The sequence below is a fragment of the Tiliqua scincoides genome, chromosome 4, assembly GCF_035046505.1.
Source record: "Tiliqua scincoides isolate rTilSci1 chromosome 4, rTilSci1.hap2, whole genome shotgun sequence".
Lineage (NCBI taxonomy): Eukaryota > Metazoa > Chordata > Lepidosauria > Squamata > Scincidae > Tiliqua > Tiliqua scincoides.
Window position 1 is genome coordinate 150,434,735 of NC_089824.1, and position 66,746 is coordinate 150,501,480.

General features: G+C 42.4%; 1 protein-coding gene across 4 annotated transcripts; it reads right to left on the bottom strand.

Annotated features, from left to right (window-relative positions):
* Positions 1–352: 352 nt before the first annotated feature.
* Positions 353–40,464, bottom strand: EFCAB7 (EF-hand calcium binding domain 7). 4 transcript variants are annotated; one of them, XM_066623436.1, is made up of 15 exons: positions 40,376–40,464; positions 34,048–34,113; positions 31,533–31,832; positions 27,833–28,044; positions 27,364–27,450; positions 25,095–25,290; positions 23,422–23,540; positions 17,246–17,387; positions 16,740–16,849; positions 15,383–15,540; positions 15,097–15,230; positions 10,102–10,250; positions 4,858–5,067; positions 2,312–2,419; positions 353–1,049 (listed from the first exon to the last, which is right to left on the bottom strand). In XM_066623436.1, the coding sequence occupies exons 3-15, from the start codon at positions 31,717–31,719 to the stop codon at positions 975–977; spliced, it is 1,887 nt and encodes a 628-aa protein (XP_066479533.1). In that variant the 5' UTR covers positions 31,720–31,832; positions 34,048–34,113; positions 40,376–40,464; the 3' UTR covers positions 353–974. The 4 variants fall into 4 exon arrangements, with proteins under 4 accessions (XP_066479533.1, XP_066479532.1, XP_066479534.1 ...); XM_066623435.1 differs by having other exon boundaries at positions 23,416–23,540; XM_066623437.1 differs by lacking the exon at positions 31,533–31,832 and having other exon boundaries at positions 23,416–23,540.
* Between the last annotated feature and the right edge of the window lie 26,282 nt (positions 40,465–66,746).

Consider the following 66,746-nt stretch of genomic DNA (forward strand, 5'->3'; position numbering starts at 1 on the left):
GAACTTGCCATGGTGATTGAGAGCCAGGGTGGTCTATTGGTTTGGGAGGTGGGCTTAGACTTGGAAGATTCAGGTTCAAATCCCCCCTTAGTCATGAAGCTTCCTGGGTGACTGTGGGCCCATCGCTTTCTCTCAGCCTCACCTACCTCACAGGGTTGTTGTGAAAAGGAGGGGAGCAACTGCGCACACCGCCCTGAGCTCTATGGAGGAAGGGTGGTATAAAACTGTGAAAAATAAAACAAATAAGTAATCACAGAGTGAACTGCAGTTTATGCAGAGTGAGCTGATAATGAAGAACTGTGATCCAAAGCCTCATTTTCATAGTCAACTTGCTGTTACCTATTATTATTATTATTAATTATTAACAGTATTTATATACCGCTTTTCAACTAAAAGTTCACAAAGCTGTTTACAGAGAAAATTAAATATTTAATGGCTCCCTGTCCCAAAAGGGCTCACAATGATGCAAAGGGCTCACAAAGGGCTCTAAAAAGATGCAAATGAATACCAGCAGACAGCCACCAGAACAGACAGTGCTGGGGTGAGGTGGGCCAGTTACTCTCCCTCTGCTAAAAAAAGGAGCACCCACCTATCATTCACAGGTTTGCCTAAGTACATAAGAACTGTCTTTTTCCATCACGCCAGTTCTTTAAACTCCCTTGGTTATGACAGCCAGGTATGTGAAATTGCCCAGGAAGGCAAAAACAAGCAAATAATTTGTGATAAAGGAGTTTGATAAAGTAACTGAAGCCACGAAAGGCAAATGCAGATCCAAAATAGACATTCTTCATTTTCAAAATGAAAAGATAAATCAAATCATCCACATAACAAAGACCAGTCCAACACTGGATCATTTCTTCAAAATCCAGGCAACAGCTATTTCCCAGGTATGAGAGTTTAAGTCATTTCTGCCCAATGTTGCATACATGCAACAGGGACCAAACGTGTACACCCGTGGGCTGGGCAAAAATGGGTTAAGGCAAGATAGAACACACACAGTTGTATATCCATTCTTCTTGATCATTCAGTGGCATCACATGCTGACAGACCTGCAAATATAAAAAGTAGGAAAACAAGTTTATTGATATCTTCCACAATTTTTGAAAAAATGTTTTAGTACTCAAATTTTTATCTTGCATATCTTGGTTAATATGGTTGTGACTTTTGGGGAGAGGTGCTAACAGCACACCTTCCATGATTTCACAACTGAAATCATGCATGTAATACCCCAATCCTCATACATACCAAAGTTCACTTGCCAAGCATACCCCCCTCTCCCTGCTATCATGCACTGCGGAAAGCTCTTCTCTGCCTAATGCACTGCATACTGTATTTGCTTACTCTGCCCGTCATCCACTGATTTAAAAGGCCAAGAAGATGTTTATTCATGTGGTTACAGATAAAAAACATAAATTGCTACAATATGTTATTCACAGTTCAACATTTACCCCAGCTGCACTGTGTGAAATTACAGGATGTGTGCTTTGCTTACATGCTTGCATTAGTATGAATTTGCAATGGAGATAAATCCATTCTAAATTCGGAAATCTAGACACTTTGGGAAGGGAGCTAAACTCTGAAAAATGACAACTCTAGTAACATCAGCACTGCATGTCTGAAAGTCAAAAATAGCGAAACTGCTTCTCAGGGACATGGACTAGAAAACCAAGATGGGGTCAGATAAACTGGGATAGCTAGAACATAGGCAACAGGGAAACAAAAATTAGAGGCAGTTTCCTTATCATTTCCTCTTGTTCCAAACATTTAACATTTCTTTTTACACTTGGTACAGTAAGGGTTTACTCTGATAACTGCTCATTGGAAAAAACAACACTCAAAATAGCTACAATGAGATCAGTGTGTATGACTCTGGACTGCACTCTTCATGAAAATGACTGTTCGGTTGCACTTGAATAATTGTGTAAACTGTAGAACAGGAAAACATATCTGTTGATGGCTTGTGTTTATCTGTTCAATTATGCAAGGAAAGCATGTGTTCCAAGTGCAACCTGTAATTGTTGGCGATGCTCCATGAAATTGACCTTTTCCCTTTTTACATTATCCATACTGTAGAGATGAGGGAATTTTTTGCAAAAGCAGGACCCATGCTACACTTTGAACATTATTATTACTAACAGTATTTATATACTGCTTTTCAACAAAAAGGGTCAGAAAGCAGTTTACAGGAAGTCAAACTTTTGCTTAGAATGTGTATTTAACAAACAGCATTAGTTTTTTGCTATGAGGGTGAGAGACAAAGCACAAGAGGGAGGGCTGGGCCTAAATATTTTAATTCAATGAATAAACCTACCATCATAGAGTTGGGTGCCACTTCAATAGCAAAAGTCCTGAGTCCTCTACTATTCACACAGTTCTTACTTTGCTCACCATTCAGATGAATCATTGCTTTGCCTTCAGACTATAGGGGGAAGCAACAACAACATCACAACATTAGAGTGGGGATATATATGTAAAAAGCATTTATAGCAACACCACCACCATAAAGTATACTATTAAGATTTTTCTCAATTTCTTCCTTTCTCCTGAACAAGAAGTCTTTCCTCCGAAAGGCAGGCAGCCTTAGGATGGAACCCATTATTTGTAATTTATATAGCACTTTTCAGTGCTTAAAGTGTATGCTTTGAGCACAGGTATGCTTTGCTTAACAATGGAGGTACATTCCCTGAAGCCTGTCACTAACCAAAGGCGTTATTCAAACAAGTACTGTGCAGCTGAAGCAGCTTGGAATGCTGCCCAATGGGGGGGTGGGGTGGAAGAGGTCTCCCCCCCAGAGCCTCCTGAGAATGAGCATGGCCAAATAAGCCCGATGGCTTGTTGCTGGTACATCAGCTGGCTCCCTACAATACCTGCTGGGGTAATATCCAGCTGGCAGAGCAGCCAATACTTTCAGGCGCATGAGCAGCTGTGGTGAGGCAGCCAGCAAGCAGCACGGAATGGCCTTTCAGGTTACAGAATGCTCACAGTGTGCTTATTTGGGAGCACTTGCTCTCTGGCAGATCGTGAGGGACAGTAGTATATGCAATCCATCCTATATGCAGTCCATTGCTGGTAAGATCATAACAAACCAGTGCATACCTGTACAATTCTTTATTTTAATGTATGATTAAAATTAGGGATCGTAAAACATTTCTACATCATACACAAGCTTCTTATTTTGTAAATAGCACTAAATAAATGTAAGTCTTAACTTTTCTCTCTTCCTGTGCCAATGTGATATTCATTAACTTGAATAAATACTTGAGAATAGTATACAATTGAGACTAGTTGGAATGAAATTTGTGGGCTATTAAATGTTGTAATAATATGTATAATGAAAATACATAAGAAACAAATATAGTTGATGCATGCCCAATGTAAATGCCAGACACATTTTAACAATTCTATAGCTTTACATATAGGAGTTAGGGAACATATACTGACAATTTTCAGTGGGCTGATCCATGTGATCCATTCTGGAGTCTGAATTCAAACAGTGTTAATTTCTTTTCTGTCAATGCAGTTTGAATTTGCATGTGAACTGTGTGAGTTCCCCATAAACTCAGATTATCAACATCTTCATACCAATCCCTGAGTGGAGAACTTTACCACAGGCTTGCAAGCAATCTGGGTTTATAGTGAACTTGAATTACTGTTTACTATGCACAAATGCAAACTGGGTTTGTGGGAAAAAGCTTCAGACTCAACCCAAAACCAAATACAAATTTGGTGAATCAGTTCTTGGCAGGATGCACAGAAGCTGTAGGTGAATAAATGGTAACTAAACTTGGAAATTCCAAAAATTCAACCATGCTCCGGCTTTTTGCCCTTTTTATGACACTGTTACTAGCAGTCTGGTGCATGATACAGTATATCCCAAAGAAATGAGTTACTATTAACCATTGTCTTCCTTTGGGCAAAAAGGTATCATGAGTATAATATTACCCCAGAAACCTTCTAGATTTGCTATTGAGGTTACTTTATATCCCAGTTAATTTTCATAGTTCAGCCCTGCTAAGTTTCATTTATCCACCCCAGTCACACTATTTGTTTATGATTGTACTCCAATAACTCTTCTTTCAAACACATGGCCCAAAGAGACGTACACAAAGAGGGGTAGCGGTTTTGGTTTTCAGATCTTATTTAATCCTATATGCCAGTGTTTCTCAAACTGTGGGTCAGGACCCACCAGATGGGTCGTGAGCCAATTTCAGATGGGTCCCCATTCATTTCAATATTTTATTTTTAATATATTAGACTTGATGCCACCATGGTTTGTGACTGCATTTGGGGAAATGTTACACATCTGTACTTTTAGACAGGCTACTCTGTATATGCTTTTAACAATGATAGTCAATGGGACTTACTCCTGGGTAAATGCGGATAGGATTGCAGCCTAGTATTGTTAAAAATTTTCCTGCTGGATGATGTCACTTCCAGTGGGTCCTGAGAGATTCTCATTCTAAAAAGTGGGTTCCAGTGCTAAATGTTTTGAGAACCATTGCTATGTGCACTTACCTGTGGCATCCCAGTGAACTCAATGGTATTTGAATTTGGTATTTGCATGGCTCACATTATACTGTAAATGTGCATATGAAATACAAACATAAACCACAAGATAACAATCACATGATGTGGTTCTGTGCATTTCTGTTTACAGGAAAGTAGTACTATACAGTATGTATTTTGAGACATACAATATAGGCAAATTCAACAAAATTTCCTTATGGTTTGTTTGCAAATCCATCTGGGACAGCCAAGTTAGCACTTGAAACAAAACATTTTTTCCCATTAACTAAGTAGGGGGGAAAAAATCTGTATTTATAAGAAAATGCTTTGCAAAAGTATATTATAACATACCTTGTTTTCAATTACAGAGGTGATCCGTGCATCATTTTTATGCACGTGAATAATTATATTTCCATTGCTATCTATTGGCTTTGCATCTCCTTTATTAATTACATTCGTACAAATGGCATTGTTAAGTTGCTCACCACCTGCTTCCAGACACACAGGATGAATTCTGGGATTGCACTTTTCTGCATAAATGTGAATGGAAAAGGGGCATGCCTATTGGGAGAGAAAAATGCATTATATACATTATTGAATCATTACTGACCAATTACCTTCTACATTGCAGTATTTTTGTTTACTATTCCAAAGATTAATTTCTAGATATTTCAAGAACAAACTACCCAACAAAGATTTGGAAAAATCAACTGAAATGACCTTTCATCCATTTTATTTGGTGAACCAAATACCAATCATGCCATAATAATACTTTAACCATTGTAAAACAACATTTATGTTTTGAACATAACCAATTTTTACTTAGATGCTGCAATTCCAAAATCGTAGGAGCCTAAGGTAAACAAATACACAACTTTTAAAAGCCCAGAATGCTCCTTCCCCTTCCTTTGGTTGTTTAGTGCAGTGTTATTAAATAGTGCATTAAACAGTGCACTGCCATGTTATGTCTGCATCAAAGAAGCCGTAGCATTAGTTAGCAGTAAGGTGATGCCCATGAAGATAAATTAAAACACCACAGTTAATGGCAACAGGGGTAAGAGGATGAAAGTTTGCTTGGCTTTCCCAATCACCTAACCATGGTTTGAGGATGGTACAGTCTTACAACTGAACTGAAGCTGTGTTTTATTTCATGCTACATTTGAGAACTGTTTAGTCCCATAAGGCTAAAGCAAAGCATCCACAGCTTCATTTTTCCCCCTGTTTGGCTCAGTTTTGTCAGGAAAAACTGCTGCAGCAAGAATAATCAGGGCTAATAATCAGGGCTTTTTTTGTAATGGAACGCACTGGAACGGCGTTCCGGCACCTTTTTTCCCCCCTCCTGTCTGCCCCCACCTTTTTCCCCCCCTGCCTGCACCACCCCACCCCCTTTTTTCCCTCCTCCTTGCCCCCACCTTTTTTCCCCTGCCTGCACCACCCCGCTCTGCACTGCTGGCTAGGGAGGGATTCGAACCTCCAACCTTGTGCTCCACAGCCCAGCACTCTCTCCATTAGGCTATAGGAAAGCCTGTTGTCAAAGTGTTCAGAACTAATATATAAGGTCTTCAGCCCAGCTGGTGGCTATCAGTGCCTCAAGTATTAGTTCCAAACACTTTGAGCCTAAGACCTCTGGTGGCTCAGTGGTTAAATTATAGGTCTGTGGAGCCAGAGGCTTGGGGTTCAAATCCCACTGAGGAATAATTTTTTTTTTTTTAAGGTGGGAAGGTGCTCCATGGCTGCAAAATATAAAGGTTGGTTGCTAGTTGCCAAAAAGGGGGGCCAGTTGAGGCTGCAAAACTCCTCAAAGTTCAGTCCCAGGCAGGCTCTTTTTTGACCTTTTTTTTTTTTTTTTTTTTTAAGTTCCAGTTAGGACTTAACCCACAGTTAAGCTCCTGGAGTGAGCCCCCTGCTGGAGGCTGTGGGTTAAGTCCTACCTGGGACTTAAAAAAAAAAATGTTAAAAAAAGAGCCTGCCTGGGACTGAACTTTGAGGAGTTTTGCAGCCTCAACTGGCCCCCCTTTTGGCAACTAGCAACCAACCTTTATATTTTGCAGCCATGGAGCACCTTCCCACCTTAAAAAAAAAAAAAATTATTCCTCAGTGGGATTTGAACCCCAGGCCTCCAGCTCCACAGATCTATAATTTAACCACTGAGCCACCAGACGTCTTAGGTTCAAAGTGTTTGGAACTAACACCTGAGGCACTGATGGCCACCAGCTGGGCTGAAGACCTTATATATTTGTTCTGAACACTTTAACTACCGTATAGGCTTTCCTATAGCCCAATGGAGAGAGTTTCCTATAGCCCAATGGAGCACCTCCCCACCTAAAAAAAAATGGGGTGATTCACTCCAGCTGTGGCAGGAGTGCTTTTGCTACCAGGGAGCTCACACGGGATGGACGTGTGTGTGTGCGTGCGCGCGCGCGCATGTATTAAAAATGGTTTAAAAATAAATAAATAAATAAAAAGTTGTGAGTTCCCGCACCTATTTTTTTTTTTTACAAAAAGCTAGTTGGCAACCTTCAGTCTCGAAAGACTATGGTATCGCGCTCTGAAAGGTGGTTCTGGAGCAGCGTCTAGTGTGGCTGAAAAGGCCGATTCGGGAGTGACAATCCCTTCCACACTGGGAGCAAGTGCAGTCTGTCCCTGGCCTGTCTCCCTGGCTATGGGCCTTCCTTCTTTGCCTCTTAGCCTCAGACTGTTGGCCAAGTGTCTCTTCAAACTGGGAAAGGCCATGCTGCACAGCCTGCCTCCAAGCAGGCCACTCAGAGGCCAGGGTTTCCCACTTGTTGAGGTCCACTCCTAAGGCCTTCAGATCCCTCTTGCAGATGTCCTTGTATTGCAGCTGTGGTCTACCTGTAGGGCGCTTTCCTTGCACAAGTTCTCCACAGAGGAGATCCTTTGGGATCCGGCCATCATCCATTCTCACAACATGACCGAGCCAACGCAGGCGTCTCTGTTTCAGTAGTGCATACATGCTAGGGATTCCAGCACGTTCCAGGACTGTGTTGTTTGAAACTTTGTCCTGCCAGGTGATGCCGAGAATACGTCGGAGGCAGCGCATGTGGAAAGCATTCAGTTTCCTCTCCTGTTGTGAGTGAAGAGTCCATGACTCGCTGCAGTACAGAAGTGTACTCAGGACGCAAGCTCTGTAGACCTGGTTCTTGGTATGTTCTGTCAGCTTCTTGTTGGACCAGACTCTCTTTGTGAGTCTGGAAAACGTGGTAGCTGCTTTACCGATGCGTTTGTTTAGCTCGGTATCGAGAGAAAGAGTGTCGGAGATCGTTGAGCCAAGGTACACAGTCATGGACAACCTCCAGTTCATGCGCAGAGATTGTAATGCAGGGAGGTAAGTCCACATCCTGAACCATGACCTGTGTTTTCTTCAGGCTGATTGTCAGTCCAAAATCTTGGCAGGCCTTGCTAAAACGATCCATGAGCTGCTGGAGATCTTTGGCAGAGTGGGTAGTGATAGCTGCATCGTCGGCAAAGAGGAAGTCACACAGACATTTCAGCTGGACTTTGGACTTTGCTCTCAGTCTGGAGAGGTTGAAGAGCTTTCCATCTGATCTGGTCCGGAGATAGATGCCTTCTGTTGTAGTTCCAAAGGCCTGCTTCAGCAGGACAGCGAAGAAGATCCCAAACAAGGTTGGTGCAAGAACACAGCCCTGCTTCACGCCGCTTCGGATGTCAAAGGGGTGTGATGTGGAGCCATCAAAGACAACAGTGCCCTTCATGTCCTTGTGGAAGGATCTGATGATGCTGAGGAGCCTGGGTGGACATCCAATCTTGGGGAGAATCTTGAAGAGGCCATCCCTGCTGACCAGGTCGAAAGCCTTCGTGAGATCTATGAAGGCTATAAAGAGCTGCTGTCGTTGTTCCCTGCATTTCTCCTGCAGTTGTCTAAGGGAGAATACCATATCAGTGGTGGACCTGTTGGCTCGGAATCCGCACTGTGATTCTGGATAAACGCTCTCTGCAAGTACCTGGAGCCTCTTTAGTGCAACTGGGGCAAACAACTTTCCTACAATGCTAAGGAGAGAGATGCCACGGTAGTTGTTGCAGTCACCCCTGTCGCCTTTGTTCTTGTACAGCGTGATGATGTTTGCATCCCTCATGTCTTGAGGTACTCCACCTTCTCTCCAGCAGAGACAAAGGATTTCATGCAGCTCAGTGATGTTGATCTCTTTGCAGCACTTTAGGACTTCAGCAGGAATGCTGTCTTTTCCAGGTGCCTTGCCAAAGGCAAGGGAGTCCAGGGCCACGTGAAGTTCTTCTAGGGTTGGTTCACTGTCAAGCTCCTCCAGCACAGGCAGGCACTCAATGTTGTTCAGCGCTTCTTTGGTGACTACATTTTCTCTGGAATATAGCTCAGAGTAGTGCTGCACCCAGCGTTCCATCTGCTGCGCCCGATCCTGGATGACCTCGCCTGTGGCAGACTTCAGAGGGGCAATTTTCTTCTGTGTTGGACCTAGGGCCTGCTTGATACCATCATACATCCCCCTGATGTTGCCCGTGTCAGCTGCTATCTGTATCTCGGAACAGAGCTGGAGCCAGTAGTCGTTAGCACATCTCCTGGCAGTCTGCTGGACTTTGCTGCAAGCACCTCGGAGGATCTGCAGGTTGCGCTCACTGGGACAGGCCTTGTATGCTGCTCGAGCTCTCCTCTTTTCCTCAATGACTGGTGTCAACTCCTCAGAGTGGGCTTCAAACCAGTCTGCTGTCTTGTTGGTCTTCTTGCCAAATATGGACAAGGCGGTGTTGTAAACGGCATTCTTGAAATGTTCCCATCTGTTGGATGCGTTTGCATCGACCGGGCCTGGAAGAGATTCCTCAAGCGCTCGTGCAAATTCCTCCACTTTTCTCTGATCCCGGGTCTTGCTCGTATCAATGCGAGGTCTTCCTTCCCTTTTCGTGTGATACAGTCGCTTTGTTTGCAGTTTCACTCTGCTGCACACCAGCGAGTGGTCGGTGTCACAGGCAGCACCCTGTGTGTCACAGGCAGCTGCGTGTGATCTTGATGCTGGGAAGGCTGGAGCGTCTGGTGAGAATCAGGTCGAGCTGGTGCCAGTGCTTTGATCTTGGGTGTCTCCAAGAGACTCTATGTTGGGGCTTTGTGTTGAAGAACGTGTTGCTGACACAGAGACCGTGATGACAGCAAAACTCTAGCAGGCGTTGGCCATTTTCGTTCATCTTCCCAGTGCCGAACTGACCTAAGCAAGTGGGCCACGAACTGTTATCAGCACCAACTCTAGCGTTGAAATCGCTACAAAAAAAGCACTGCTTTTACAAAAAAAGCACTGCTAATAATAATTGCTAACGTGTAATTCCTTCCAAAGAGAGTGTCACTCTATTTTTGGATTGCAGTCCATGTTGCTCATCTATTAATCTCTTTCTTTTGTTGGGCTGCAGAAAGTATTGATAACAGAGACAATGTTCTTCCTTTGACACTAGTATCTGAAATGACAGCAGTACTGTACAGTTGCACTCCAATTGCACAACTAGTTAACTGGACTAGTTAAAAAGTCTGCTTACACAATGCAGAAAGATTAAAATTAAACACTGTGGCTACTTATTTTTCTTGCCTTATTATCATACCTCAGTCAATTCCATTGCTCTGTTGTAGCCCATGGACAGCAAAGTCACCCAGAGATCACTAACATCCCCTCCTCGGTCACTGGCTTCCATAAGATTCAGATCCATAAATCCTTGCCTTGTAAGTTCATTGTTCCTCATATCAAAATTCTCTGTTTTATAAGAAGACAAGGTAGGTATTTTTACAAACTACTATAAAAATGATGCAGGTATACAGAAAACAAAAACACTGGATTCCATCACTTGACCCTTCTAATTCCTCTCTTTCTCTTGTTGATTTATCCCTTGCCATTCCCTCCTCCTCTGGTTGCCAAATTTTAGATTGTAGGCTCCTTGCAGCAGGGTCAAGTCTTTTTATGAAACTCTATAAAGCACCATATACACTGATGGCAGTACATAAACAACATTTTCTGTGAAGATGACAATGACAAGGTCTGATCTCTTCAGAAACAAACAAAATGCAAACATGTCAGTGGTGACCCCTTATTAAGCCGAAAGTGAATGATAAGGTATCATATCTTATACCAGGGCACTTCAAAATAAAGTTTATTTTTATGGCTGGTCAGAAGGAAAAGAGTTTATGTGCAGTAAGTTTCACTTTGAAAGGATTGCGTCCTGAAAATAGCAATGGAGAAAATGGGAAGAAACAGGCAGGCACAAGGTACTCACAAAACATGATCCTGCAGAAAGCCAATTTACCCACATTTATCAGAATACCAACAAGATGGGTAGTGCCAGAGAAAGGAACAACTCACTTTCATTCCTGAAAGGGGCTAGTCCCTTTCATGCATGAACTGCAAAGCTCAGTTCTAAAAATAGTTCAGCTTTGCTGGAACTACATTGTTTTTCCAGTCTTGATATCTCACTCTTGTCACAAAAGCAGTAAAGGGCTTTGGTATCAGCAAACCAAAGCAGAAAGGGCTTTGGTATCAGCAAACATTACAGTGAAATGCTCTTAAGGCACATAATTTTAAAAATGATTCTCTCATCTTCATAACAATGCTAAATCTTTACAAGGTATTATTAAAGAGAGATTATCAACTTAATTAATCTAAGGGATCAGATGATATTTAAAAAAAAACCTGCTTGAACCCTGCTGCCAAGATTTATGATGTTCATTTGAACCCTCCAACTGATTAATTGCCAGGTAACACAACCACTGCATTTTCTGTTGCTTCCTGTCAAATAACTTCAGAGTTGTTGCCAAGCTTGTGCCAGAGAACAAAACACAGAAGAAGGAAAACACAGTTTATTCTTTACTCTTTTTCCTTCTTGTCTGCTATTCCCAAACATATACAGAAAATAAACACAATTCAAAGGAACAGTTGAAAACAGCGGATCACTGGAAAGGTTTAAATATGTAGTTCCTTTAGATCAGGGGTGCCCAAACCCCAGCCCTGGGGCCACATACAGCCCTCAAGGCCTCTCAATGCGGCCCTCAGGGAGCCCCCAGTCTCCAATGAGCTGGCTCTCGGAGATTTGTTGGAGCCCACACTGGCCCGACACAACTGCTCTCAGCGTGAGGGCGACTGTTTGACCACTCGCGTGAGCTGTGGAATGAGGGCTCTCCTCTACTGCTTATTGTTTCACGTCTGTGATGCAGTAGCGGCAGCAAAGGAAAGGCCAACCTTGCTTTGTGCAAGGCCTTTTATAGGCCTTGAGCTATTGCAAGACCTTCATTCATTCATATAAGTTCATCTTTAATATATTCATTTATGTATACTTATGTAAATGTATTCAAATTTTAAGTGTAAATTAATTCTTTTTTTCCCTGGCCCCCCTGACACAGTGTCAGAGAGATGATGTGGCCCTCCTGCCAAAAACTGGACACCCCTGCTTTAGATGTACCTAAGAGAAGAAGAATTGTACCACATCCAGAAGAATTGAACAGTAGATCCCCATGCCATATCGCAGACCACATACTTCTGAAACTCCCTTCAATTCCAAAAGGATGTTCTCCATATGAAGTGGGAATTGCTGTGTGTGAAACACATCCAAAGCTCCACTGGGCACACAGAATTTGTCATATGCCTATTTGGAGCCAGACTTTTGTACTAAAGGGTGCCTACAACTTAAAAAAAGACAGGATGTTTCGAATACGTAACATTAATTCTCAAATATTTTGACCCAGTCAAAGCGCTGCAGCTTCAAGAGTTCACGCAAACTGTTGCAGGCCCACCAGTACTGCTCACTCATTCCAATTCTCTTTTGCAAGGTAGTAACTCACAACTTTTCACTATCATTAAAGTAATTACCTTCACGGCATCCATGTGCAACATTAATTTTAGGATACTTTTCCTAATTTGTGATACTAAAGGCAACACTGTGGATAATGACAAAAAGGTGATAAGGCAGTCATATCTGCAGATTCAGTATATGTATGTTTTTGAAGGAGTATGCCACTCAAAAAGTCTCCGAAGAAGGCATGCTTCTAGTTTTACAGAACAAAAGTCAATGGGGCTCTCAGGACATATAGAGCTCTCCACAAGCAAGGACCAACTCAGGGCCCAATCCTAAAGTCGGCCAGCATCAGTGCCAAGCCCTAGTGGTGGAGTTGGGTGCCGTAAAGCATGTTTACAACACCCACAGAGTAGGGAGTGCTGGCGCTGGGTCCGTGCAAGTGAGGTGCAGGCCCAGCACTGGTAGAAGGAAGGCGCGCCACCACTGGGGGTAAGTATGCCCACCAGGCAATGGTGCAGCCTCCGGAGGGGCGGGTGGAACAAGGGTGGGGTGGGGGAGAGGAACCGGGGGAGGAGGTGGGATTGGAGGAGTTCTGCTCTGCCATATCCTGAACTCTGTGTCAGGCCAGAAGGCCCAACACGGACTCTCTCAAGTCTGTCCCAGCAAAATAGCTGGTGTAGACTTTGGAAGTCCATTGCGAGGCTTGGGCCTTTCCCCAGGGGAAGGGGATGAAAGTCCCCTTTACCCAAGGAGACCTCTGGCTGCTTCCCAGTGCCCACTGGATACAATGGTAGCCACTTTGGCACTGCTGCTCCAGCAGGTGTTGGGAAGCTCAGGATTGGGATGCCCTTCTCTTACATATCAGGAAAGATATGAAAGAGAAGGGTGCCATGCACCCATGGCAATTTTCCTTACATTAGAGAGAATAAAGGTAGCATCAATTTATACACTGTTGCTGAATTGATATATAGTTTTAGATGTGATTACATGATATGAAGCTTCAGAAGTTACATTTGCAGTAAAATATAGGAACGTTTATGGAAATATTTACCAAGTCAGGTTTTTCCAAAGGAATAAACACATGAAAGAACCAAATTCTGTTCCACTTGATAGGACCTTTCCATGCAAAGAAAGTCCCTTTTGTTCTGAAAGTGCTAGAAGGAAGCAGCCTGTTCCTTTGCAAAAGGGGGGAGATAAGTATTTCTGTGCTAGAGATGGGGAATGAAAGATACAGGACAAAATTATTTTTTAAAAAGTGGGAGACTCTAAACCACAGAACATTATAGTAGAGAATGATGTAGTCTTGCTGCAGGTTAGCAAGGTACTGCATAGAGAAGTCTGTCTCTATACAAATACAGGAATAGTTTGAAAAACAAAAAAAAACCTCTCAAAAGTCTACAATAAAAGCAGTGGAAAGTATGTTGCTCATCACTGGGGTCATGATCATTGACCAAATGATGCCTGCAATTCTCACACAACTATATTTGACACAGCACTCCGAACCGTAAAATGTATACTTGGTACAGGAAAACATCACATTTTCCCATTAACAAAATATTGCTGCTTGAATGCTGGGGAAGTGAAAGAGAAACATTACTTTGGGGAAAGACATTTGGATCCCCTGTAACAAATGAACAACAACTATACATTTATCGTGCAATGAAATGACCATCTGGAATGCCCCCCACAACCGACCAGACTTACTGAAGCTGCAAAAGCAGAGGCCACTGAGAAGACAGAGCAATGGAGGGTTTGCCTTTTCTATTATTCTTCGACATTACCCCCCTATTAAGAACGTCTGACAGTCTGACCTCAGGCAGCAGCAAAATAAAGCAAAAAGGAAATGGAGGAGCTAGAAGAGAGATTAAAAATGATAGTCAGGGGACTGAAAGAGTTGTGTCTGATATTATAGAGATGCTGTCTAACAAAGCAAAGAACAAATGACTTGAAGAGGTAGTAGAATGCAGTAGTAACAGCAGCACAGAGCAATAAGGAAGATAAGAGAAGATGGTAAAAAGGGATGTCTGTCACACATTATTCTGATACTGAATTGTAATGGGACTTTACTGTATGATACGTTTCAAAAAAAATGGCTGCAAAGATATACATCAAACCACAATTAATCCAAACAATTAAGGCCCAATCCTATGCAGGTGTGCCAATGGGGCATGAGCTGCATCCTGCAATGGGGGAGGGGCAATCACAGAGATCCCCTCACAGTAAGGGAACATTTATTTGTTCTCTTATCTTGGAGCTACATTGCAGCTGCATTACTGCTGGAAAGTTGGCTAGGACTGGGCCTTCAGATTATTCCATTTCAGTATTCAATTCATGTCATTAACAGACCTGTCCCCATGGCGCAGGTCCGTGACATCCCCCTCCCCGCTGCCCCCCAAGGGGATACTTATCAAGCGTTATAGAGCTTTACGCGATGCTCTGCAGCACACCAAAAAGCCTCTCAGGCTTCTGGTGCAATGTTAAAGAGTTCTTCCAGTTTGTGGATGAAACTGGAAGTACCTTTAACATTGTGCCAGAAGCCTAGGAAAGCTTTTGGAGCACTGCAGGGCACCATGTGGGGCTTCGCCTGCCTGCAGGATGGCTCTGACAGGCAGAAGCGGTGGGGTGGCCGGGGCTTTTGACCCCCCCCACCCCCTGCCAGGCTCACCACTGAATCACGTAGCTTCAGGTAAAATCAGAATTTCCATTTAATCAAGTGTCTGATTGTCTGAACAGGGTTTGAATAAATCCTTGATCATTAAAACAAAGAAGTGCACGTGTATAGAGAGGGTTCATATGTATAGATAATATTAAGCTTACCTTTACATATGGTCCACGCTTCAGCATCACAGTTCTCACCACTAGTCCTCATTTCAAAGAAGTTGTATTCTTCCAAGCTGAGAGAGCCATTCCCATCCAAATCAACCATCTCAAATATCTGTGATAAGATTTCTCTAGGAGGCAAAAGAGTTCAACAGATGATCCACTTTCTCTTAATTCCATTTCTGTGACTGATCAGTCCACTTAAGAAATTTAAACAATGCAAAATTACTCCAAAAATGAGAAGACAGGGAGTCTAAACTTCACAATAACTAGTCTTCCTTACCTGAATTCCTTGGTAAGTACAAAGTTCCCATCTCCATCTTGGTAAACAAGTTTGGGTTCTCCTTTAATTTGCTTTCTCACTTTTCTGAGTCTACAGCCAGTGGTGAAAGGAATTAGCAAATAGATTCCAGCTCCAAGTTCCCCTCTCCAACCAAAAGTCTATCACAAAGGAAAAAAAAATGTGGGTTGCTTTATTTTTCTAACACTGTACAATATTATTCATATCCACACATGTACTTGAAGAACAACATGCTATCTTGAACACTGTAGACCTATACACACACAGACCAGAAGAATGCAAGATCAAAGAGCTAGTGTAGTGCATTGACTTAAATGCTGGGCTTGAAAATGGGAAACCCAGTAAGAACCGCCATGCCAAACCACTTCAGCATTTGCCTGAATACACCAGCATTTAGTGTAGTACATTTGAGAAGTGTAGAGAGATGTTGCATAGCCTAAATATGTTGGGGATGCAGTGGATTTCACTCCAGTATATGAGTGTTTGGAGATAAGCATATTCTCATCACACATTTACTATGGGCGCAATCCTAACCCACTTTCCAGCACCTCCATAGGGCAATGCAGCTCCAAGATAAGGGAACAAACATTCCCTTACTTTGAGGAGGCCTCCGTGAGTGCCACCCAACTACAAGATGCAGTTCACATCCCATTGGCACAGCTATGCCAGTGCTGCAAAGTTGGTTAGGATTTGGGCCTATGGCAAACAGTGAACCTTGGCTGCCATGTGAAATAGCTCTGAGTGCATGAACTTAAATTTCCTATGTCCAAGTCTGAACTGCATCTAAAAAATGGGCATACCAAATAAAAGTCAGAGCTAGTGGATTTACTGTATCCTCTGTACAAGATGTGGAACTAGTGCAACAATAACTTAAAAAAAAACCAAATACACCAAAGTTGTATAAGGCACTTCCTACTGATTGCTAGATTGTATCCAAAAGTTCCAGTTCCTCATGACTTGCAAGTCAAGGAGATTTGGAATTTTTCTACACAACCTAAAGGAGAGTATGTCCCCAATCAAAATAATAGTTTGGATAATATTCTAGCAACCTATGATCCACCACCACTAATGCAATATCTAGCCTGAATGCTCCAGCACTAAATCTGCAGAAAGAGGAAGCACATAGCTGGCGGCTGGGACAGGACGGGGACAGGTTTCCTAAAATGTAGGATACTTCTACACTTTGCTGGACTGAAAATGGAGTTATTGAGGAAAGTAAATTGTTGTCTTCTGTTATGCCCTGCATTTCAAGACTGGGCAACCTGATATGCATGATTATTGCTATGGACATAAAAATAAATACTGAAGTTAGTAGAGGAGACTTCAAAATTTCCCCAACCTCTTCGTTTCGTAGCTCAGTGACGCTCACAAAATGTAGGTCTTCTTCAGTTTCATTTTCCTTGAAAAGATACAAAGCAGTGTCCACTGCTAACCACGAGGAACATTTTTCTACCAAAACAATAAAAGGTAACATTTTTCTGATAATCAGAGATCTCATTTTAACTCAGGTATACAGGTGAATCTACGTAGATGATTTCAATAAAAAAAATCTGTCCATAATATTTCAATGATCATCTTATATAGTCTCATATAGTAAAACACTATGCTAGTATATGCTAGTAAAACACTATGCAGAAAACCAGACTTGTGACAGTGTACTATAGACATCATAACATTGACTTTTGTAACTGTTTCTGCCAGAATTCAAGATTCTACAACTGTTATCTTCAGCTACTATGCTGTTGCCAGACAAGACCCTTTCAGAAGCCACTCACTCTTAAGCACACTATGAAATTAAAGGGCTATCCATCAGATTCCCATCCCTTAAAAAAAAAGCATTCTTACCTTCTATTTGGCTCAGGTTTACAGGCTTAATGGTGATAAGGACTTCTGATTTCCGAGGCAAGAACAACTTGTATTTATGGCTAAGTATCTCACCATTGTCCTCTAAGAAGAAGCATCCTTTAGATTGTGCACACAGCCATTTCTAGTCACAAACCAAACAATGACATATAAGAAGAAATTACTCAAGCCTAAGGCAGCAACTTTAATTGAGAACTTCTACAAGTGTTAATGTGTATGTCTGCAGTCCTCCCCCCCCGGATTTGTTTATAATCAATTCTATAACTAAATAGATTCTGGAATAAAGATTTGGTTTTCAAATAACTAGGAAAAAGTCACATTTCATCTCCAATATAAACTTTTGATCTCTCAAGTCCCCTGTTCATTAGCTTCAACCTAACTCTTTTTAGCTTCAACTATTAATTAGAACATCTCATATTTGTCCCTATAAGTGTGTCTAGACTTTTGTCAACTTTTTCACTCTACAAACACCAAAATATCTTCCTTGGTCCTATTCTACATAGCCCCAGGTTTCCTACGTACCCAATCAAATTTTCCTCCCAAAGTTTGCACCCTATTCTACAAAGTCCATCATAGAACATATAGCTATACTCTATGTTCAGAATCAAGCATGTTGACTTGATTCTGACTTAGTTACATGTTTTTTACCTCAACAGAAGCTGCTGGGAGGGTTTAAAAAAAATCTGAAATCAGGTCCAATGTAGGAGCAAAGGACCCTCCTGGACCCTCCCATCAGGGTCTTGATCAGTTCCCTATTCCCCCTGCAGCTACTGTTTCATAAAGGCAAGCAGCATTTCTGAGAAAAGCACATGTAGAATAGCCCTCAGGTTGAAAGAACGAAGGCTTGCTAAGGCCCCCTCCTCACTGACTTTACAACTGAGCAATATTTGAACTCAGGACTTCCTAGTTCATACTCTTCACATATACACAACATCACCTCTTACTTCTTCAAACGCCCTGTAAACATGGTCTGATTCACACATGCAATTGTTTTTAAAACGCTAAAGTGATTTTACAATGTTTTCAGGGGCAGGAGAGGTTAATTTGGAATAATTCTACATAAAAGCATTGTCCATGCTGTAGAAAAACTTGTGAAGCTCAAAGAAACAAATTCTGGCCTGTTATGCTTCTCTAACAGCATAAGGTGGTGCTGCAGTCTCTAAAACACTTTGTATCAGAAAAATCTATGGCTTTCCCATCTACATTTGCACCTTGTGTATGTGTTTGTAGAAAAGTGTGAAGTAGGAAACACAAAAAGTTGAAATTATTAGAAAAATTCCAAAACTCTAACATTAAGCATGGCATGACAAGACAGAAATAGTCATGGCTATCAGCTTTTGACACAATCCATTCAGCAGAACTGTTAGTCATTTGGCCTGAGATTCCCTACATAAGCTCTACTGAAATGAAACTGTGATTCAGTATAGTAAAGTGCTTACTATAAAAAGCTCTCCCCCCCCACAATCTTGCTAATTAAACCTGCAATTCTAAATCATTATGGGAAAAGATACAAATACCTATTCCTATACCCAAGTCAATGACTTAATACATTTTGGTTCCTTGTACAATTTGCCATGAATATGAGTACAAATGTATAGTATTTATTGAATTATTAATCTTCTCATTTCAAATATTTTCTCTATTTTGTGACAGCTATTCCTACATGTATGTTGGCATGATACACAATCTACTTGCAGTGGACTCCAAAATCGAGAACTACGAGTTCCATGATTCTTTCCGATAGTCCAATTCAGTGATTTTCAACCATTGTGCTGCAGCACATTGGCGAGCTGTGAATGGTCTGCAGGTATGCCACGGAAGTTTGGAGCAGCCAGTGGGGGGTAGGGAGACCATGGCTACCAGTGCAGTGTGCCTTGTCAATTGTCAAAAAAGTGATGGTGAGCCTTAACCATCTTTGCACGTTCTCAGTGTGATACGAGATGAAAAAGGTTCAGAATCGTTGGTCTAGTTATTAAGTTGCTCTCTATCTTTGGTGCAGGACAGTAAGTTAGACAAATTTCAAATGCATATTTTTTACAATTTGAAAAGTGCACATATGACTATGTGGTTTCTTACTGCATGCCGCAATGGGAAAAGAAACTAGTACCTATCCCTATATGAAGCTGAAGAAATGTACAGAACAAGAGCCAACTCCCTTTTCTCCTACACGTGGGAGAACATACAAAGTGGGCCTGATATCTAAGAACTGCTTGAGATAGTAGTGATTCTCAGAAAGCCAATGAAAACCCTTCAAATATGTCAAATGATTCTATTGTTTTTGAAATGGACATGGAAATTTATTTCATAATATTCCTGTTACACAGTCTGTGATCTGGAGGTTGAGCTGCCTATTTGCCTGGAAAAGCTAAGCAGGATCAGCTCAGCTCTCACCCTAGACTGGTGACCAGAAGCCACTGGCTAGAGATGGAGGAATGAGGACTGGCAAGCAATGGACAACATCCTGAAAACCAGCCTGAGGTATTGTTACGTGAAAATCCCCTTTTTCCCTTCCAAGTTGTGTTTTTATATCTAGTTATGTATTTTGGACTAAAATGCAGGCCTAAAACTTCTCTTTCAGGCCACAAAAGGAGTCAAATCTTAAGCTCACTCATCTCTCATGTTGATTGTCAGTCTGGGAAGACTCATTTTCTCCAGAGACACTGGAAATGTCTTTATTGTTTAAGTCAATCACTGAATATGCAAACACCTTAAAGGAGGAGGACTTTGGCAGCAAAGTCTACCACCTATTGTTAACTAAATTACAGCCATTAAGCCACCTCCAGCCTCAAATCCTGTAGCAACAGGAAGTAAGCTACTCCCCCTCCCCCAGAGTCAAGCTTGCTGATAACCGAGTTCTGGACTCTTCCACCTTTTCTTTACATACTCCACGTGTACCATTGTGTGTTACTTGAGCATGCCCACAGCTCTGGGATACTTCCGGTCAGTTTAGATCAACTTCCAGGTCCAAGACAAATCTTATAAGAGAGAACTCAGAGCACATGCGCTCTCTCTCTGACTGCCCACCGGCCGGAGTGGCCAGACTCTTCCTCCAACTCTCTCCCCCCCGGACAGGTAAATATATTGTTGCGTCTAAACTTCCCCCCCTTCTTCCCTACCTATTCCTCCCTGTTCCCCCATCTTTAGTCAGCAACTGGGTTTAGCAGATTAAGGAACCCCTATAATACCTCCCTACTTCCTGTCCATTTCTGATTCTTTTTCGGATGCACCCAAAATACACAGCACACGCATCCACCACTAGTTAGGTACACCAGACCAGTACTAGAAATCTATACTTATCGATTCTCCATGTGTATTATGTTTTACCTTTGTGTATTTTTGCAATAAAAATATAATCCTATGATTGAAAGTTACCTCCCTCCCAATTTCCTCATTAAGCTAAACAAGGGATTTCTTTGCTCTACGCTGTCTTGTATCCAGCCTATGGTCCCAAAAGTTTCCAGAAGGCTAATATAAATAATTCCCCTAAACAAAACAGCCTTTTTGGTAACAGTATGTCTTGCAGCTGTTTGTGGAAGCTTGGAAAGCACAAGAGCTACATAGCCAGGACAATGATTGCACCATGAAGAGAACCATCTTGAGAAATGGAGGATACTATCTTTCATAGAATAACACTTGTAAAAACTCCATTTGAAAAAAAGAGGGGGGTTTACGATCAACCTGCCTGTGTAAACCACCTTGAGTCTATGAGACTCAAGTCTACTATAACAAATAAATATAATCACTCATTATATGACCATGAAATAGACATTTCCTTAAACTTCAGTTCCTGCAAAGCCAACCCACTTCATGTACAAACAGCTATCAATAGAATATTGATTTACTTCATTATTTAACTCTCAGGATATCTTTCTTTATAAAACAGTTTTCCTTTGTCTATCACTAACTTTCAAGTCGAGCAGCCTTATTATCCTCAAGTTAATAGCACTGGTGATTGGTATGATATCACAATTACATGAATTCAAATAAGAAAGTGTTTATCTGTGACTCCTAAACAGAAAGAATATGATTAAGAAAACAAATTCTAAACCAATCTTTAGAATTTCACTAATTACCAGTGTTGGGAAAACTCAGCAGGGCTTGACTCGAGCTGAGTCACCTTGTCAGTGTCCCCAATGACTTGATTTGAAAAAGAGTCCTAATGGGAGCACTTTATGAATCTCTGAGTCACCCTTTAGTGACTAATGGACTCGAGCAGTTTCCGCCGCCCACTTTAAAAAGCCCTGCTGCTGGGAAGTGTGTGTGTTGGAGCTCTCTTTACTCACTTCCCCACTGTCCCCGCTCATCTGTAAACAGGGCCGGAGGGGTGGGAGGGACTGAGTGAGAGCCGGGACGGAAGCAGTGAGAGGGAGGAGTAGGGTCATGAGTAGCAGCTGGGAGGTTTACCAGGGCAACCCGATCCGTGGCAGCCCTACTGCAGCCAGTCATTCAATGAGCTTGCTCCCTCAAGTAACAACGGAGGCAAAAAGCCATGAGGTTGGAAAGCATAATTGGCAAAAGAGTTTTCTCCCACCTCCCTGGGCTTTTGCTGCCAATTGTAAGGCAAGAATTGGGTTCCTCCTCCTGCTCTCCCTCAGCCAATAAAAATATTAGAACTCTGATCCTTTATCCAATGATCATCTGTTCCTTCCTTCCTATCAGAGATGGGGGAAAAAGAGCTCATGCATGCCTCCCCCCCTCCTGCCCAATTCATTAACCCTTTCCTGCCTCCCAGCTGGAACCCCCTATTGCTTGCCGTCAGAACACTGGCCCCACAAGGGTTTTCCACACCACGGAAACAGTAAGCAAGCACCCCCAGCCACAGGCAGACTCGAGTCAGCATGTGCAGGGATGAGTGCCAAGTTGGGGGGCCCTGACTCGAGTTTTTTTCAGAGTCTTCCAAGCATGCGACTCACAAGTCACCCAAAATTACGCATTTTCGCAATTCGAGTCCAAGTCACTGACTTGAGTTCCCAACACTGCTAATCAGTATACAAAATAACCTAATCTCTTTTATGGCTACCAAGTTGACTCTCTAACAATATCTTAGAAAGCTAGTTGTCATTACCACTATTACGCTGTGGAAATAGAACCAGTCACTACTAGCAGAAAACTATGTTTTTTTGCACACTGCATATCATCTTTGAACATGCTGGAATTACAGGCTAAATTGCATCAGGGTTCAGATACCTAAACACACAGAAAAAAAATCCTTGGAGAGGATGCTTTTAAATTTTAATATAGAACAAATGTCACTGTCTAGCAATGTTAAAGATATAAAGGACTTCAGAGTTCAATAACAAATACAGAGTTGTTATTTGAAACAAAAATGTAACTCAAGAGAACAATCAGTTCAGTCTTCTAGCTGCAGTTATATTATGTGGTCATAACCATTCTTTCTCCTTCACACAGGAGTCTCAAGGTGCACATTTTTAATGTATGTTAGCAGTTTCCAGTTAATGTTTTATATTTCTCTAGCTATTATTTTCTGTTGAAAGAAAACTAGTAAAGGTTGAATCAGGAAAGGGAAAACAAAGGAAAAAAGATCAATATTAACACTCTACAAATATTGACTTAGCAAAGTGACTTTGTTATCTTTCTCCCATAGGAATGGATATTGAATGAATGACTTATTTAACAGAAATTACTTGTAAAACTTATTAGTCTAAATAAAAGTCAATATTTTCAGGCTACAGTGTATATTTACCAATTAATGTCTTTGGATCCGAGTAGGTTTGAAGATATTTATTTCCAATTACCTTTCCTATACAGGATTGTGATATATAAGCTTTCATGCTACTTAAGCATTTAAAGTACTAATAAATTATTCAATTTTGCATTTCTCAAACAGTCATTAACAATTTTGTCCAAGAGTGCTTTTCCTTTATTGGGAAAAAAACAAACATGCTTTGTTCTAGCAAAACTTCACACCTGAAAAGTGATCCTAAATAACAGGACGTCAGCAAAACCAACATTATATAAAAATGTTTACAGTGTTTTACAAGCAGAAATCTCTGTGTAGTATACAGCTGCCCTTGACAAGTGGTTAATAAAACATAAGACTACAAAAGAGAAAGCAATTGTTTCCTATTTAAGATGCAATGTGTGAACCTGGTGAGGAAGAACACAAATCAAATTGAATTAACAAAGTATACCTTTACCGCATTTGCCTCAATGAGCTTTGAATTTTTGTTGCTGCTGGCACCCATGTTGACAGGGGAAGAAATGCATATTTTGCAACTTGAAGCCAAAGAAGGCTGCAAAGGAGTCTTGCAGTGACCTACAACATATTTTAAATAAATACTGCTCAATACTACCCAGTTTAAGAATATTCACATTAATAAAGAATAACGTGCAAATATAAATACTGTATAGTATATACTAAAATAAGCTTCTCCTATAAGTTAATTGGATATAGTTCACTACAAATTGTAGTGTAGCTGTGCCATGTATCACAGAATAAATCTGTATCTGCTGCACTAGTGTAGGTTAAGAACATAAGAACAACTCAGCTGGATCAGGCCAAAGGCCCATCTACTTCAGCTTCCTGTATCTCACAATGGCCCACCAAGTGCTTCAGGGCGAACACAAGACAACAAGAGACCCGCATCCCAGTGTCATCCCTTGCGTCTGGCAAGGCTCTTATTCACTTCAACGTGCACAGCACTTATCATAGTAGCACATCAAGATCAAGGCTTTTTACCTATTTTCTCAACCATTTTCTCAGATTTGAACCCAAATTTCATGGATGTAGGCACAGTATCAGGGCCTAGGAGACGAGTGTAAAGGGGGTAATTTGTACCCGGGCCCAGGGTTCAAAAGGGGGCCCAGGAGCCAAAGAAGGGGACCCAGAAATTTCCTGGGATTTCATATTTTCTTATCTCTTGTGGATTCGCTGCCTGCATGGGATGCTGGTTGCGCAGCTACTGCTACCGAACGCCTATCTGCTGGCCAAGGACTGCATACATGACACTCCTTAACACGGTGTCAGAACAGGGAGGAAGCTGGCCTGCTATAGTAGCTCTTTGGCTTGTGAATCTTCTTGCCATGAAGGAGTGTGTAGCTGTGGGGCTACAGTTGTTGCAGTAGTGTTTTGGTACACACAGGACACTTTCCATTCTAGTGTGAGCCTAAATATGATGATGCTAATTTTCTACATGATTTTCTATATTTAATAGAGAGGAGTGTGTTTAATTTTCTGTATTACTGTATCTAGCTGCCGATGCCACATGGGTGGGTAGACCTGGACTTCAAAGACTTTTCCAGCTGTCTCCACCCACCTTGTTTTGCCCCCCCTGCCCCCATTCTGCTTGCCTGTCACTACCCTCCCCCACTCATTTTCACCCCTCCCCTTTGGAAAGGGGCCCCAAAGAAACTTTGTACCCCCTGATAAAATTCCTCTCAGAGGCCCTGGTATCAGTCCTTGCCACACTTGGTTTTTGTAACTGTACAAATGACTAGAAGTACAGCACAGTAATAACTACGCAAAAGTTGAATAACTGCATAAATCCTGTGGACATTTTTAGAAGTGGTAAGGAGGTGAAAAAGAGAAATTAGAATAAACAAAGTAAGCAACTCATTTGTCTCTTTTACCTTTGGACACAGTTATACGTAAAGCAGCAGCCATTAGCAAAAAAGTGGAGATAAGCAAGACAGCCAAACTTCTTTTAAAGCTAGGGTCTTGGAAATATTGAAGAGACTCTGATGAAAAGAAAATTATTACATAAATGTGTACATATTTCAGGAATGAAAAACCAACTCTATCCAGGGGGTCAGGACACACATGCAAAGCCCTATGCAACAGAGCTTCTGTACCTGAAAATTACATAAGTACCTGTTTTTAACATTGCTTTAGGTTCTGTATGCCTTGCAGTTTTTGGTGATGGTTTTGTAACTGGTGATGTTGCCATTTCAAATGAGGTCTCAATTTGGTTTCCAAATTGCTGACACTTCAGTTTACTGTCAACCTCCAGTTTCTCTAGTGCATTCTTCAGACACTGCTCGTTGGTTGTCATATACAATTTACAAAACTGTAAACAAACAAAAAACTCTTATGTCTCTCAAGTATTTTAGAAGAAAAAGAAACACATACATTTCTAAACAAGGAAAAGATCAATAGGTAAAGAATATTTCTTCTGAAAGTACAATCCTCATTTTATTTTCATGAATCACAGTGACCATTCTCAAGTGACATAATAAAACGGAACCATGATTCAGTGAGGAGATCACACAACTGAGAGAAAATAAAAAATGAAAGTTACACCAAGATATGATTTATATTGTCTACCAGACATTTGTGGACAGGCTGGCTTTTTATGTCTAATTTTGAAATGAGGGATTGTTCCTCTTTGCTTTCCTATTAATCTATATAAGAATCTTTAACAAACAACGTAGTCATTGTTTAGAGTAAGCAAAACCCTCAATAAAATAAAACTGATTATACTTCTAAAAAGGACCTATCCAGAAAGATAATGAACCATTTCAGAAGTAATGCAAACCACGGTTTTTCACTATGGAAATGAGCCCAAGAAAGTCACATGGTTTCCCCTCCTTTTTTTCTCATGCAAGAGGTCAAAAGAGAGAAAGTGTTTTCTTTCACATTGAAGACAGATTCCATGTTATATAAATTCAGGAACTGTTACTTCTTTCAAACTAGAGTTGGATAAAAAACCAGGCTATAAAACCAAGTTTGATCCCAATTTGTTTTCCCTAATTATGGTATGAACTGAACCACAGTTCCCAGGGGAATGGGGTAGTTCAGTAGTAGAATGGGATTGTTTTCAGAAGGCTCCAGATTGAATCCTTGGCAACTCCAGGTAAGAGTGAGAAAGACTTGAAATTCAAGAAAACTACTGTCAGTATGGATAATACTGTACTAGATGAACCAATTGTCTTACAAAGCAGGAGGAAGTTTCATACTTCAAAAGTTTTCATACTTCATACAGAAGCAGGGGGAGTGCACAAGCCCATAACTGTCCTGGATTAGCTTTCACAGAAGAAAACCATGGCTAAGCTGAACTACTCCATACTGTCTAGCTGAAACTGTATAGTCACGTTAATATGTGAAATAGCCTTCAGCATAGTCTATACTTCACTCACTACTTCTCCCATTCCCTTTTGTTTTACATGGGTGTTTTTACGTCTGTATTGACACTTCCCTTTACTTCAGCAGTTCAAAATGTGGTTTGATTCATACTGCGAATAGTGGGATACTCTCAATACTGTCTTGAGGTATTAAGTTTGCTATGTGTCACAAATTTACATACGTGAATATCTTAGCATGTGCTCAGTTTATGTGCTCCCAAACACAGTTTAATATATGAATAAGCATACCTCGAGGTTGCAATCCCAAGTGTCTTTAATAATAATAATAAAACTTTATTTCTATCCCGCCCTTCTCCCCAAAGGGACCCAGGGCGGCTAACAACATATAAAACAGATTAAAACATAATTTCACAATTATGTAGCAGAGTGTCACTACACTGTGCTGTTGTAATGGCATAAAGAGTCATAACATCTCTTTGCAAAACACCTTGGAGTTTTTTTAGTGCCCAACACCTTCTCCCTGAATACACAGCACAGCACCCACTGATCAGGTGAAAGTGGCTTTTGGCACAGTCCTATACTTACCCTTAGCTGGTGCAGCGAATGCTGTGCCAATCACTGACATGAATGCATTGTAAAGCATATTGAGACAGTACATATGATAGGGGCGCCAGCAGGAAGGCCTATGCTATCCTACCACACCAGTGCAAGGAGCAGGAGCAGGTAAGAGCTGCTCCAAGTAGCGCAGGGGTGGGAGAAGGGCGAAGAGGGGTATAACAGGGTGGGGAGGGGGTGGGCATACCCAAGGAGACTTCCAGCCTGTTCACTTCCAGCACAGGAAGCAGCATAGCCACATTGGCCCTGCTGCATTGGTGCTGGTTAGGACTGGGCTGTTAGTCTTATTAGGCCTTTTGGAATCACTTGGCAACCTGACAACTGGGGGAAATTTAAAAAAACAAACAAAAAACCATCTGAACTAGGACTCCATCTACTGCAATGAATTAGTGACTAGCTACTGTATTTAATGCCAAAACATTAAGTGACCTTGTTCACTCTACCTTGTAATAGTCAAACTTGCCATTCTTGTTCACTTCAGTCAAATCAATGATCAAATTAACTTCATCAAGAGTCATTTTTTCACCGTGCTGCAAAACAATGAGAGCACAAGTTGTTGATACAGGAGGGCCACAATTACTATACAAATATACATACAGGGGGCCCCATATCCGTAGTTTCACTCATCTGTGGATCGGATTTGATGCCCCTCTGCAGGCCTCCAGAGGTTTTGCTGGGCCCTGCAGAGACCATGCACTTCCACCCATGGTCACTGCCTCTTTAATAATTTTAAGTCATATGGTTTCAGCGGTATCATTTGTAGTGTTCTGAAGTTCTAATGCAAGTATCAACATATTAAAACATCTTCACTGAGCACAACAAACACTGTATTATGAAATTATAATAACCTAAGTTTACAAATTTTACAGATATCAGCAAATTATAACTACAATTGCACACGGGGATACTTACTGTTGTAAGAATTTTACAAAGTTCACTATGCAAGATACAGCCATCATTATCTGTATTCAGTTTTGCAAATGCTTTGAGTAGCTCAGTTTTCTTAACAGGTTCTTCTTTTTTTAAGATAGAACAAAAATCATCAAAATTCAGCATGGTGGTTTGGGGAGTCCAATATTTATTAACTGTCTTCCAAGATGGATTTCTTCCAGCTTGCTGAAGTACTGTCCAATAAAACAAAATATTAACATTTACTGGCACTGACAGAATCTATATATGATTTTCCCAAAACAGTTTTCAAGTATATACTAACATAAATTTCTCTTTCTGGCTGAAGGCATCCATTTGTTCCTGCTATGGACTAGCCAAGGTTCTAGCAGTACAACACCAGCAAATGTTTAATAGGAAATATTTATTCAACAATTCCTAAGGAAACTCTACCCTGAGAGCCTCAATCCATGCCTAAAATCCTAAAGCAGAGTAAATTCCTAATAAACTCTTCTGTCATTAGAAGTACTTTTGCTATACAGGTTTTCCCTTATCCACACTGTACAAATTAAGACCAACCCTCTTTATCCATACCAAGATTTTCAATATAAGGTGGGGGGGGGAGGGAGAACAGTCTGCAATCCTGTCCACACTTTCCTGTGATTAAGTCCCATTCAACACAATAGGACTTACTTCTGAGTAGACATACATAAGATTGTGTCCAAAGTCTCTCATGGAGGCACGGTCTACCTCCCATTTTACCCAGTGGGTACACTTTCCCTCCACTTTGAGCTTCAAAGACACAGAAGGGGACAAATTTGCCTCATATTTCCAAGAAAGAGTTCCCGGGGGTTAGATCAAATTTTTACTTTCTTCCTTGGGTAGGTCCAGAAGCTCCCACTTCCTTCGGTATGCTTGTAGGGAAAGAGCTTTTCAGGACCCTTGGAGGACCCAGCACAGCTGGAGGAAAAGTGCCTTCTGTGTGAAATGCACTGCTCAATGGGTAGTGTGTCCTCATGCTTTCAAGCCATGTGCATTACATGCTCCCTTTTACAGTGTATCTGTTTTGATGCTGTGTTTCTACAATTTATTGTGAATATGGGTCCTAAAGAACAAAATTAGCTGAAAAAAAATCAAGGAGAAAGTGGGAAAACAAACGAAACATAAGATAGTTGCTCATAGTTTGGAACTAAAGTTTGAGATGTAAACCTCATTATGTGATGCTAGAACTTCTGAACTATCATTGACTTTCATCACGGACTTTATTAAAAGGGCTGTTTTCAGGAATGGAATATGATTGCTAACTGAGTACTACTTTTTGGAGACTGTTGCTCCCCCCACCCCAGGAGATGTTCTTTGAGAACAAAGTGCAGCAAAACAGACTGGGGAACATGAAAAACCTTGCATCCCAATTTATGCTCATGTCTATGGCTCTTTACATTTCAAAATATTTTATGAAAATATTGGCCACATTCTAGAGTGTCCCTTTAGGCATGAATTAAGGGTTTGCAGTTGCCTAGTGAAACTTTTGATTTGTTTTCCTTGAACAGCAGGTCCCAGTGCTGAAACAAAAACTTCTTTTAAACTCTGCCGAGTTTCCAGAATAGTTCGCCAGCGGGCTTCTGTTTAAAAAAAAAATCCAGCCTACAAGTCCTCATGGGCATGTGACTCAGTGCATGGGTTACTGGATTGGGGTAACTGCCTTTAAAAGTATTTTTTCTGTGACTCATTTAGTTTCCTGAGCAGGCAACCTGGCATCCTTCTTGAGAAGTGTATTCATGTTCTTAAAGGGAAAAAACCCTACTCTAGAAATATATCACAAAATTCTGCTGTTTGGTACATTATTTATACTTACTGCAAAATCAGTACTCGCTGCAAACTGCTAACTAGTCTCCTCAGACTACTTTTAAAACAAGTTCCCTTGTTTTAAAACCTTACCCTTTAATGTACCTTTCAAAAAGACTTGGATTCTGTTAAGTGCCTACAGAAATGTTTTAGCCTAGGACATTACGTTACATTTCAGCAAAATGTGGACCTCATGTGAACGAAGGCTTGAAGAACCAGTTTGTAAATTATACAGCGGAGCTTGTACTATTAATCGAAGACAGTATAACCAATGCCACTCTGGTGATTTTATTCCTCACAGAACCGAACTCTACACTTGAATAAATAATTCTTTTTTCGTCCTAGAAATCTCTAAGAATATTTGGAGCATGAACTCTCAATTGTCCTTCTGTGGGGGTCCTCCCTTCTAGGGGCAGTGGATGTAGTCCTGGGTACATCTGGATCCAGTTGGGACTCCAAGACAGCAACATCTAGCTACACCGTCTGTCTGTCTGTCTCACGTGCAGTAGTCAGATGCACTGTCTTGATTGCTCAAGCAACTGGCACATCAGTTAGTATTCCCATAGGCTGTACATTCAGCCTCAGTGCAGCTTTTCCTGGGGTTTACCCCAGGTGGAGTGCCTGGCAGTGGGCCTGGGAGGCCTCTCCTATAGAGTGGGAGTGTCCCCTGACATCTTCCAAAGATGACTTTGTAATTGACATGGGCAAACACTTGCCATTCAGCCAAGTTGCATATAGTCAGATATGAAAGAACATAGAAGAATGAAAGAGCATGCAATTTTTTTTGTTATTGGAAAAGAAAAGGGATCTCTTTTCTATAAGAGCTGTCCTTGGAGGGGGGTGCTGAATGGGTGGGAAGGGTGCTCAATTCATCTCTCAGGGAGAGGATTTTGCCACCGGTTTTGAAAATGGAAATGATGCACCCCCTTGTGAAGAGGGGCCAGTTTCAAAACCTCCCTTTTCTGTGTAACTGTGAAAAATGTGTATTTGTTGGAAGCTCAAGTTACATTTTTATGTGTACAGAATGTTTCAGGCACAACCCTGCTTTCCCCACACTACAGAAGTCAGCTTAGCCCCCTCCTTCCACATTAAGCACTTATGCTCAGCTACTGCCATATTAGTAGGCAAACAGCACTATAGCCAGCCCATTCACTTGAAGTGGAGGACTTTTCATGCCTTCCTTATGAACACACAGCAATTTGTTCTTCCTTTGGTTTCTGCGTGCAGGTTTATTTCAGCTTTCCCCAAGAGTTACTTTCATACTAGGGGCCTGGGGAAGAACAAGCTGCATGATACTCCTAAAGGATGATTGGGAGAGCCTTGCCTTGGGGTAAACAGCTTAGAGGCAAAGCTGAACATCCCACCCCAGCCCAGTGGTTGTAGGAGACAGTGTAGCCCTCCTATGAGGCAGCTTCACATGCTGTTCAATGTGTGTAGAATGAGTAGGATTGCTGCCTTCCTGCGTGCACATAAAAACAATGTGTGAAGCAGCTGTGCCTCTCTGTCAATGGAAATTACACATCTTGCCTTTGCTTTCAAAATGAGACAGAGGGGAATCAACGGAGTAGACTCTTGTGCATCCTATGAAGTGCTTGGGGCCAATTTTCCTTCGCTTTATGGTCATGTGTAGTAGGAGTTCAAAACACCTGAGTTGGTATTCCCCAATTCTCTTCAATAAGCAGAACTCCCAACAATGGTTTGACGTAAGAGATTTAGAAATGTGAAACATCAAGTATACTAAGGTTTCCCAAACTCTTTAAAATAGCTAACGGGCAATATATATTAAACATTCAAATACATTGTTCACCATGGCAAACATTGCAGACTTTCCCCAATTGATACGAAATTAACAAAAAATAAAATAAGCAAAATCGCTTACCCAAACACAGTTGTTCTTTTGATTTAATATTTTCTAAGCTGCTTTTAAAGACAGCTAAATAGGCTGCTCTGCAGCTTCTATAAAATGCTTCTTCTTTACAACTGTGGGATTTCTTTGTTTGAGAAGTTTGTACAAGTGTTGTCTGTTCACCAAATTGGGATGCATTGCTCTCCCGACTGCCAGCCATTCCATGAATAATGCAAATATATTTAGAGATGAAGTCTTTTATATGCAGAGTTCAATATCACATCTCCATCTGTCTATCCTCTCAGGTGGGAGGGAATGTTCACTGAACTTTTGCTGATTCATTAAAAAGAAAAGTAAGTTTGTAAACATGGTTTGACATACACAATTCAAAACAGTATAAAAACTACCAAGTGTTCACCTGCATATTAAAAATTAAGTAAATTTAAATCTTATGTAAATGCAAAACTATTTATGCTCATATTCTGGGCACAATTCAGCTGAAGTTATGTATTTTTAAGTCCCACTAATTTCAATGTGTTTTGTATTTGCTTCACTCTCTCCTACTGAAATTAAAGGAAATGAACATCATTTAATTTCGGCTGAACTATGTCATCTGTATACACACTATGCGGACAATCTAATTTCTTCCCAGATGAATAAATCCGACAACATAATATACCTGCCGTCAAGGTTAGATTTCAGTTGCAAAATAATTTTTGGTGTTTGCTTTGGCACTACCCAGGGAATTTGGTCCAAAGATTTGAAGTGCTGCATAATGTGCTAACAATTTGTTTTACGCTAACAAGTTAACTTTTGTATAATGCTAATAATATTCAGCAATTCTAAAGGATCTAGACTAGAGAACATCCAAAAGAGGTCAATATTATTAGTAGTAGTACTACTAACAGTTTACTCACTATTATCATCGGAAATATTTTGTGTAGCCTAGCTGCACAGGGGTGGGAGTGTGGTGGGCATGAAAATTATCCATTGTAACTAAACTTAAGCCTGTTTTGTACAGAATAGGAAACCATGGCTTTTCTGCTACAGGAACAAAAGTTGAAGACCCATGGGCTCACATGCTCCCCTCTGCTCCCCTTTCATGCACAAGAGATTTAAAGCTTCTACTTTTGGTTTGAACTAAACCATAGTTTGCCTGTATGCACACAATTGTGGTTTATTCAGAATCCTAAAATATGGTAGCTTTACCTCACAGTCGCTTGAATAAGTGATAGCTCCCTGAGTTCTAATTTGCTTTAGATCAGGCCAGAAGGGGTAAGTTAAAGTTTCCTCCTCTCATGTGCAAAAGAAGAGGGAAGTGAGGGAGGAGAGGCAATGGCTTTCTCATGTTTATTGTCATTGCAGGAAACCTGAATTCCTGAACTAGAACTTGTGAAAGTAATGTTCCACTATTACTACTACGTTCCAAATTAATTCCACTATCTTAACCTTCATTTTAATCCCCATCAGTGGTGCAGCAGCCTGTTTGTTTGTGGTAATATCGATGAAAATGACGCTGTTCTAGTTATCTACCAATGCGCACCTAAAGATGAATGAACCATGTGGTAAACAGGTGCACATGACCAGCTGCCCACGGGCAAGCCACCAGCATGTGTTGGACTGTCATGTGAAGAGGCTTTTCATCCTATTGAAATGAATTTGATTATTATTTTCCAGGCCCCTGATCCACTTACGCTACTTATGTTCCAGTAAATTCCCGATATGTTTGTCAGGGAATAGTCCTGTGAATTTAGAGTAAGTGGCCTCACCAAAAAGGACAATGTAAAGTCATTTCAAGCCATTCCCTCTCTCCAACTGTCACCCACTGGCAGCTGGTCATGTGCACCTGCCCGACCACATGTTTGATACATCTTTCAACATCCACTGGTAGATCCTGGAAAATCATCATTTTTGGTGATGCCACACACAAACTGACTATCTACTAGCATATATTTACAAGTATTTCAGGTGTTTTTATTTTCCTGTGACTACGCACACGCAATAATCAGCATGAATCTGAAATAGATTGAAAGAGAAAGGTAGTAAGAATTGTAAGAATACAGTAATTGTGCCTTGCAGCACAAGAATGATAGAAAGGTACTGTTTCCTATTTGGACAACAAGCCTTGGACATCCATGGACCTATGTACATCCTACCTGCCTTCTTTCACATGTAAAGAAAAACACGAAAGTTTCCAATTTTGGATTGAATTAAAGCATATTTCAGAGTTATGAACAAACCTGGGAAATGGGGATTTATTAACACTACAGATAGATAAAACAAAGCAGGATCACACTATAAACAACTACTTCTAGGGCAAAAAGTTGCTGAGAGAGGCAATTTTCAGTGCAAAAAGGACAGAGGGAAGCATACTAAGCACCCCATGCCTCTGTCCTGAATCAGGTTCCCCCATGACTATTAGAAGCCTAAAAGGAGTACTTATGGTCCACTTCCTGTTTTAAGACTTACTATGAGGAATGAAAGGTTACACATAGTTTGAATTTCAGTTAGGCTCACAAAAAGGTACCAACAGAAGAGACATACTCACACATGAAGTTGCCATTGGTCTGTCTAGCCTAGGTATCAAGTTTTCTCCCAGAGGGACCAACAGGAGCTGGGGAGGGAGAGAGATTTAGATTGGGGAAATGCTATCAATGAAGAAGGCTAAACATCCTTTCCCCAGCACTGATTTTACACCAACTGCTAAGTGCCAGGAACAGATGACAAGTAACCTCAAGTTATTTTGGTTGTGTTTGTGTTTCAATACCTTAGGGAAGCCTGAAAAGTAATTGCTGAACAAGCAAAACCTCTCTCAAATCCCTTATCTATTTTGCACATTATACTGTATTTTATATGTATCAAATTATAAAAATATTCTTTCCAGACTTTCTAAATATGACCCCCCCAAAAGTTCCTTTTTGAAAAAATTAATTTATAACATCAGTTCAAAACATAGCTAAAAAACCTGGAGCTGGTGAAAGGCTAAGCCAGGGGTGTCAAACTCGTTTCATACAGAGGGCCGAAGTTAGCATTCAGGGCACCAGCTGAGGGCCGGAAACATCATTAACCAGAAAGTGACATCATTAAGCAGCTGATGGTCAGAAACCAGCACTTTGTTCTCATTAACTGCAAATGACCAAAGAGAAAATATGCAAATCTTGATCATATTTCAAGATATGGGAGAACCCAATTTTCATGTGGGCTGCTGTTTCAGCTGTAACACCTCAGTGTTACATGGGAGTTACTCTCCCATGGGATGCAATGCACGCCCCAATAGTGTGGCTGTATCTCAGTTCAGGAAGTCAAGTAGGCTTGGGCTGGCCATCAGATGTTCCCATTGAATTCAGTGGAACCTGTGAGCATTACAACTGCCTGAAGTTTAGATGGCAGTGCCTCAAAAGAGGGCCTTGTCTGTGATGGGACTGTAGCTGTAGACCTTCCTCCTTCTTAGGCAGAGACTGGCTCCATCACTTTTAGCTTTTCTAGCAGCACCTAAAGTCAGTAGTTCCCAAACTGGGGCATCGCAAAGCCCCAGTTAGAGGGAAATAGTCACTACTCCATTAAGCGGTGTGGCAATGTCACAGAGGTGGCACTCCCAGGATTGTGCTGCTGCCATGAAGAAAAGCCTTTTCTTTTAAACACATACCTGGGGATTGCTATGGCCCTTCACAGAGTGCAGGAGTCCACAGCCCTGTCTGCAAAACTGGAAGAGGGTCGCGGTCGCTTCAGGCAGCTGTTCTGAAGTGCAGGGACGCCTGCAGTGGGGGCTGCAGACCCCCATACCCTCTGCAGGGCTACAGTGACCCTCAGGTATGCCCCCAAAACCCTTTTCTTTGTGGCAGTGGTGCAATCTCAGCAATCTCTGTTGCTGCCACCCCTCCCCGCAACTGCTTAGGGAGGTCCCACCTAACATGTAAACTTTGAAAAACCTCTGACCTAAAGTCATTTTTATTTCATCTTGCTTTTGAGGTGTTGGTATACATTGTTGGAGGTTGCTGTTGGTTTTTTAAGGATGCTTATATGATGTTTTATATTGTATTTCAATTTTTCTGTTTTTCTTCGGATTTGTTAGGTGCCTGGAGTGCCTCTTCCTTAAACGGGAAAGGCAGAGTAAAAATGTTTTAAAATAAAATAAAATTTATTTTCTATTATGGGTGCCTAGTATTGCAATTGTTATGTGACAAGATGCAACACAGCACAAACAGGGGACTGCTTAGCTGACTAAGAGATGAGGCTGTGATTCTATGCATATCTATGTGAAAGTAACCAACACTATTTTTGTCCAAGTTAACATGTTCCAACATGAGGTTGGCAGTCATATTGGCTCTAGTGCAGTTATTTCAACATGAGCAAATGAATTTAAAACCAAATCTTCTAACTTAAATGGGTGTGAATTCTAACTTAACAGGCTGAATTGGGCAGCCTGTTATGTGCAGCAATTGCCTGGACGAAGAACCTGAGAGTGCAACAGAAGAAAATTGTACACAACTGAACATGAGAACTTTTTAAATACCACAGATACCCGCCTACAAGTCGACCCCACAGATAAGTTGAGGGCAAGTTTTGAGCCAACAATCATGGAATTTTCTATGACCCTTGGATAAGTCGGGGGTTAAACTTAGGGGGGTGTCTGACTATAGTATTGTCTGATTTTACCCAAGGCCAGATCCTGAAAAATAACCTACCACTAATTGTTACCTAAGAACTGTAGTCTCTAATTTATTAAAAACACAGTAAAAAATCATAAGATACATTTTTATTCTTTTTTAAATTCTGGTCTTCACCACCTTTTTGTGAACACTATCAGAGTAAGTGCACTGTAAACAACATACCAGTGGTTCCCAACCTGGTATTCTTGTACTCCCAGGGACACTCAACAGGACCTTTAGGGTTCTTGAAAAAGAATGGAATAATGGCAGAAAAAGGCAGGCCGTGCTCCAGAACGCACGGCCTAGAAGGGAGGAAGCTAGTTGGCTGTGAAAGCCCCACCAATAGCTAGTTTTTGGTCATCAATTCATGTATGAACCAGTGATTGAAAACCAGCACAGTAAAAAAGCTGAAACATAATATGGAAAGTGATCAATCACCCAGAATTTCTCAGCACACTTCTGGTGCAAAACAGTGCAAAGGCAGAGTCTTCTGTTCTTCAAACAGATGAAAAGAGAAAATATGTGATGAATACATGAAGTCTGGGCTTTCATATGGAGGGGATGAGGGCTTGTCTTACTAATTACAAACATTTTGCTAATAGGAAGGGTACAATTTATGTAAATGGGCTGCCAAGGGATAAGCAAGTGAAAAAGTTTGAACCATGAATCAAAGACACCTTTAAGGTGTCTGGTGTGTTAAGCCAGAAGCTCTACATACAGCATATAACACATAACTGGGAGTGTGCAATTCAATTCACAGCAGAGAGATGAGATATTTGCAACCCTTTTTACTCAGAAGTAGACCCACTGCTTTCCATGGGTGTTATTCTGAAGTAAAGGTGCACTGAATTGTAGCCTGGGAAGGAGGGTCCCATCCTGGTGTTTCCAAAAGCAGACCTGCTTTGCAAGCATTTGCCAAGCAGAACCAGGCTGCAGCAGAAGGAAGGAGAATAAAAGGTTAACTTTGGCTGGAATGTCCCTGGAAAGTAACTATAGCAACTAAGGAGGTGCCTGCCTGAGCTGAGCAACAGCTCAGCTGAGAAACAAACTTTTCAGAGCTGAAAGGATTTCACCTACTACACATGAGTATCTACAGTAATTGAAATAATTCAGCACAGCCTTTTCCTCATGTATGGTTAGTATACATCAATAGCCATTTTCCTCTTTACCAAAGGTGATGAGGGTTTTTAGAAGGCCATCAGAGAAGGGCACTAAATCGTGTTGCACTGTTGGTCTAACAGCCTGCAACATTATTTTATCCAGTGCTGACTTCTGAAAATATATTCCAGCATAATAAATTGAATATTTCAAGTTCAATAACAAGACAACAACATAGGTAGGGTCCCCTTCAGGACTCATTGGAGCTTTACTTGGGAGGCCTAAATCACTCGCACCTTCTTGAGTTATATAGGCCTTTTACACTTGGGAAAGAAAGATAATAATCGCTTATCATGGATGAAGTACCCTATTTATAATACACAGACCGCCTTGCCTGACAGTTTCATATTACAGTGGCATAAGAAGGACCCCACAGGGACACAGCCCAGTTACTGCAAACGGGTGTCACTATAATAATTAAGCACCAGTGTTAGCACACACAAAAGGAAAGTGAGTTCCAGCCAATGAGGGAAAAGAGAATAAATGTTAATTTTCCAGTAACCAGTTTTATCAAATATGAACACTTGTTTATGCTTCTCAACCCTCTCATTACTTAGCCATTTCTTATTTGGGCAGTTATGCAGCACAGAGATGTTTCCAATATGTTACTCAAAGCAAAGCATGCAAAAATTATTTAGCAGAGGGAAACTCTTTCTGCTAGGGTTATTAAAATATAAACAGCACTGAGACTACACTACAAATGTACAGAGCAGGGAACAATTCCACAGAATCTCAGATAGATAAGGTTGTTGCTGGGGCTTAAACACACTAATTCAGCACATCCAGTGCCTGCAAAGGGAAATGTTGCCAATCCCCACACCTGTCCACATTGCACATTGAGGCACTGCAGGATCAGGGACAGTTTGTTGCACAGCTGACACAGAGGAATGCTGAACAAAACCTTCTGTATACAGTACTGCTATGTCTTTTCTCAGACTCTGCTTACTACATGCCCATTTTCAAGCTAAAGTGGGAAATAGTATGAACATGCTCTGTTGTGTTTGGTCTTAAGCCCAAACTTTAAATACATTTATTTGGGAATGAATTTGGCTGAAATCTTGAGACATTTCTATATCTACATGATTAGGATTGAGGTGAAATGGCAGAAATGTTTCTTCAGAATGCATGTAATCTAGAAGCCAAAGTGTGGGCCTCAGTGCAGACAGAGGAGAATTAGTGAGGGGATCAGTGGACGAATGGAGGAGACACAGTGGCCATTTCTGCCCAATGTTGCATATACACAACAGATAGGCAGATAAAATGTGTACACCTGTGGGCTGGGCAGAAATGGGTTAAAAGTCTCAGAGCTTTTAAAGGAAGTTTACTTGGGTCTGGCCAACACTTGATTATTCTTTAAAAGAGCTAATGAAGGGCTCTCCTGATGTGCTTGCTGGAAGAACTGCTTTTCCCAGCAACTCATTTTAGTTGGGAAAATAATACCATGTAATTGACACAGTGAATGTTGCTTGGACTGTGCTCAACAATTTAGAGCAGGGATATCAAACATAAGGGGGGCAGATGCAGCTTGCAGAAGCTTTATATCTGGCCCTCGGGCTCTCAGCTGCTGAGCAATGCTGAGGTGTCACAGCTGAAAGGGCAAGCCAGCGTGATAATTGGGCTCTTCCATATCTTGAAAGATGATCAAGATTTGTGTATTTTCCCTTCTGTCATTTGCAGCTAATGAGTTTCCTACACTCTAACAGAGTGTCCATTTCTGGTTTTGACCTGTTCAATGACATCACTTCCTGCCTAATGACATTTCTGGCCCTCAACAGCTATCTTGAATGCTATTCGGCCTACTATATGAAATGAGCAACACCCTTGATTTAGAGCATGCATTCCTTGTGTGAAAACCTCATAATTTGGAAAGGCCCTTACAGACCAATCTTATGCATGTTTCCTCAGTGTAAGTTCTACTGAAGTCTGTGAGATTTTCTCCCAGAGGAGGATACACAGGATTGCAGCCAAGAGCCTTGTTTTGATGCTTGGGATTTGTGTAAGTGCATGGGTGAAGGATCACACCAGCTATGTGGACCTCAAGATATTAGACATGTACTCAGCTCATTCGCCCACACACTTAGGCTAAAATCCTATACACACTTACCTGAGAGTAAATTCTATTGAAACAGAGCTTACTTCTGAGTAGGCAAGCATAGGCTTGCACTGCCAGTCTACAAATCCTGAAGTCTGAATAGGCCTTAATTCTCCAATTCAAGGAACAATGCCATCTGGGTAGACTACATAATTCCTTAGTTTGCCATGTGGGCTACATGTTGAAAAGTGATGCGCAACTTGAAGGATCATATGTGTGTGAATCAGCATATCAGATCCCAGGTTTGAAGAAAAAAAAAAGTCCCCTACAGTAAGGTACATCTAGTAAAGTTTATCACTTATACAGAAGCAGTGGTTTTTACATAGCTCACTCTGAAGGACAATAAGGCTGAATCTGGCCAACCCAAAATCATCCAGCCTGTAATCCCAAAAAGATAAAGTCACCCATTCCATGGTGGTCCTAAAAAAAGGAATTAAGTTTGTAAAACTCACAGAGTTAGAATTACAATGTAAGCAAATGAAGGGAAGAAGCTTCCTTTGAGTGTCGTTCTCTGTCTGGACATGTATCTCTTTGTACGGTGCCCATCTTTTTTTCTTAACTCTATGGCCTAATTGGAACGTTCATACATATGTATCAAAATCACACACGTTCTTACCACTGAGGGATCAGATATCGAGCCCCTACGCAGAAGTTGGCTTATGCCTGCACTACAGCAAGTCCCTAACGCGTCTTGGTTCTGGAGGTTTGTCTGGAAGTTGCAACCAACGTCAGTCATTAAGGCTGCAATCCTAACCACACTTTCCTGAGAGTAAGCCCCACTGAACACAACAGGGCTTACTTCCGAGTAGATGCACAGAGGATTGTGCTGCCTGACCTCCCTCTTCATCAGAGCCCCCCAACCGGTGGCTGGAAGGCGCCCCCTTTCCACCCATAGCTCTGCCCAGAACTGTCGGGGCGAAGGCAAAAGTGAAAGAGACCAGAAGCTCCGACCGGCTGCTCCAGCCCCAGTTACCCACCTCTCAGGGCCGGGGACGGAACGTCTTCCCCGCAGGCGGACGGAGGGCGGTGACTGTGTAACGCCGCCGCACCAGCGGGAGTCCCCTCCTTCTCCGCGTTGCAGGAGGGGCGGGGCAGCTCGAGCGCTTCTTGGCGGCGGCGCTGGAGGGCGTAGCGCTGCTCCGAGCGGTGGGGCTTCAGGGGGCCGCGGTCGCCTGCAGTGCTGCTCTCCCCCCTGCTCAGCCAGTTGCGTGTGGCTGCAGTCCCAGCCACACTTTCCTGGGAGTAAGCCCCACTGGCTGTCATGGGATTTACCTCTGAGTAGACCTGCACAGGCCAGGGCTCTAAGGCTGCAATCTCTCCACACTTTCCTGGGAGTAAGCCCCACTGACCATAATGGAACTTACTGCTGAGTAGGCATGCATGGGGTTGGGCTCTGAGGCTGCAGTCCTCTCCACACTTTCCTGGGAGTAAGCCCCACTGACTATAATGAGATTTACTTCTGAGTAGATGTGCATAGAATTGGGCTCTGAAATCATGCCAGAATTTAGCCCTGCCGAGCTTTATGAATTTAGAATATTATGGCTCTAAGTCCATGTCTACTCAGAATTAAGTCCCATTGCATCCAATGGGGCTTACTTCCAGGAAAGTGTGGATTGCAGCCTTAGAGCCCATTCAAGTCTATTCAAAAGTAAGTCCCATTATATTCAATGAGACTTACTTGGAGGAAAATGTAGATAGAATTGCAGCCTTAGGGCCCAATCTTATCCAATTTTCCAACCCTGGTGCAACTACAATGCAGCCCCATGGTAAGAGAACAAATGTTCCCATACCTTAAGGAGGCCTCTTTGACTGCTGCCCCACTACAAGATGCAGTGCGTGCCCCATTAGCACAGTTGCAGCGGACCTGGAAAATTGGATATTATTGGGCCCTTAGTCATGTCAACAGTACTTCTGAGCATATGCAGAGTGTTTCCTTTTATTAATGAGTAAACATAGCCAAATCACACAACATTTGTGGAATTTTCAGGGAATCGGGTTTTTGGACCAAAGAGCACACTATGCCTTTTTAGGAAGAGTTGAGCCCCTCCACAGGCACCTTTCTTAGGGCTCAATCCTGTCCAACTTTCCAGTCCTGATGCAGCTGTGCCAATGGGGTGTACACTGCATTCTGTAGTGGAGAGGCAGTCACAGAGGCCTTCTCAAGGTAAGGGAAAGTTTGTTCCCTTATTTTGGGACTGCATTGTGGCTGCATCAGTGCTAGAAGGTTGGATAGGAAAGTCGGATGGGCCCTTAGAGCCCAATCCTAGACGTGTCTACTCAGAAGTCAGTCTTGTTATAGTCAGTGGGGCTTACACCCAAGTAAGTGTGGATAGGATTATCCACAGTTAGAAATTACTACAGTGTGAGGACAAAGAAGAGGGGTCACTAAGAAGATCTCCTGGCACTTGTGAGTCCTCCCCCTGAATATATATGTGTTGCCCATCTTTTCAGTAGTGGTTTTAAATTTATAGCACATCCTGGTTTTTACTCTAGCTCAGCCATTTTCAACCACTGTGCTGTGGCACACTGGTGTGCTGTGAATGGTCCCCAGGTGTGCTGCGGGAGTTTGGTGGAGGGTCATTTATTAATAGGGCCATTGGGGATATGAGCCCCCACCCAACAGCAAAGTGTGCCTTGTCAGTTGTCCAAAAACCGATGTGCCTTGACAATTTTAGTACCTTGTCAGTGTGCCATAAGATGAAAAAGGTTGAAAATCACCGCTCTAGCTGTACTTAGGATTGCCATGCTCTCTCATGTGTGTGTGCATACTACAACTTGCTGACTGATTGATTGATAGATAGGATGAACGGTTTATATAATGCCTTACGGTCTATTATAAACAAAAGTCCAGGACCCTGCCCTGAGATGCATACAGTCTAACAGCCCAATCCTATGCTTCCCTAGCGCCCAGGGCTATAGTGGCACGAAAACAGCGACCACTATATCCTATCGGGTAAGGAAGCAGTGCAGGTCACCTCAGGGTAGGGGAACAAATGTTCCCTTACCTTGTATAACACCCAGGTGGTCCCAGTCTCCTTGGATCTGCACCTACTACTGAGCTGGTGCAGAACCAAGGAGACCCATGTCAGGTTTCCCAACCTGGGAGAAAGGTCATGATATGGTGGCAGAGCCTGCATCTGTTTCTGCCCCCCCCCCCGCCGCCAGCTCCTCTCCTCCCCCCACTCAGTTCTGCCCCCTTCCCACCCTCTCCCTGTCCCAAAAAGCCCTGCCGCTGGCCAGCAGTCGATCCTACCTCTGGGAGTTCTCAGCTGTGATCTTTGGGCACTGGGCCCAGCACCAGTGGCGCATCAAAAGTTGCAAAAGTGACATCCTGGGCCAGCAGTGCTGGCAGAATGCTGGTGCTGCGGCCCATAGGATTGGGCCCTAATATAGTAGTGCAACAGAAGGAGACAGATAAGAAATAACTTGTACACTCATTCTGTAGTTATTAAGCTCTAATACTGTTGAGAAATCTCAATTGCAGCTTGATGCTATGCATGTTTACTCAAAAGTATGCTACTTAATCACTTCTACTCAAAAAGTAAACTCCACTTTATTGCATGCTTCCATATGAAGAGGATAGAAGGCCCAGTCCTATCCAATTTTCCAGTGCTGGTGCAGTTGTGCCAGTGGGAATGTGCCAGTGGGGTGTGTGATGGAGGGGAGTCACTGGGGCCTTCTCAAGGCATGGGAACATGCGTTCCTTTATCATGGGGCTGCATTGTGGCTACACTGGAGCTAGAAAGTTGGAGAAGATTGGTCCCACAATCTTTACACTACAGTCTTATCAGACTTACCTGCAAATAACACAATGAGACTTGCTTCTGAGTAAGCAGGCATAGCATTGCACTGTCAGTGTGTTTTACAACATGATGTTGTTGCTGCAGAGAAGTCACTGGCAACAGCATCCTCACAGTGACTGCTTTGTGTAAAGCTGTAATGTGTAGTATGCTTTGCTACATGATTTACTCCGATGTGTGGAATGATTCCGTACCTTCATGAAGGTATTCCTGTTGACAACTGATGGTGTTGTGGAAGTTCTCCACACAGTGATGGTGATATAGTATTGTGTCATGCGTGTGATGGCATTGACAGAGCTGCCCTTTTCTGCTTTCTCAGTTTCCTTATGTGGCACCTTTGCTTTCATCATACTTTCTCAGCCATAGACATCTGTAGCTTCCCTCCCCCTACATCTTCTTGGGCAAGCAGAAGTCACTAGTCAATGTGTTATATGACTTTTTCCCTAACTTGTATCATTTACCTATGTACATAGGGTTTTAAAATATTTTTAATTTACAAGTTTTTGAGATAAGAGCAGATTTTTGTGAATGTAACCTTCCTATAAAATGTGCCTGTAATTGTAAATATCATAGAGAACAGTTCAATTTAAAAAAATTAAGGGCCCAGTCCTATCCAATTTTCCAGTGCTGGTGCAGCTGTGCCAATGGGGCATGCACTGCATCTTGTGGTGGGGCAGCAGTCACAGAGGCCTCCTTAAGGTATGGGAATATTTGTTCCCTTACCTTTGGGCTGCATTGTGGCTACACTGGTGCTGGGAAATTGTATATGATTGAGCCCTAAAACAAAATTTGACATCAAAATCTCAAAGCAATTAATTAAGAAAGGAAGGCCAGGCAGAAGAGGAGAGTCTTCAGCCCTCATCAGAAGGCTAACAGAGAGGGGGTAGTTTTAATCTCGCTGAAAGCCACAGAGAAGGCCTGCTCCTTGTTGCCATCATTTTGGCCTCCACCAGAGATGGCGCACCAGTGGGGCCCTCGCTATTGATGTTAGAAGCTGGGTCAGTTTGTATGGGAGAAGATGATCCTGGTCCCAAGTTGTATATGACTTTAAAGGTCAAAACCAGGACCTTGAATTGGGCCAGGAAATAGATAGGCAGCCAGTGTAACCAACCACAGGAGCAGTGGACAGGCTGAGTCAAATCGCCTAGCCCCACATCTAGACACACCATCTCATTCCACACTAACTTCCAGATAGTATTATTACATATAATTTATTAATTACTAAGAAGGCTATGTGCTGGCTGCAGTGGCCAGCTCACAGGGAAAAGGACATTTAAGTCTTTTCCAGGACACAAGGCTAAAAAAAGGACATGTCCTGGAAAAAGGGGACGTCTGGGCACCCTGGATTTAACTGACTTTTGGCATTAATGGACACCCCTTCCTTCATTAGTCCATTGAATCAAGGGTTCACTGAATCTTGTTTGACTAACAAGCAAGGCCAATCAAAAGTTATTTCCTCCTACTGAGATCCTTTAAGACAGGGGTGTCCAAACATTTTGGCAGGAGGGCCACATCATCTCTCAGACACTGTGTTGGGGGCCAGGAAAAAAAAAGAATTAATTTACATTTGAAATTTGAATAAATTTACATAAATGAATATATTAGAGATGGAACTTATATGAATGAATGAAGGTCTTGCAATAGCTCAAGGCCTTGCACAAAGCATGACCAGCCTTTCCTTTGCTGCCACTGCTGCATCACAGACATGAAACAGCAAGCAGTGGAGGGAGCCCTTGTCCCACAGCCCACATGAGAGGGCAAACAGTCGCCCTCACGCTGAGAGCAGTTGCATCGAGCCAGCATGGGCTCCAGCAAGTCTCTAGAGGGCTAGAGGCTCATTGGAGACTGGGGGCTCCCCGCAGGCTGGAATGGGAGTCCCCAAGGGCTGCAAGTGGTCCCCGGGCTGGGGTTTGGGTACCCTTGCTCTAAGACAAAAAGCAATGATATAAAATAAATGCAACTAAAACTCCGCAAATGTAACTTCTTTTGCAGTTGAATCTTGCTTGCACTTCAGTGGTAGCCATCACTTGGCTGGGTTCCCCGCTACCTGAAATCTGTGATGGTGCCTATGTGTGATTTTTCTTACTATTATGGCACTGGGGAAAAATACCTATGGGACAGTTTTGTCATCCTTGAGATCACCGACGAATGTAGGCAACAAGATATTCTCCTCTCCTGATACAATAATTCTTTCTTGGAACTAGAATGGATTACCTGAACAGCACAAGTAGTTAGGAGTTTACAGTGTCTCCACAGGCAAATGGCAGAAAATTTGGACATGCTGTAACTCTACTATTATCCAAAGTCACTGACAGGTTTTAAATAGCATGGTGCTTGACCACTCTGCCACATTTTTTGTTGAGATTTTTTTTTTTTCAGATGGCTATAGTTTAATGGAATTTTCATGTAGTTTTTCATTTACCCTAATCATAAAACTACCTTGAGTCCGGATTCAGCTGTACTTTGGCTTCCAGCTTCCTTCGAAGTCCATCATAAAAACTTCCATCATGACATGCCTTAGTGTTGCATGCAAATACATGTTCCCCTAGAGCACCTTTGCAGAGTGAGTGTATTAATGTATAAAATGTTTCCCTGCTGCCACTGGGGTGGAAGATGTAATGGAGTCTGCATTCCTTAAGCAATATGGGCCACTATATTTAAAAAGAAACATGCCGTTAAGTATTTTGTCAGACTGTTTCGGAGTTGACTATCCCTTGCCAAGAACGTGGGGGGACTTATTAATATTAAAAGACATGTAAATCTTGCATGGTAGTTTGTCCATTTTAAAAGACAAAACTGTTTTTTGGGGGTGGGTGACCTCTTTTCAACATATGGTTTTAAAAGTGGGTCTAGCTTAATCCAGTGAGTTTCAAAGGCATTTTAAAACTTTCTATCCACAGTTCACCTTAAAGAATCACAAAATAAAATGTTTTGATTGAGGTCAGTTCAGGCCCTTCCCTGCTGGAATGTCTGACTGTTCATGCTTGTCCGTTGGCCCCAGCGTGTAGCATCTAGTGTTTATGAAGCATTTCCAACTTTGAAGTCTTGGTTACTAAATCAAAATGGTTTATTTCCAATATGGTGTCTTGGCCATTGTATTCTGAAATGAAATGCTTCTGCAAAGCTTGTTTAATCTAAAATAATCTTCTGAAGCTTTTATTGGCTGATTTTAAAGGTTTTTAGTTGCTTTGTATAAAAAAGGCCTTTCTCTGTTGTTTAAGATTTAAGGATGTACTTTAAAAGTTGGAGTTGTCCCTGGGAAAAATAGTCTTAATTTATGTTGACCTTTCTTTCCTTTGAGTATTTAGTCTGCATTCAATAAAATTTTGATGACTGCTCTTTAGAAGACAGCTGTACAATGTAAAGTATTATAAATATTCAGCTTTCCATTCCTAGTGTTGCTGTTAACAGCTGGGCATCCAGTTCAGCAGAACAGATTTTACAGAGAAAGCTTGGCACATTTTGAATCAGTATAGTGAAGAAGGCGAAAAAATAGTTTCTTATGGTTTGGGGACCTGTAAAGACATAGAGCATCTGTTCCCTAGTTAAGTCATAGTCTAGTAGCACTGAATCATGTTAAGAGCTAAAATGATGAGAAGAACTACTTCTTTCACCTTGAACGTACTGGTATTTAAATGCCTGGTACATTATTTCTGTGAATGGCAAAATAATTGCAACACTCACGCAGAAGGTAAGTTATTGTGCATGTGTGTGAAATTATATTCAATATTAGTATTTTATGGGAAGCAAATATGTTTTTTATTAATTGTTTTGGATAGTGTGTCATTGGTATCCCAATTTGAATTGGTTTGTCCCAGGTTACATAACTGGAGTGGTGGGTTTGGGGGGAATGGGAACTGAATTTTCAAAAGGAGCCACAGCTTTCATTGTTCACTAACAGTCCAATCCTATCCATACTTTCCTGGGAGTAAGCCCCCTCGACTCAAATGGGACTGACTTCTGAGTAGACATGCATAGGACTGGGCTGTAACTAATTAATACATTTGCCTTATATGAGGCTAGTTTTTGTAGTGTAAAAGCATAAGATAACTGTATGTATGATTCGATAAGCAGTGCTAATGGATTTTCCCAGTAGAGGATTTGCTCTTGAAAGATGATAAAACTTGCTTTATTGTTTTTTTTTTCTTTCAGTGTTGTGAGAGCTCTGACATTGGAGAATCTTACCATGGTAAAAGTAAGTTCCTGTTCACATGATTAAATGATTTTCTAGTATATGCATAAATGATCAGAGGTTCATTGAAACTGTTGTAAATTGGTTAGATATCTGCAATAAAGGATTATTGAATATGGAGAAGTGACTTCAGATATCTTTGGGAGAAAAACGGTTACATATAATAGTATTCCGATTTTGTCATCAGGAAGCAATTGGCTATAACTGAAGAGTCAGCAGTGTGTGTGTGTGTGTTTTAACTTATGTACACACCTCTGTCAAATGCCAAACGAGTGAAGCACCTTTGTGAAATCATTTATTAAGAATTAGCTCCATAATTGGAGATGCAAATGCGCTGCCATCTCACTGTATGTATATCAATATGGGATTATGATAATGCTGTAATCTGCATATTGTAAACTGCAAAATTGAAATGAAAACATTAAAGACATTTTTATGTTATGAACGTAATTACCTCTCAGCTAATCTAATATAATGAAGCAATAAAATACCAACCCTGCAATAAATTTCCCCCACAGTTATCACAATAAAAATAAAATTGTAGTATTGCTCTGATTTTTTTTTTTTTTGTAAAATGTAGAGACCCCATCACAAATTTCCAGTGCCATCATGTCACCACATATGCCAGTCTATTACTTTCCAATACCAATTGTGGGTGTTGCTATGATGAACACAAATGCAAAGGGGTTCATGAGGCAGGTAGACTTAAAGGAAGCAAAAATGGGTAGGGAAGCATCAATTTGTAAATCGTTGGTCAGTAAAATGAGCATCCTGTTTTGTCTGCACATCACTGTAATTTCTTTATAGAGGATAGTCTTTAGAGGTCTCAGCAGTACTTAGCAAAATTGGAAACTTGGCAATGTTAAAAAATTTATGTATATTTTTTGTATTTAAACAAAGGTGACAAAATACAGTAGTGGCACTAACAAAAATCATTAGCAATTTAATGAGCAATTTAGTGTTCCATTACACACCTTGTTGTGCTCTGAATACAGCTGTGACTGTAATTTTGCATCTGCTTCTTTGGTTCGAGTACCATTTTTGAAGGTGAGTGGTCCAGCTTAAAATTATTTGTACCTTCCTAAAGCTGTTTTTTCATCCTGAGATGCAAATTAAAAAGGGGGGGTTAAGTATGCTTTGAGAATGAGCTGTTTAGGATGTTTGCATTTGAAATCTCTCCATCCAAAGCTTGAGGTTTTATTAGGTTTTCAAAACACTCCGTGTTTAAACTAATCACAAAAGCTATTTATGAACAGGGAAAATTACCTTTTTACCGGTCCTAGTGGGATACAATAGGTCCAGATAGTTAAGCTGTTGTTCCTGCTAAATTTGGAAAGGAAAAATGAAAATTTGCAAAATTCAGAATGTATATGTTATCCTGAAGTGCCTTATATAAGCAGTTTTGAGAATTACGTAGCGGGATAAGAACAGGAAAAGTGAAAAATGGCACTAGAATTATATTTGTGAACTTAGCTTGTGACAGAGCATTTCAATGTTGCCTTGACTGGGGGTTGTTTGGAAATGCATTGATGCTGGTAAGGGAACAAATGTGGAATCTTCCATTAATCTGTCAAGCTGCAATATTTATGCTACATTTCTATACACACGTACTTGGGAGTAGGCTCTATTGAACATAGGGGGACTTACTTCTGAGTAGTCATGCATAGGATTGTGCTTTCAATTCCTTAAAAACCTTCTGAGCAACTAAAAAGGTACCTCCAATTAACAGGGCATCAGATTTGTTTCAATTGTTATTCTTTTTAATACACTGATTTACAAAAACTGCCAATAGCAGGTGCCGTCTTAAAAGAGGCATTCCTCCTTCTCTCACGCACAGTGAAATATACCTGTTTCAGTTTCTGCATGTATCATTTTGAAACAAATATGCTTTTTTCTTTAGTAATATTGTTTAAGTAAAATACATGCAGATTTAATGGATCAATTAAGGGCACAATCCTATCCTGCGCTGGAACAGGCAAGCCAAGAGGCTTGCGCTGTATCCATCGCAGGATAGCGGCTCAAGGCGGCTCAGCCAGAGACAAAGGGAAACTTTTACCCTTACCCCTGGGTAAAGCTCCATTAGCCCAATGGGTCTCCTCTGAATGCTCCGTTCTCCCTAGGAATGGGGTTTGGGATCCAACATAATTTCTGGATCCCAGCCCCACCTCCCACGCCCTGCCCACCCATCCCCCAGGGCCACCAACTGCCTGCCCTCCCCCTGCACTCCCCCCACCCAGGAACGCCTCCCTCCCACCCACCCCAGTGCCTTGCGTCGGCCCAGGTGGGCCAACCAGGATCAAAATTCAGCCCCAAGACCAGGATCAAAATTCAGCTCTAAGACTAATTTTCTTTGCCAAGACTTTGAACATTTGAAGTAATAATGGACAAATGCAGGGGTCCTTTCTGAAGTTTCTGAGTACTACATCCTTCCCATTTACGTTTGGAAAGGTTTTCCAGGCAGGTCTGATGCCCAGTTCTCTCTCTTTCTAGAAATTAACTACGATTTTGGTGCTCTAGGACAGTGGTTCCTAAAGTGGTGGGTCATGTCCCACCAGGGGAACAGGAAGTGGGCCATTCTCCCTTAAGGGAAGTGACCCAGTAATGAGTATCCTGATGGCACAGCAGAAGTAGCAGTGCCGTGGGCACTCAGGGGCTTTTCCCCTTACCTGGAGGATCATGCTAGCCTTGGGTAGGGTCTGGGAGGCCTGCAGCCCCCTCTATGGGCCTCCATGATGCTTGAAATTACTGTGATCAGCTATCAGAGTACACTTCTGGTTTTTGCTTGAAAACCGGAAGTGCTCTCCGATTGGAACTATTCCAAGCATCGTGGAGGCTCACAGAGGGGACCTCCTGGATCCTCCCCAAAGCCAGAGCAACCCTCCAGGTAAGGGGAGAAAAGCCTGTGGGTCCTCATGGTGTCGCGATCACTGTGGCACTGTTGGGGCACCCCAGGCCCAGGCCCCTCCCCTGTCAACACGTATTATGTTTCCAACAGCCGAGTAGGACTTTGGGAACCACTGGTCTAGGAGATTTTTTTTTTCTTAAATCTTAGGGCATTTTCAGAAGAGGAGCAAAGAGTGCCGGTAAATTTGTAATGGATGTCATTCCATGAGGGTAATTTTATTTTGGTTATCAGAAATGACTGTCTCCCTTCATTTGGTCCACCATCATGTAAACCTCTGCAAACAGCTCTCCAGTATACCTCCACTCATGATTATACAAAATATTGTTGAGTCAACTCCTTAGGTCTGATTCTTATTTGGACCACTGGGTCTTATGATAAGTAGGATCATGTGAGAAGTTACCATTTCAGCTGTGGCATCTCCCTCGGGGCTGGCAGTGCTGATATGGCCACATGATTCCTTCACCCAGATATTCAGCTATGTTGTACTAGTAATATAGAAATTGGGCCTTCATCTATGATTGGTAACCTAACTATACTCCAGGCCAGCTGAATATGACTTCATCGTAACCTGCAAACTGAATGACTGACTAGTTCTGGAAACTTGGGCTTCCTCGCCCAAACCCTATATTCATACAAAACATTTAGAACACACAGAACTATTAGTTTTCAGACACTGGAATAATTGAAAATATAGAAATAGCATATTAAGAGCCATAGTTTTGATCTATTCAGGAGTGTTAATGATAAGTAAGTAATAAGTAAGTAAGTAATAAATAAATGATAAGTAAGTGGGAAACCCTGGCCTCTGAGTGGCCCGCTTGGAGGCAGGCTGTGCAGCATGGCCTTTCCCAGTTTGAAGAGACACTTTGCCAACAGTCTGAGGCTAAGAGGCAAAGAAGGAAGGCCCATAGCCAGGGAGACAGACCAGGGACAGACTGCACTTGCTCCTGGTGTGGAAGGGATTGTCACTCCCGGATTGGCCTTTTCAGCCACACTAGACGCTGTGCCAGAACCACCTTTCAGAGCGCGATACCATAGTCTTTCGAGACTGAAGGTTGCCAATACAATGATAAGTATATAGGCTATTGATGTAGCTTCATCTTTCAGAAACAAATGACTCCATTCCTTTGCTCAAGCTTTTTTTTTGTTGGCAACCTTCAGTCTTGAAAGACTATGGTATCGCGCTCTGAAAGGTGGTTCTGGAACAGTGTCTAGTGTGGCTGAAAAGGCCGATTCGGGAGTGACAGTCCCTTCCACACTGGGAGCAAGTGCAGTCTGTCCCTGGTCCGTCTCCCTGGCTATGGGCCTTCCTTCTTTGCCTCTTTGCCTCAGACTGTTGGCCAAGTGTCTCTTCAAACTGGGAAAGGCCATGCTGCACAGCCTGCCTCCAAGTGGGCCGCTCAGAGGCCAGGGTTTCCCACCTGTTGAGGTCCACTCCTAAGGCCTTCAGATCCCTCTTGCAGATGTCCTTGTATCGCAGCTGTGGTCTACCTGTAGGGCGCTTTCCTTGCACAGGTTCACCATAGAGGAGATCCTTTGGGATCCGGCCATCATCCATTCTCACAACATGACCGAGCCAACGCAGGCGTCTCTGTTTCAGCAGTGCATACATGCTAGGGATTCCAGCTCATTCCAGGACTGTGTTATTTGGAACTTTGTCCTGCCAGGTGATGCCGAGGATGCGTCGGAGGCAGCGCATGTGGAAAGCGTTCAGTTTCCTCTCCTGTTGTGAGCGAAGAGTCCATGACTCGCTGCAGTACAGAAGTGTACTCAGGACGCAAGCTCTGTAGACCTGGATCTTGGTATGTTCCGTCAGCTTCTTGTTGGACCAGACTCTCTTTGTGAGTCTGGAAAACATGGTAGCTGCTTTACCGATGCGCTTGTTTAGCTCGGTATCGAGAGAAAGAGTGTCGGAGATTGTTGAGCCAAGGTACACAAAGTCATGGACAACCTCCAGTTCATGCTCAGAGATTGTAATGCAGGGAGGTGAGTCCACATCCTGAACCATGACCTGTGTTTTCTTTAGGCTGATTGTCAGTCCAAAATCTTGGCAGGCCTTGCTAAAACGATCCATGAGCTGCTGGAGATCCTTTGCTCAAGTTAATTTGTTTTAATTTATCTGTAATTTTCATTAATGGGATAGACAGCCACAAATGTTGCACCTATTTTTCTTAATTGGGGATTGTTAAAATAATTTTTTAGAAACCTGAACACAATTCTGTTAATTCCTTCACAGTTGAAAGGGTGTGGAGAGCCTGTAATTGTTTTGTTTTTTTTAATTTGGCCACTGTAATTAAACCTCGAATCCATATTGCCACTATGAGGACTAGAAGCATAGCTTATTCTGTAACAAAAAAACTGGAGTTCTCAGAATCTAATCCAGAGCCTTTGGGATCACTGAAAGTTTATCAAAAGAGGCCCGATGCCCACACCTGTTCTAAAAGAATTGTATCACCTGCCTTGAGAGGAAGTGTAAAGGCAATAATACAAATTGACAAAATTGAAAGGAAAAATGCAGTTACCATTCACTGTACTATGCATATACTGTAGAAGCTGTATTATTATGGCTTAGGTACCTGCAACTCCATTGGCAAGCAGCAAGAAAAATCCAAAGTCTTATACACCAACAACAGGAATGTGTCTAATCAGTCCATTTTCATGTCCCAGAAGTAATAATGTACAAGAGCATGGAAACGGTCTATCAAATGGTTAGTTGAACATTCTCTTCTACTTACTGCAGAATTTTTCTGGTTATTGGCCAAGTCAAATTCTTGATTTAATAGTTTATGTCTTACGTGGGAATTCTGGGTTCTTTTTTTTTTCCTTCATACGAATGGGATCTTTCTGGTGAAATCCAACTCTTTAACATCCTTCATGAATGTGGTTTTGATTTTCTTTGCTCACTGAAAGAGAATTGAAAACTTTCCTTATTGGGACTAAATTCCCCTTTACATAGGATGATCGGAGTTTGTCAATCCAGTTGTCAGTCCAGAGTTTTGTGGTGTCTCATGTTACTTATCATTTGAAATGTCATATTTTACAGGCTTAACAGTGATATTTGGTAAATGAAAGGAGGACTCTGCTGGCCAGGAATGATGTAGAATCATATTTTAATAATCTTCTTCACTGCATAATCTGCACTTCTGGTGCTGATCTTGTGTAAATCATCTAACCTTTCACAGACAGTCTACAATCATTATGCATGCACAATCTTGGCCAGTCTTCTGCCAATGAACAGGAGTCACAGTGAACATTTGCAGAATATTTTGGTGCGAAGTTGCTATGGAGTACAGGTTGTTTTAATGCTGCACTCTATGCATCACCTCAGTTTTCAAGAATGCTTCAAATTAATCAAATTTTAATTTTAAATCTCTCTTCTGCACCTCTGAAAAATTACCTGCAAGACCCATTAAAGGCTTTATTTTGATTACCCAGTATAACCATTTCCAGAGGATCTATCAATTCAGCTTAAAGATCCTTGACTGAATGGGAGGATTTAGTCTTGCTGGAGCTCAAAAGGATACTTGTTTTGAGAAGTATCCTTGATTTTGTGGATGCAGACGCTTAAACGTTCCAATTTAGATAGTGTATTGCATAGGTGAACAGCTTCAGCCCTGAGCAATTGACTAGCCTTTAGACAGGAAGGCTGTCTGCCTAGGTGGAGAGCTTCTCATCTGTCAGCTAGCTTTCCTCAATTGTCCTTGAACGTTAGGAAACAGCTGCATTTGCATCCTGTATCCTACACATTGGATTGGATCCAGAAAACTGTGAGTTGTATACTAAGGTCTTCTGTTTGCCCAATGGGGGTGTTTCTTTGCTGATCCCCCCTGCCCTCTGCTGCTGCCTGCATCACCCCAATATCTGCTCTTGAGGCCTACCCAACTTCCAAGAACAAATTGGGGGGGGGGGGGTACAGGGTCTTTTGCAGAAGGAGCAAGAGTTTAGTTAAAAAAAAAAAAAGGAGAGAGAATACCCCCCCCTTGTACAAACAGAGCTTCTTTCATTGAAAAAAGCATCTTAGGGTAAAGCCTTGTGAGTGAAAGGAAGCTTCCTCCTTGTTGTACGCACGCACGCACACACACACACACACACACAAAAGAAGCCATTCTTGAGAGTTGGATTTTTGTGTCCTATTATCTTGGTCCTAATCGTATAGCTAGACATGAATCTGTCAGACTCAATGGGAAGAGAAAGAAGGTTATCTAGATGGAAATAAGTATTAATGGCAACACTTTCTTGTTTTCAACGGCTGATCTACTTTAACTTACTTGGGGTCTTTGTCTCAGCGAAGTCTTAAACCTAGGCCCTCCCCTGCACTACCTCTGTCCTTCTGGTCTTGAATAGATTATGAACAGTCGTATCCTTTACAACCTATGCCAAGGGATTTCAGTGAAGTTTGGTGTGTTTGTGGTGTCATTTGGCTTGAAACAAATCTCAAGGCATTTTCAGGAATTTCTCTCAAACCAGCTTTAGAAATGTTTTGAACCTAATAAGTTTTTACTTTGTGGTATTTTTCAGGTACCTAAGTCCATACTTGTGGTATTTCAGGTGGAGTAAGTGTAGGAGAAAAGAAATACCTTTCCCTGGTTAAGTGATGGCTTGCCATGCTGAGAAAAGTAAGTTCAGAAAGTTCTGTTGTTACTCTCTTGTCCCTGTCTTGTCTTGTCCCTATCCTGAAGCACTAATGTCAGTAGGGCCTGGGTGCAATTCACCTTCTCTAGAACAAATAAGGCCCAGTTCAGACATCTGAATAAACTGTGTTTTGGTGTGATGTCTGAACTAGGCCTGAGTACGCAGAAGCCTAGAATTACGCAGAAGCTTAGAATTAAACAGAAAGTTTTCTAGGCAAGCTAAACTAAAACCCCTATCCCAGCTTCCTTTTTTAGCATAGGATGAGTATGCATTTGTTGCATTAGACTGAATAGTACAATCAAGATGTTGTTGAGTACTTAACAGCCCAAGCCTATGGAAGCTGGCTGGCAGTGGAATGCGTGTCCCACTGCCAGAGACTGTCACCAAGTGTCCATAAAGCACACTCCAGCAGCACGCCAAGTAGCACACTGCCAGAGTGCTGTTGGGAACGCTGGAGCCTTCCCATGCACTCCAACAGCCGACCACTTCTGACAATGGTAAGATAGCAGGGAAGGTGAAAGGGGTTGGGGAAGGTGGGGGAGGGGGCAGGAGGAGTTGCAAGTGAGAGAGGAGTTAGGGGAGTAGATCCAGTGGCAATGGTGTACACCAAATCCTATCCCCATTTTCTGCAGCCTCCCTGCCCCCTTTTTTTAACTCAGACTTGTGCTAACAAATCGCTAGTGCAGGTTCAAGGAGACCATTGCAGAGTGGGAGGTTTACACAAGGAATTTAAATCCCCTTTCCCTGCTGAAGCCTCCCAATCCCCCCTCCCCCCACTGGATACATCGCACCCATTTTTTGTACAGCTGTACCAGCTGAGTGGGGAAAAGATTGGATTGTTCCGTTAGTGAAAGATAAGATCTATCTGTGTTGTACTTCACAAGCCATATTGTACACCACAGCTAAAAAAGCTTCTGTTTTAGTGCTTTGAGTGTTCAAGTACAGGAAAAAATATAATGTGATCGTTTGAGAGTCTTTGAAGGTGCACCTTTGCTAAACTGATCCTGTCTGTCGTCTTAGCTGAAAACCGATGATGTGCCCATTTGACATTAAAAGCAATGCATTATACAGTTTTAAAAATTCAAATGCTGCAGTTTTTTTTCCTGAACAAAACTTTTATTGATGATATTATGTGGTTTGCTTTTACCACTCATTTCGGTTTGTGCATGTGTGTATATTCCTGTGAGCAAGAGATCTGCAGGATTTTTCACATGCCTTTTTTCCACAAAAAAGGAGGAAAAAAATGCCTGAAGGAATGAAGTGACTGTGTATTGGGATGTCAAAGGCAAAGGTGAGTGTGTGCTATATTTCCATATTGTAATTAAATATGGGCATAAGGGAACAGTCCTTTTGCACATAAAACGACGGATCACATGTTCACAGCTGACATTTAGATAGATAATTATTCAGTAAAGTAGCAATAGCTTCCCTTTTCCAGTGTCACCAAGCTACAAAATGGTGGCAAAGACTCGGAATCCAGGTTGTCCTTTAAAAAGCCATCCTTCTATATATTTTTATATTGTTGTTTTTCTTTTCTTTCTTTTGTTTGTTGTTTTGCCTTTTGTTAAAGTAAATCATAGATGGTTTGACTCCAAAACCAATACTTTTTTTTCAATCGTAAAGACTTCTGTTTTTAATCTCTGTTTTCACCATTTTATCTGATCTTGAACCATATCACCTGGTTTGCATACAAATACAAATCAAGATTCTGACCCATTTGATAAATAAAATTATACTGCTTACTAATCACATTATTTTAGGTACCATCGTATACTTATTCCAGTGAGATGGTATATCATATGATGAACACACATTTATCTCCTTTTTTGAAAGGAACAATTATGTGTGGCCAAAGCAACCACTGCCAAATTTGAAACATCTAGAAAGTCCTAGCAGTGGAAGATGGAATGGGCATATGGGATGAGGTATGACAGGAAGGTAGGTGGTAAAACTGATAAAAACTGATGAATTTCACTTTGCTGGTGGTTAATGCACACCATACTAGATAATAAGCAGTGATGGCAGACTAGTTATAGCCTTCCACAAATGTAACAGGGAACCCATGAGGGATTGCCAGTTGGGTTCTACTGCCAGCAAAGCACACTTATTTGCTTGTTGTTAGTTTTTGCTTCAGAAATTATGACATTGAGGGCCCAATCCTAACCAATTTTCCAGCACTGGCATATGCTACATCCTTCAGTTGGGTCATGGAGGCCTACTCAAAGTAGGTCATGGAGGCCTCCTCAAGGTAAGGGATTGTTTGTTCCCTTACCTTGGGTCTCCACTGCCCTTACTTAAGTACTGGAAAATTGGTTAGGATTGCACCCTGAATTAAATTTCCCCTCCTTTATTGAAGGCCCAATCTTATTTGTACATCACATTGACACCCACCATGTTCCAAGCCCATCCTGACCACTCTACACTGATGCCAGCACTACAGAGGCCAAATGCCAAGCCTACCCTGGCAAAACAACACTGGCACAGCCCTTACCTGTAGCAACCCATCATCCATGGAAACACTGACACCACCTGTCATTTACAGAATGGCGTCCTGACACCAGTTCATATCACTGTGAAGTTGGCATGGCATTCATGTGTCTTCAGCATGATGTTCAAGGAGCCAATCATTGCATCCAGTCAGCCCCAACACTGGCAGCCAGAAAACCACTGCCAGGTCTAGTAAGCAGCCAGTGCTGGAGGGGGCACCCCCTGCCAGCCACTAGGAATGAGTACTTCAGAAACAAGTACTACCTGTAACCATGGAGAAATGCCCCAAGGCATTACTACCCGCACATACACACTCCTCCTCCAGAAGAAGGAAGAAGCCACAAGGGGAGTCTCAACAGAACTCAGACAAAGAATGGTGCTGTTAGGGTCTTTGCCCAAAAACACAGTCTAGGAGCTGGCAAGATGGATTCAAGCCCAGCCATGGGACTTGCCCTAACCAGCAACGCACTTGCATGACCACAGCCAGAGACAAAGGGCACATCATTCAGTATTTAACACCTTACATCACTGCAAATGGGCACACATGACTAGGAGACTGTAGTACATGACCCTATCAGAGGGAGCACTGCATGGGCCAATCAGTGGGATGGCATGTGACACAGGGTGCTGACTGCAGCAGCCTGCCCACCTAGCCACACCTACACACACCCCATGCCCTTTGCTTCATTGCTGTCTCTGGTTGATATAGTTATGAGTATGCTACCCAATCTCCATTCCACTGCCCACCATATACCATGGCAGCAGAGAACAGGGGACTCTTGATTGCTGAGGAACATTCACCGCCCCCCCCCAAGCTCAAAATGTCACAGAGTGAGGATACTGCTGCCACTGGACAGCAGAGAGGTCCCTCCCACTGAAAAGTCCCACATTCAGGCCTGCTGAGCTATGAATCAACTGGGGAGGGGTCCCTGTGTGCTAACAAAGAGACAAAAAGAATGGTTTTTATTGAACATCATCAGTGATAGAGCAGCATCTTAAAGAGAAACACACAGGTTAGGCTGCCCACAGTCTCATCCCAGCAGGGTTGCTGTGCTATTACAAGTTATCCAACAGATAGCCAAGTAACAGGTACCAGTGAGGTCTGGCAGCACCAGTTGGTCTGCCATGGAGTTTACAGATAACTGGGACCTGATTGGAATGAGTAGGTCAGCAATCTCAGTGAGCAGCAGCTAGACTCACATGGCTAATCTCAGACAGATTGTAGGCTTTCCTTAGGGACTATGCAGTGTCTTTGCCTATGGGACAGCTGCCTTTGGGTATCAAGGTGAAACACAGAGAGTAACAGAGACTTAATAGCATCAGTTACACTTGTTCACTGGTTTGGCATGTACAGTACTCGGTGTTTGAGATGGTGAGTGGTGCCACCCGAGTGCACATGTAGTGGTGCTCTACAAGTGCCCTGTAGGGGGTGAGAGCATGGTGGCAAGGAACATTGATCCCTCTCCAGGGGGAGGGGGGAGTACAGTGGAACCTGCAAAGAAACAATGTTGAACCTCCTGTGGCATTGATGCAGTCCTGAAATAAAAAAGGGATTCTGATGGGTGTTTGGCCAGCAGTGTTTTGAGTCTCTGGTATCCCCTGAAAGGAAGCAGACACTCCCTGCTCTTAGCTGTTGCAAAAGAAAGGGATGGTTAAGCAATACTGTTGTTAGTGGAGGCACTAACTAGTGGAGTTTGATAATCTTGGAGGGTCAGGAGGTGGAGGGGAAGAGACATGTGACAGAGATGCAGCATGGAATCCCCCTCCCACTTAGTCATGTGAAGTGCATTGTGCTTTCTTCCTCGTTGGGGTGGTGAGGTACAGGTTATAGTAAAGTGTCTGCCTGTGGAGTCCTCCTGCAGCAGAGTCCCTGCAAAAAAAAAAAAATTGTGATAAGACAAAGGTTAACAAACATGATCTTGAGGATAAGACGGGTTCTTAGGCTGCAATCCTATACACTCCTAATCCCAGGAGTATATCCCATTGAACAGCAGAGCTTACTTCTGAGTAGACATGCATAGGATTGTACTGTACAACCCTCAGTGCTGCAATCTGAAGGTGAAGATTTACTGGAGAAACGTGTGTAAATCGGAACAAACTTCACCTAGGTATAGGTCTGTTTGCTGTCTTTTGCATCTCTTTTGATTTTTATTTGTATTACATTTCTTTGTTTTACCTCTGTCTACCATGTGGTTCTCCCAAGCATTCGTAATCAAACCAATTCTTTGCTTGCTGTCCTTTGGAAGCCTGTTGATTAACTTGAACCAATGTAGCTTGGGAGTTTACTAAACTCAGTTTAGAGCGGGAGGTCTGGAAAAAGGCAAACTTCATGAGCTTCAAAGATACTGTTTATTTTTTGATTTTTTAATTCTCCTTTAAAGCTTCAGAGGGCACCAGAGAGCTTGAAAATATTAAAGATGTTCCAGAGCAAAATAAGAGAAAACCAGGACACTAAAAAAAACTTCCTTTTGTGACAGAATTAATATATGTCCTTCATACATTTACTGTTCATATTTAGCATGAGCACTCGTGGCTATTATGAAAAATACTACAGATTGCAATATAGGTGACTCACAATTGGATTATATCATGCAGCCCCAAAAGTTTTAAGGCTCTTGTTGCTCACTCTACACTGAGCAAAATAATTAAACAAGCACATAAGTGGCAATTCCACATATCACGGTAGGTATAACTCAAGATAACTTAGATTATGGCACTTTGTCCAGAATGCTATAAAGGGATTTCACAAGGAATTGAATTTATTATTCTTGTAGGAAACTAGTAAGTTTGGCCACCTTGGCAATATTCCACAGCTTATTAAGCTGTTCACACACTGACATGGCTCTTCTTAGATTTCCATTTAGCAGCTACCAAATTTTATGGGTGATGCGGATATTTTGTACTAACTAATAGGAGATTGTCTTAATATTTTCTGAAAGGATCACAGTTGAGTTTGGAGAGAGAGACTACATTAATAAAATAAATGAATTTAATAATACTCCAATCAGGAGAAAATAAATGAATTTTATTCATTTAATAATACTCCAATCAGGAGAAAATTTGTGCAAATTTGCTACCATCTGTGCAAATAAATTGACCCGAACTTGATTGTGTTGCCAGCATCTCTTGCCTTCAGCTTATTTAGGCCCAATCCTATGCAGTGCATGCTAGCTCTTCGCCAGCATGCAATGTCACAAATGTGCTGCAAGGCACATTTGCGGGGCTTAGCACCAGCCGATATCTGGTGCTTTGCCACTCAGCTGTCACCTGAACCGCCAGGTGGCAAAGAGGTAGGTGGGGGTGTGGGGGGAGGCAGGGAGGAGGCGTTCAGAGGCAGGGGAGGGCAGGGAGGAAGCATTCCGGGGAAGGGAGCAGGGCTGGTTTAGGGCGGGACTGGTGAAGCTGAGCTTCACCAGATCCTGAGCTGCGCGTCGGGCTGCATGGCCCAACACAGAGCTCTTTGATTCTGCACCAGCGTTGCCACAGAATTGAGTAGCCTCATTGCGGGAAGGAATAACAATTTTTTTTCCTGTTTTCATGCATGAAAATCACATGAGTAACAAATTCGTAATACTGAAGTGTTTTTTGTTCATTAATGGGGGAAGCAGGAAATGAAACTGGAAGTGCTGAAAAGGAGCAATGTGAACCCCCCTGCCTAAGGTAATGTGAAAAAAAAAGTTATTAATGTTCTGTAACATTTGCTTTGATGGCAAACAGTTATCAAAGGCTTTCATTTAGGGAGTTTCTTGGAAAGTCTTGAAACATCCTCTTACAAGAGACTGTAACAGATTTGTTATCCTTGCAGCAAACTTTGTTCCCCTTTGGTTGTATGACATTTAGGCTGAAATCCTGTACATCAGGGGTGCTCAATAGGTGGTTCGCGATCTACCGGTAGATCGCGAGGCAAAATGAGTAGATCACGGAGCCCTGTCTCTCCAAACTGTTAATATGTCAGTTTCATCTAGTGACTAGACGAAACTGACATTTAGCTGACACTAAAATGGCAAAATGAATAGATCTTGGAGCCCTGTCTCTCCAAGCTGTTAATATGTCAGTTTCGTCTAGTGACTAGACGAAACTGACATATTTAGCTGACCTGTGCTTCCTGAAGCATCTGGTGGGCCACTGTGGGGCACAGGAAGGTGGACTTGGTGGGCCTCCTCTGACCTGGTCCAGCAGGGGCTCCATACATCAAAGGGGGTGTCTGTCAGACGCTTCCTTCCCCCCCTGGTAGATCTCCGGGCCTTGCTGGGTTTCAAAGTAGCTCTCGAGCCAAAAAAGTGTGAGCACCCCTGCTGTACATACTTATGTGGGAGTTAATCCCATTCAGCTCAGTGGTAGCTTACATCTGAGTAGACATATCTAGGATTGCTTTGTAGAGCTGCATGACAAGATAAAAACAAAATTTGTTTCTGCTTTCAGCTTACATGTGCTTCTAACAGAACCAAGTATAAATGCAGTATAAACAGTGCCAGCTTAGGCCTTGTTATGCCTAAAGCTGTGTGCCTGTCTGTATTATTTGTCCATGCCGTCATTCCTTCCTCTTCTCCTCCCCCACCCTCTGCCATGTTCCTTCCTCCTACTAAAAGAAGAGAGTTGGTGGACTAGTCTGTCTCACTTTACCTCCCAACACTTCCTGGATGAAGCGGAGGAGGAGGAAGCAGCTTCAGCAAATATACCCACAGCAGCCTGCCATTGCCTCCAAGCCGCTTGCACCCTTGTTTCCTCTTTTGGTAAGACCAGACCCTGCCAAGATAGCTCAGGGCAAGTGCCCAACATGGGAAAGTCAGTGGTTGTGACTGCTGCCACCAGGTTACTAACTTACCCTGTCTTGTCCATTACAGGCCATGAATGAAGAATGCTGGCTGATGAACAATGCTGAGTGGAGTGACTTACCAGTGCAAACCTGGCTGCTCACATAAAAGGAACTTTTCCATTTTCCTACCACAGTGTCGCTTCCATGTAGGATAATCAGGTGCACATCATAATATATGACTGTAAGGTGGTTTGAACCTTACAGTACAGGTTTGAACTGGAGAAGCTGGGCCCAGGGACCTCACTATCGGTGCCACCAAAACAGCTCATTGGTGGGAAGAAAAACTCCTGGCCTAATATTTCCTGTATCACATCACCACCCTGATGGTGGCTGCAAGGAGTACTGCAGCTTGTCAACCCAGCTGAATTAGATGATCTAGGGAGCCAAGAGGGGTCATGCTGGCCTGCTTCTTGGTAGGGCTAAAAGGGGCCATTCTGCCTGCTGCAACCTGATGATTGCTGTATCCTCAATCTGAGGGACTCATCACCCAGTAAAGAGTAGCTGCTCCACAGGTCTGTCATATTCTTCCTGTCTGCAGTTTCAAAGCTTGACTACTCATCCACTTGAATTGGACCTGTCTCTGGCCAATTTGATGTCCACCTTTGAAACTTGGCCTGTCTGGATGGGACAGATTACCTCTTGACCTTCAGGTGGACAACCCCATGCTTCAGAGCCTGACTCCTTTGACCCTAGCAATTACAAACTCATGTGTTTGTGTTACCATGTGTACATATGGAGGGATGTAATTATTTGGCTACTGATACACAAGGAGAAATAGGTCCAAGTGTTTGTCAATTTAATGCAAACATGCAGTTTTCCTGCAGAAGTGACATTAATGTAGGGAAATAAGCCTTGTGTGAAACAGCCATCAGTAGTGCACATCTCTCTGTACATGCTCAATTCTCTATTACTTTTACATGGCTCAGGACCTGATCTTATCAGGCCTGGTGCTGGTGGTACCGCCAGCTCCAGGAGTTGTGAATGTGCGATAAGGCATATCTGTGGCACACAGTAAGGAGGGGCCACTGGTGTTGGGCCCGCACCAGTCTGCACTGGGTCCAGTGCGTGAAGAGCAGTGGCATAGTTAATGATCATGTCGCCCGGTGCCAAGCTCAAAATGTTGCCCCAGAAGCGATGTCACAACCGGAAGTGATGTCACACCCAGGCTTTTTAAAAAGTGAAAATTGGGAGGAACCCACCTCCTTCCCCCAGCAGCTTGCCCCCTCCAGCCAAAATCAAATTTAATTAAATAAATAAAAAGTGTGCCCCTGATTGGTTCGAGACACTGTGCTGATGTGAAGAGGGATGGTTATTCTCCCCCTGCTAAATCCAAGAGGCGCACCACTTGAAAAAGTGCCTTTTCACCCAGTTAGTAGGGATAACTGTATTATGATACATGGAAATGAGAGCTGACTCATATTAACACCTTATTGGTTTCATGCTGTACCATAATAACCTGTCAATAACATAACATGCCATTGGCTCTCAAAACAATCAGTCTCATAGGTCAGTTCTTAGTTAAGCAAATCCACCTTTTGTTCCATAATGCAGTTGTGTTTTCATTTTCTGATTAATTGACTATAACATTTGATAGAATATAGATATTCCATTGCAGTTTGTTTCATTTCATTCTGCATTAAATTACCTTTCCAATGATATATAACATGATGGTATTATTCAGTGCTTTTCTTGTAAAAGAAAAGGTGCAGGAACTCACAACTTGTTAATCATTTATTTATTTATTTATTTATTTATTTATTTATAAACCATTTTTTATTGGAGAAATAAAATCTTTTTTATGTGCTTCCCCCCTAAAGATGAACTTACTTCTGAGTAGACATGCATAGGATTGGGCTGTCAATCTCCACATCCCCTTCCCCCTAGCTACTTTTTCTACACATGGGGAAAAATACTGTACAGGTGCACTTGTAGCGTGTAGTATGTAGTGTGGCACTACTTCGAGGAGAGGAAGCAGTGAATGGATTCCAAAAAATGGCTTACATGAGTTCCATGTAGTAAAATTACTCTAAGCAACTGTGGCAGTAAGAACAAAAAAGGAATTCTTACACGAGAGGGGTCCTTAGATGCACATAGAAACAGCTACGTTTGCAAACAAGCGATTAAATATGGTTTAATTCAGGTATCAGAATACTCTGTGTCTTTGGGAAGGCGCTTGGCATGCAATTGTATGTTCTCTGCTGTCCTGAGCAGCTGCTGTGCATTGCTGGAGAGGAGCTGCAAACGCTGGCTGGCAGAGGGCATGCTTGTGGGGGAAGGATGAGGAGGATTTCTGGCAAGGCTGGACAGCACGTTGTACACACGTAGAATCCCTTTTCACCTGCCCTTAGCATATATCTCTCTGCCAGGATTAAAAGCCCAATCCTAGGTATGTCTACTCTGAAGTAAGTCTCGTTCTAGTCAATGGAGCTAACTCCCAGGACAGTGCCTAGGATTGCAGCCTAAGAGCCCAATCCTAAGCATGTCTACTCAGAAGTCCACTTTAGTGAATGGGGCTTACTGTGGATAGGATGGCAGCCTCAGGGCCCAATCCTGTGCCTGTCTCCTCAGAAGTCAGTCCCAGTAGAGGCAATGGGGCTTCCTCCCAGGAAAGTGTGGAGAGGACTGCAGCCTCAGAACCAAAGCCTATGCCTGTCTCCTTAGAAGTCAGCCCCACTAGAGGCAGTGGGGCTTCCTCCCAGGAAAGTGTGGAGAGGACTGCAGCCTCAGAGCCAAAGCCTATGGCTGTCTCCTCAGAAATCAGTCCCAGTAGAGGCAGTGCCAGCACTTACCCAGCTAATGCCTCTGTTTTGCTCCCCCCCCCGAAATGCCTCCGAAGGGGAGGGGCCCCTGCAAAAAGGTGCCGGAACTCCGTCCCCCCGCGTTCCATTAGAAAAAAAGCCCTGGTATTATTCATACATACCAAGATTTTCATAATTTTGGTCAGTAGTGTCAAGCTCAGCTTGCTGCCCCCCTAAAGCTTGATGCCCAGTGAAACTGCTACCCCCTGCACCCCCTAGCTATGCCACTGGCGAAGAGGATGCTGCAGAAGCAGCTGGTGGTAAGTTTTCACTTCCACCCGGTGGCAAGGTGCTTTGGCATGAAGGGAGGGCAGGAAGGAGGGTGGAACTGGGGAAGGGAAGGGGAGGATCGGACCTGGGATGGGGGTGGAGACAGCAGCAGCCTCTGCTGCCATATCCTGTCCTTCATCCTGGGCTGGGCAGCCCAAAACCTCAAAGGCGGGTGCAGAGCCAAGGAGACTCATTGGTGCTGCGGCAGCATTACCCAGGGAAAGAGAGCAAACATTCCCCCCAAGAAGACTTCCAGCGCTAGCCTGGTGCCATTGGATCCAGCGGCAGTCCTTTAGGTGCCACTGGAGCCCTGGGCACCAAACTGGATAGGATTAGGCTGCCCATCGTCAGCCTTGACCTTCAGTGCAGATTAAACCCCACTTATTAACTAAGAAAAGGCTGCAGTCATGCACCCAGTAATGTATCATGAATGCACGATATTACAAGGCACAATCATGTAGTCAGAATTGTTCTTGGCATCCTCATGAGAGCACCTTACCAATTTGAGGGGAACATTTAATATAATTGTATGGATCTAGGTTGCCTCCATCTTTCGGCACTTCCCTTTTTCTCCTTACCCACTTTGCCCTGTCTTAAGTTGAGGTCTTTGAGTGAACAGTAAAGGTTTGATGCATTTCAAGGTTTTAATAATGATAATAATATTTCTCTAGTGTCTATTACTGGAGGACCTTCCAAACATTTATGAATACAGCCTTGCCACATCCCAGAGACATATGATCTCTATTTTCTCAAGTTCCATTTAAGCAAGGTACTTGGGAACATGCCTTGCATTAAGCACACAAGGAGCGTCATTGACGTCACTGCTTTTCTGAGTCTGGGCCCAAATGAAGATGTATGCACATCCTCTTTGCAAACAGGCACGTCCGTTTTGTGTCAGGCAGCTGAGTGGCTTATGATGAGTGTAGGAGCAAGGTTCATAAATGAGGTATTTCCATGAAGTCCTGGGGAGCACCTGCTGCCTTCACAAAGGTTTTTAAAAGCTGAAAAATTAAACTTTATTATGATTCAGAAATTTTCTTCAAATGTTTAAGTGCCACATATCTATCATGTCACAAACATCAGCCTTGCAGGTAAGTTAGAAAAATTAATTAGCATTGTAAAGACCCCCACATTAACATCTGCCCACAGAATGCCTTGATATGGAACTATGGCTCTGGAAGTTACTTCCCCGGAATGAATATCTGCGCAAGGGACCGACTGGAAGGCTGCTGCGGAGAACTCAGGTATCAGAAGGCTTGGGAAGGCAGTTACAAAAGCTACAACTGTGGTGCCAGAGTGAGACGCTCAGCAGGGCACCAGCTAGGTAAGCACATCTGGAGAACATGCTTGCATAATGGGTATGAGTTTAGACTATGCCACCAAGCAAAAAGCCATGCTGTCTTCTATTACAACATTGTGGTGTAAAGGCTATGAAGATGAGAGGTTTA

Bases quoted from the DNA above. Each gene is read 5' to 3' on its own strand.
- EFCAB7 (XM_066623435.1), bottom strand. From the start codon at position 31,719: ATGGCTGGCAGTCGGGAGAGCAATGCATCCCAATTTGGTGAACAGACA. The intron at 23,541-25,094 runs GTACTTATGTAA...AATATGTTGTAG, and splicing joins TAAAGCAATGTTAAAAACAG to GTCACTGCAAGACTCCTTTG. The intron at 2,420-4,857 runs GTATGTTATAAT...TTCCCCCTATAG, and splicing joins CCTCTGTAATTGAAAACAAG to TCTGAAGGCAAAGCAATGAT.